The sequence below is a fragment of the Dermacentor silvarum genome, chromosome 3 (genome assembly GCF_013339745.2).
Source record: "Dermacentor silvarum isolate Dsil-2018 chromosome 3, BIME_Dsil_1.4, whole genome shotgun sequence".
In the NCBI taxonomy this organism is placed as follows: domain Eukaryota; kingdom Metazoa; phylum Arthropoda; class Arachnida; order Ixodida; family Ixodidae; genus Dermacentor; species Dermacentor silvarum.
Genome location: NC_051156.1, coordinates 65431650 through 65503738, shown reverse-complemented (window position 1 = coordinate 65503738; position 72089 = coordinate 65431650). Strand labels below are relative to the sequence as shown.

Below are 72089 nucleotides of genomic sequence, written 5' to 3'. Positions count from 1 at the left end.
ATATTTCGGTACTAGCGCGCCGATGTCGGGTAATACTTCCTCACGGCGTCCAGTGGCTGCAAGAAAGAATTGTGGTGATATGTCTGAGTGCAACTGTTATTCTTTGCTAATGCAAAACTCTCTTGAATGCCGTTGTATTGCAAATAGTATTACTAAGCATTTTCGTTTAGTTGTGTTGCTCTGTGTCAGTGCTGCAATTTAATGTTTCTTTTTATTATTTCATAACTTACTCTTAATACCAACTGCTACAAATACTTGCTTTTTCTTCAGGAACGAGCGAATGATCTGTGAAGCGCAGTATGCAGAGTTTATGACATTTGGTATTGAAGACGAATTATTAAGAGTTCGCCAAAGTTCACGCCAGCAGAGAAATTTTGGGTCTGTGGTGTGGGTCCCGCGTTTTCAGAAAAAAATATGACAATAGCGAAGATTGAAACATGGTAACTTCACTGATAATTTGAAATTAAAGGCTTATTTAAATTCTGTTCCGAGTTTAGAAATTTAGGCGATCAATTGACAGTAATTCAATTATAAATGCCGGGATACTGTTCATTTTCTGCCAACTGTTCTTCTAACGCCTGTCTCTTTATAACCACAGGAATTCTTTGGCCAACACGGCGTGAATGCTACAGCAGTTGTTGAAGCGTTCACAGTGAGTATGTCAGTAATAAGCACTAAGTAGCGTTTGCTTCATGAATATTTTTCCTGAAGTGCCACAAGTATACATAATCGGTGAGTTTGTAAACGGCTGTATTCACGCACTCACGCCCCATCTTCCGCAAAACAATTCACTTGTAGGTTAAGGCTAAATGAGGCAATTAATAATGAATTACGAGACTTTCAGCCTGTTTTCGAATCCGATCTCAGTTCCCGTTCTCTCAATAAAACCTGGCTAGTGCTTAAGGACTAAATTACTAACCTGACTAGTAAAGTCATCCTCACGGTGAGCTTTCTTACCAATAAAAATAAACCATGGTTCCGTAAAAGCTTGAAAACACTCGAAAATAAAAAATTGCCCTTTTCGTACTGCGAAATGTGATGGAAGTCCTAGCGCATGGGACAGATACTATTCTGCGGAAGACGCTTATTATACTGCAATTCGGAAAGCGAAAGAGGCATTCTATCATAATGACTTATCTAAAATTCTAAAAACAAACCGCAGATAATTTTGGGAAGTCATAGACCCGCAACTAACACATGACGTCACACTTACAAAAAATGAAGGCAAAATTTTAAGCGACGCTGTTTGTGCCGACACCTTTAACATCGCGTTTTCATCCGTGTTCACTGAAACAGCCGACTTGCCTCTTCCTACGCCACCTACTACGACACTACCAATGATGGCCCCTGTTGCAATTTCTGTCGCTGGCATTTCATCACTCATTGACAAATTAAAACTTTCATCATCGGCTTGTGTCGACGATATTAACTCCAAACTGTTAAAAATACTAAAGAAATTATTGCAGTGTACTTTTCGATGCTGTTTTCACTTTCACTCGAAACAGAAACTTCACCAGACAACTGGAAGGAGGGAAAGGTCATTCCAGTCCACAAATCAGGTAGCAAACAACCCCCCTAACTTACCGCCCCATTTCTCTAACAAGCGTCCCATGTAAAATCATGAAACATGTCATATACTCTCACATAATGCACTTCCTTGACACTAACCATTCTGGTTAGTGTCTATTCTATTAACTATTCTATTAACTATAGTAACTATTCTGCCACAACCAATTTACTCCCCGAGCAACACCAATAGGGACGGCCTGTTCTGCGCGTGCCCTCAACTCGGCGGAGGCAGAAGAGGCGGCCATTGCCCTCGCTGCAGCAGCTGGATTTACAACCATAATCAGCGACTCAAAGACCGCCATATCCAACTTTGCACGTGGAATCGTGGCCCCAGCCACACTACGACTTCTGCATCCTCTACTCTCCCCTAAACAACAAGAGAGTGAAGAAGAACCCACCCCAATTGAATTGATATGAGTCCCGGCTCACGCAGGGAACCCGGGGAACGAGGCGGCCCACCAGTGTGCTCGAGGATTCGTCAGCCGAGCGGTGGGTCCCGTCTCCGACCCAGGGGACCTGGTCAGCGAGCCACTGAACACATACCACGAAATTGCCCAATACTACCGCCTCGCAAGACGGACAAATCCCCCACCTCATCCCAAGCTAACCAAGAGACAAGAAGTCACCTGGCGCCGACTCCAAACGCACTCCTTTCCCACTCCACAAACGCACACTTTTACCCTGATTTGACAGACCCACACTGCTCATTATGTGGGTCCATAGCCTCCTTAAATCATATTCTCTGGGACTGCAGAGAAGATCTCCCCCCAACCAGATCTCCTGGCCGCTCCCTCGCCTGAAGCGTGGGAAGCGATACTCATGAACCCGAACCTGGAGGTTCAACTTCGCGCCATCAAAAGAGCTGAGGAGGTGGCTGTAAGGCACCACCTGGTAGCCACCCCTCACTAAGCAAATTAACAAAATAAAGTTGTTTCCTCCTCCTCCTTGACACTAACAATTTTTTTCACCCTTCCCAGCACGGATTTCATAAATCGTTATCTTGTGAATCCCAACTTCCTATATTTCTTCGTGATCTACATTCTAATCTCGACCATAACCTTCAGACCAATGCAATCTTTCTCGACTTCGCGAAAGCATTCGATACAGTACCACATAAACGCCTTCTACTAAAACTTTCCCAGCTGAATTTTGCACCTTAACCTTCTCGCATGGATCACAGCATTTCTCACCAACCGCTCCCAGTTTGTCTCAATTAAAAATAGCCGTTCCAGCTCTCTCCCAGTAACATCCGGCGTCCCCCAAGGATCTGTACTCGCACCCCTCCTGTTCCTCATATATATTAACGACCTGCTCGTACATGTAGCCTCCCTTATCGGTTTATTTGCCGATGACTGCATCATCTATCCCACAATTACAAAGATTTCTGATCAAACTGCACTCCAACATGACCTTAACCTTGTACAAAAGTGATGTGATATTTGGTTAATGATGCTTAATTCCACTAAATGCAAGCTCGTTTTCTTTCAGCCCAAGCATAATTATTTATCATTATCATACCTAATCTCTAGCTCCACTGTCGAACAAGTTCAATCATACAAATACCTAGGCGTCAACTTATCCTCTGACCTTTCATGGAACGCACACATCAGCAATAACATATCTTCCGAGAACAGATCTCTCGGTTTTTTAAAACGTCATTTGCGTCACGCATAATCAGACATAAAACTTGTCACGTACAAATCACTCATCATATCGAAACTAGAATATGCAACACACATCTGGAGCCCACATCAGGTATACTTAAGAAACGAACTGTAATCTGTACAAAATCGTTCCACTAGGTTAATTAATTCTTCATATTTATACGACATAAGCATATCATCCCTAAAACGAGAAACTGATCTTCCTAACCCTCGTGTGCGTCGCCGCATCACCAGTCTCTGTTTGTTTCACAAATTGTTTGACAGTTCCCTACACTCAAGAACCGTATATCGTCCCACCGGCGTGCATATCTCACCGTACGTACCATCATTATTCTAGTGCACGCGCACGGGCTCGCACCACTACTTTTGAGGCCTCATTTTTTCTGCGTACAGCAGTGGACTGGAATGGCCTTCCCAGTGACACTGCAGCCATCACGTGTTCATCAACCTTCGCGGACAACATAACTGCATATTGTTTGTCATGAAAATCACTCTCTGTAACCTTTATTTGTAAACCCACCCCTTATGTAATACCCCCTAACGGGGGTCTTTATGGTAGTAAAGTGAAGTAAAGTGAAGTGAAGCGTTATTCTATAGTGTAACTTTTTCCTGTAATCGTAGTTTTAATCATAAGTGAAATCAACTACTCTTGCATTTGTATGATGCCTCTTCGTAGCACCAAAATGCGTTTGTGTGGGGGGGGGAGGGCTCTATCACACCGTAATAATTACGCAACAAAAGAATATGACTGATGCTGAACAGTAAGCTTTTTTAGCATGTTTTCGGGTCAGTCAAAGTATACAGCAACCAGACTACAGTTCCAATTTGATCGTTCCTTTCTGATCCCCACTGCTGTCCTGGTCACACCCCCAATTCAACGTTGAGCCCTCGCCGTTGAGGAAGGGAGACGTTCTCTGCAATTTTGGCTGGCTGAAATCTTCGCACGCATTCCATTATGTTCTTCCGAATAATCTTTGCGGTAGACATAGGTTCCGCTCTGTTGCGACAACTTGCTCCTGTATATTATTTTATTCAGACAGCTGAGGCCTCTCAAAGCTTGACACTATTCTTCGCGTTAGGAAATTATTTTTCCAGATTTATTGTGGGCAGACCTTTTAAAAACACATTAATATTTTACTCGGAAGCGTATATGGCTCGCCAGTGAAATCGGTGGCGGGATGTTTGAAGCCACGAAGGAAGCGAGCGGCGGGCCAGGAAGGAAGGTGCTTGAAGTGGAGAAGAGAATCGCGCGCCGTGGAAAGTAGGAAGGAGCGCGCTGAGGTTACAGCAAAGCAACGTTATCCAGAGGAAGCTCTAGGTCGCATTGAGCGAAGCGGGGGAGGGGAAAAGAGGCGAAGCGTCGCGGACGTGGAGGGTAGGGGGAGGTGCGCTGGATTGACCTACTCTCAGCGCGTACAGGCAAACATGAACACATCACACTCGATGACCGCGGACATTCCCTGTTAAAACGCTGGCGTGAGGAAGCGCGCGCAAGGGTATGAGCCGTCTGCAAATTCCTTAAATATAGGGCGCGAGCAACCACGCATGGCCGCTCAAAGTACGCAGCTGCTGCCGGAGTACAAACTGCCGCCACCCCTTCCCTCCCGGACTGCCTCCCCGCTTGCCTCCCTTGCGCTGGATTCGGCTCACCGTCGTACGCTTTCACTCGCTCACACAGCATACGGTATGCGGGGACGATGTTATCACCGTTGGACTTAATATGAAACATCGCGGCCGCCACGACGGCAGAAATGCGCCTGGAGTGTCCATATAATTGCTATCGCAATTTTATGGCAGTGGCACACATACGCTTGCGTGTAACCTGCGTTCACGAGGTGAAACGTCACTGTAATATTTTGTTTCTGTCCTGCACGGCAATTTGTCATCTTTGTTTCAGTGTATGTCCAGGTTGTCGACTTTTCCTTAGAGTTCCAAGCACTCACTTGCCAACCTTCTTGACTTCTTACTGCATTACGCGTCCGTGCCAGTAGCCTGCTTCTTATCATCCGTGTTCCTGAGCTCCCAAACCTAATATCGCTGTTCGCTTTCCCTTGTGGTCGACCCCAGAATTTAAATACATTTTTCGGTCAAGGCGCTGAAGGCAAGTGCTTTTGTCGGCACGTTGGCTGCAGCCTGAGCCCTCTCTCATTTGACCAGTGTTTATCAGATTAAATATTCACAATAATGTGAATTTCTGCATTGTGTGCAATGCTTGGGTGAAGGCAGGCGATGAGTGTTGCGTTTGATCACGCCAACATTAGCTGGCAATATTGAATTGCCATTGATATCAGCCATTATTTAAGCTTTTTGAAAAAATGCTATGCTATAGAGTTTCACGGGCATACTGCCCAAGTTCCCAAGTGTAAAACAAAATTCGGATTGCACCTGCTGTAGCGATAATATACCGGCCAGTACTCCCATAGAATGCATTTAAGTACTCCGAATAGCTCTTAGTTTAAGTCGTCACTGCTGTTCGCAAAGAAGATATGCGCCAATTCATTAGTTTTAGGCGCTTCCATGGTCAATTCTAATGTCGAAGATTGCTTTCATGGAGAATTCCGTTAAACGCTTTGCACTGTCAAATGGGAATTAGGACAACACCATGAGAAGTGGTTGTTATAGCCTTGTTGTTGCAGAATCACATTTGTCGGACTTGTGTCGCTCATCTTGGTAGTCATTTAGTGGCCAGTGGCAACTAAGTGATTACCTAATAATTATAAAAATTATGTTATAACAACTATGAGGCAGCTTTGCTCGGGGCCTCCTATCTAAGTACATGGGAAAGAACTGTTTTTTTCGGAAACCACTGCACAAAATTTGATGAGATTTATTGAAGTTAAAAGAAAAAGTTAAAATACATTGACTGTTGGTTGCGAATTTTGGTTTAGATCAGCAATTTATTCATAAAATTCGATATAAATTGCAAATTACAAGGAAAACGAAAGGACAAAGTTTACAAATTTGCAACTCAGCATTTGCAACTCAGCAATGAAAAATAATAATATTATCACAATTCTGTAACTTGCACATAATAGTACATCTAAGAGGGACAAAATTGATACTTACTACATACTTCTCAACAAGGCCACTAACTTGTGAGTAGGAATTTTGAAAAACCCATGTAAAGAAGGTAACAAATTCAGGTAAGATATAAGTTGACATTGGAAATTTGTCTGTTTCGGATGCTCTAATCGGTGCAATTTACGGAACTGCGATGTCTGTTTTAGGTGCAGAGCTACGATTTATAAATTTCGTGCTTGTGTATTCTTCAGACTTACCAATTCTTGGAAATTACGTTTAACAAATTGAGAACTTAAATCAAGACTCCGCTTTCAACAGACACTAGAATTTAACGTTTGTCTCTCATATGCAACAAATTTCATGAAAATCGGCCGAATGGTTATATCAGAAAACCGCTTCCGCGTTTTGCCCGTATTTGAATAGGCGGCATCCGAGTTGGGCCCCAGCTGACACTTCCTCTTAAAAGCCTTCGATGATTGAATGTATTGCAGAATGGCCAATGAAGTCGCTGTTTGTGAGTTAAAGGGACGTTATTTTTCATAACACAACTTTATATGCATCATTCCCGTTGTACGAGATTTCTGAGAACAGTGTTGACGCAGGGGTACTCCTCTGCGTCTTTATAAATATGGTTTCTATGTGTTTGTTTTTGTTGTTACATACTAGGCAATTTTACAAATAGCCTAGTATGTAAAAGTGGGCTGCGCAGGTTGTATTAATTTTAAAAAGCGTCATCATTTCTATCAGGGTCTCATTTTCAGGACGACAGAGGCCATAACTTACTGATTCCCTTTGCTTCTTTCATTCCAGAGATGCAGCTACAAGCTAATTCCTCGTGAAGTAAAGTACTCCCTTGCGTCTATTTCCTTCTTCAAGAATTTTGTGTCTGGGTGATAGGTGGTGTAGGAAATAAAGCCGGATCGGCGTTGTGCAATCATAAGAAAAATTGTTCCCAGGTTCATTGATTATCCATATTTACGGCTGACATGATGTTGATGGCAAACTAAGTACGCGCTAGGTGAGCCCCAACAGGGATTACAGTAAAAATGATGTCGCTGTTTCGCCCGAAAGGCAAAGCATCAATTGCGATAGCAAATTAGTAGGGAGCTATTTGGAGTAGGGATAGTAGTTTTATCGGCTGCATAAACTTGGACACATTTGCTTACTAACTGAATTAACAAGCGTGGTGTCAGCGCGCACAATCAAACATGAATAGATCACACTGAATGACCGCAGACAACTACTGTCAAAACGCTGGCAGCAAGCGCAGCCGCCGCAGCGGGCGAAGGTTCGTGCGGTCTATCGCTTCACCGGAAAGTGAGCGGCGAATGCACAGTGCATACAAAGGTCAGAGCCGTGTGTAGATAAGAGACCGTGCGGACGACCGCCACAAGCGGGCAAAGTACAAACCCAGTTGTTGGCAGAGTAGAAGCTGCTCCCCCTCCCTCCCTCTTGCGCTGCCTTCCCGCTTTCTTGCTTTCGCGTTGCAGATTGAGTGGCCAGTTCCCCTTCCGCCCGGTTGCAAGATGCGCATATGGTGCCTCAGCACAGCGTCGCCCCGCTCGCTCTCCGTGAGAGTGCGCGTCCCCCGACCGCTTTCACTCGCGCATACGGCGAGAGGCGACGATTTTATCGTCCTTCGACTTAATACGGAACCTCACGGCGACGGCGACGACGACGGCGGAAATCCGGTTGAAGTGTTCATATAATTGTTATCGCAATAAAAAAATAAAGCGTACGTTGCACTTTTGCAAATTATGTTACTACCATGTGTACGCAAAGAATGACCTGAGTAAATTACCAGCTATTTCTGATACCCAACTTTTGTATCATACAATGTTGTGACCCTAGATGCTGATTGACCTATTTTTACATTGTAAGCTGTTATGGGCTCATTCCCATAGCCGTTTTGGTTCGCGATGGTGTCCGCCACCGCTGGTGACCGTAACCGCTATCGCCGGAAACGCTAAAAAAAGTACCCGGTTCCGACGCGATCCAACCCAGGCCCGCTGCGCGGGATTCGGATGCTTTTCCACTGCGCCACAAAAGCCCTTACTATCAGGCAGCGCAAACATGCCCTATAAACACGACCTAGGCCGGCGCGCAGGCGCAGAAGAGCCGAGCCTCCGCCAGTATGGTGGAACCATCTAGTTAAGGTGCCTGCAAAACAGCGTGCGCAGGCGCAGACGTCGAGATGCGATTCAGATGAGGCGCCCAATCAACGCGATCCCGAACCTCCGCCAGTGTGGTGGCGCCATCTAATTAATGTGCCTGCAAACGCAGCGTGCCCGACATGTAAGGTGTATATAGCAGTTGCATGCTGCATGTAACTGGACCCGGTTAACTCAAACAGGCTAGGTGACTATTTGTCACCAGCCCGTTTTGAAGATTCCAATAAACAATCATGATCATCATCATCAACAACAACGTACCGTGCCGCGGGTCAAAGGATGTGAGATGTGCGCCACGTATTCTGGATACCTCTTCGGTACGTCTTCGCTATGGCGTCTCCTCGCAAGGTACAGACCGCAGCTGAAGAAGCGAATCGTAGAGCTACGTGCGCGGATACAACCAGGCATCATCGAGCTCACCAGACTGCTGTGCAGAGAGAGTTACAAGCCGCAGCTCGCCATAGACGCCGGGTGGACAGTTCAGATCGTTCTCGTCAAAACGAGGCTAAGAGACTGCCGCGAAGACCTTGTTGTGCGTGGTGCCGAAATTGTAGCTAGTCTTGAGCCGCTCCACCAGCTAACACTATGACTATGCTGCGTGTGCCGTGCAGACCTGTGACGTTTTTAGGTAGCTCCACAGTGGAAGTACGTGAAACGCTTTCTTGATTTGGTGCATTCTTTACCGCAAACGTGCAAAGTAAATTGTTGCGACGCCGCGGTAATAGCCTGATCATTTACCTTCAGGCATAAATTTATATATAATGGAAAGAAGTAAGCTATTTATTGCCCGATAGAAATCCCTATATTCATTTTTAGTGACAATCATGATGCGAAAAGGAAACAAATGGTGATGCCATGGTGTAAAAGCACTGTTCCAGCTTCGCTTTTACAAAACACCTGGGACTAAGAACATATACATAGAATAGATTTCTTGGACAATTACTAGCTACAGTGGCAGATAAAAAACCAATTTTATCGCGTACATCAACCGAAATGTTCTGTTCAATTACACCACCAGTTATCAATATTTCATGGTAAGTTGTTTATTACATGACTACCAGTTACGCTTGTTATATCACCACCCATTTGGAGCAGTAATACCTCGTGCAGCACAACAACTCGCAAAAAAGACGACATTCGCAACTGTATCTGACCTCTATGAGTTCCATAATAGAGTTACCTGAAGGACACTAAAGGCGAACATAATGTCAAGCTAATGTGACAGACTATTACTCGAGAACGTCTATGGCTTCAATATTTCGCGGGCTTTCTTTAAAGGCAAAACAAGAAGTCTCATCAGTGCTACTGATGTTGCAAACACTTCAGTCGGCCATTTATAAATGAGATCCATAACTTTCGTAGTAGCACCTTCTTGGTGAAGCCAATATTTAAAAAGTTAAGCAATTAGTTTATACGAATAATTGACTGTGCGAAACGAAAACATACCACCGACTAGGACACGTGATCGTCAACACAACTGAATTGGTTTGAGCTTCCAAGCTCACCCTCGTTTTCCACACATTGGCTACGTTTAGCTGGGAAACCCTATATTCAAAACGGTTACGATGCAACATAAGTTTTAGCAAGGTAGCTAAAACCATATATATATATATATATATATATATATATATATATATATGGTTTTAGCTACCTTGCTAAAACTTATCTTGCATCTTAACCATTTTGAATCTGACGGCTTACACTTTGTACAAGTGAGTGGCACTTCAATGGGGACCAAAATAGGTCCCAATTGCGCTAATATATTTATGGAACGATTGGAAAATGCATTTCTTTCAACACGTGAACTAAAGCCCTACTACTATAAACGCTATCTTGATGACATCTTTCTCATCTGGCACCACGGGGAGGTGGAACTTCTGGCTTTCATTGCTGGCTTTAATAAGGTTCATCCATCCATTTCGTTTTCGCAATCATACTCACACTTACATGTTTTCTGGATGTCAGAGTATCCCTGTGCAGAAACAGACTAACCATCACACTTTATAAGAAACCTACTGACGTTCACCGATACCTTCATTTTCAAAGTAGGCATGTTAAACACTGCAAAACAAGTATACTCTATAGTCAAGCACTTCGCTTTAAGTGGCTTTGTTCCGAACACTCTGATTTCATTAACAACTGCGACAGACTCCGCGATGCCCTGATAACGCAGAAGTATCCGCTCCTAATTGTGAATGACGCGATTAAGCGAGCCGATGCAGTGGTCCGCAGTGCGCTTCTTAGACGGGATAAGCGGGTTGAGCTATGAAGGCATACAAATTTAGCTTTGACACATTCTGCATTGATTCCAAACGATAATGTCATCTTTAAAAAACATCATACCATACTCATGCAGAGTAATCGCCTCAGAGACGTGTTTCCGGAGCCGCCACGCGCAGTTTACCGACGATCAAAAAATTTACGCGACATGCATCTTTTAAGATAACAAAACCAATTAACATAGGCTGTCATCCTTCCATCAAGTCACGGTGCAAGGTTTGTGCTCACATGACGACTTCTGAAAGTGTTATCAGCACCGCTTCAAATTTTAGCCTCAAGATCCAAGGCAACTTCGACTGCGACACAACCAATGTTGTCTATCTACTTGAATGCTCAACGTGCCAGCTACAGTACATTGTAAAAAAAAGCCTTTAGAGGGCATTTTAACAATCATAGATCGCATGTCATGAGCCTTCCGAATCTTCCGCTATCCAAGCATGTCTCTATCCCGGGCCACTCTTTTGACAAGCTAACGGCCACCATACTTGAGTCTGGTTTCAAGTCGCACCATGAAAGGCAGGTTCGCGAATCGTGTCTGATCCATAAATTTCGTGCCGTGGCCTCTGGGATCACCGAGCATATTAACATTTTTGTCCGCGAAATAGATTCACATTCCTATTTTCATCAGAAGAAACAGTTATATATGAGCACAAATGTATATTTTCTGTCAGGAGGTCTCCTTTCAGCAACATGCTCTGGGACCTCCCTCTGTATACTTATGTAAGCATGTTCTCTACTTACGAAAGAAAATAAACTGAAACTGAAACTGAAATTGAAACTCATGTATTGTCGAATTGTTAATGCCACATCGTCAGAACAGCTCTTCGCACACCCGACACACATGCGCAAGCTTCGCCCGAAACAATTTTCAAGTGATGATGATTCTAATATATTTATCCTAGGATGAGTGATATTAACAATTTATTGCTGTCTCATTTTTGTTAGAACTTCTGTACACACCTTTCTTGCTAAGCTCTTTTGTAAACCCTCCCTATGTTGCATCTGTTTCTCTACGAGCCTGTCGTTGCAATCATCCCGTGGTGCATTCTTAGCATGTTTGAGTGACGATTCGTCATGGTGCAAGTACCCTACAGCAAAAACTGTCTCTGTCAAGGTTTTTGTCATTCCCTGTCAAGGTTGTTTGATGTGTCATCTTCTTGTAAACCCTGATCTTCTTGTGTATATGCTTGGTAACATTGGCTGCTCTGCGGACTTTATTGTACAAGCCTGTTCTTACAACCATACCGTGGCGTAAAATTTTGTCATTTTTACATTTCTTTATTATTTATGTTTTCTCCTTTTGTTGTATTCACGTTTGGCATGTGCAATGCTGATTCGACACGGGTACCTTACAGCGACAGTACGTCGTGAGGACTCCCCCCCCCCCAATACCATGTAGGTATTTAAGCACACCGCCTTACCTTATCATGTACTCCCCGACGAAGGCCACACCCCGGCCGAAACGTTCGAAATAAGTATGGTTTTTTTCGTACGTGCGTCCTCAACGTACAAATTCCTATATATATATATATATATATATATATATATATATATATATATATTGGTACCAAGCAATGCTCGAGACAACTTTGAGCCCAATACAGAAGACGACGACGCTCTCTGATGTCGCGCGGACTAGTTTTGCATCTTGTATGCCTTGTATGCCGGTGGGCGCTTTGTAAATAATCTGTAAATATACGTTAAACCTCTTTCCCCGTAAGAATATATATTGTCATGTGCCACAGAAGGCCTTTACGGTGAGAAGTCCTGCTCCGGCAGAGACGAGCACTAGCCAAGAAGATGGTCGCCCCAAAAACAACTTCTTCGTATTCCCTTGCCGTAATGCTAGCTCACGCTCGCCGCACCTAGTGGCATTTCTCCCCTCGGAAAAAAAAAACGGGAATCGTCCCGATGCTCGTGCATGTGGACGCAGGTAGAGAGAAAAGGAGGGAATGAACAGAAAGTATACGCATGGGGGAGGGGATAAAAAACAGAAAGTCATAAACTTGAGACGTTACCGCACTATCGGGGGAAATAAGGCTTGTGTCTTACAAGGTGCACAATCTCCCACTGGTGCTTTCGACGCTGGGGCGTTATCGCACTATCCGGGAGAACCTCGTAATTCACGTCACTAACGAGACGGAGCACTTTGTAGCGTCTAAAGTAGCAACTGAGCAGTTCTGACAACCCCTCGCGGCGAACCGGCGTCCACACCCAAATTTGAACGCCCGATTGGTATTCGACTTGGCGATGGCGGATATTGTAGCGGCGTGCAACTGCACTCTGCTGTTGCGTGATGTGTAGGCGTGCCAGTTGGTGAGCTTCTTCGGCTTACTACGTAAATTGCTCAGCATCAGGAATGCGCAACGCGTCGTAATCGCGTGGAAGCATCGCATCCAGCTTGGTCTGAACCTCACGTCTATAGACAAGACGGAACGGCGTGAATCGCGTTGTTTCCTGCATGGCAATGTTGTACGCAAATGTTACGTACAGTAGGACATGATCACACCTCTTGTGCTGTACATCTCCGTACATGGATAACATGTCGGCTATGGTTTTGTTCAATCGTTCTCTCAAACCGTTGGTCTGCGGATGATATTGTCACGCAGTAGTGACAGTGAAGAAAACAGTCGTAAAACTGTGTATGACGAAACTGGTTGTTTATTGGGCGAACTTGTGCCCACAATATTAAGCTACACTCAAAGCACAACGATAGCGGTGAACACAGTCGGCGATCTTCGAAAATCTGATCTGTGGCGGAAACGCGTCGACCTTTATACGTGAGTCATCGAAGGTTCCAGATTAATCCCTGGTGCCGCGTGTCTTCCAGAAAGTTCTAGGCAATTCACGTCGCTCATACAATCAGATTACATGAGCATTGGTGACCACAGACACCGGGACCACAGACGACGGATAGAAGCATCGATAACGTTCGAGAAGCTTCCGATGCGGGCGCGACCTGCGCCGAGCGATAACGTTGAGCATTTGTTGGCCGGTGGAAAGCGGCCACCGGTGAAATATAAACATGTATACGTGTCAATATGCAGTGGTGTTGCTTTGACTCGTGTAGCTTAGCTTGAATATGTCGTCAATCAGCTGGGCTGTGAAAGCTGTGACTGTCAGTGATAACTATAGTGAACTAGAAGACTTCACTATAGTGATAACGCACGACGGGGCGCCATGTCGAAGAACGATCTGGTCTATAAAAAAAACTGGGTGACGCTACCGTCATTCATTACTAGTACCCCGCAGAGGCTCTGGGGGCATTTCCGCCCTAGGAAAACAGGCAGTTCTGAACTAACATTACGAGAGCAAAGGGGGAAGTCTAATATATGCAGCTTTTTCCATCTGTCTTCACAAAAGGTAACGGAAACATGCCGCAGCTTACGCCCCCGATATTACGGGAATCAACCCAATAGATGTAAGTGACGAAGGAATATTTAGTATTTTGCTCGAACTAGACCCCAAAAAATCTTCGGGAGCAGACGACGTCTCCAATCCTTTTCTTAAACGATATGCAGAATGGTGCAGCAAATACCTTGGTTTTGGTTTCCGCCAATCTCTCGCCGTATCAGAACTTCCAGTCTATTGGAAAAAAAAGCTAAAATAACACCGTTTTCCAAAGCAGGAAATAGCGGTGACCCTTCAAACTTCAGACCAATAACGTTAACCAGCACGTCGTGCAAAGTATTGGAACATATAATCCTAAAACATTTAACCATTTTCTTGGAGACGAACGGTATTTTTTTATCTCGCCAACACGGGTTCTGTAGAAGATGATCAACTATTACGCAACTACGAGAGGTTGTTCATGATTTAGCACTCTAAGTGTTTCTTCTGTGGAACGCATCTCGCCCGTCTCTGTGTTTTTCTGCACTTCTAACTGCAATTGTGGGGTCTCCCGCTACCCATCTCGCGGTGATGGATGTACAACCTCACAGGGCCCGTCTGGTTCCGGTTCATCGGCGGGAATCGCTTCTAGTAAGTGAGGAAACAGATCTAGTGAGAGCGAGGACACCGAGCTGTACTCCGCCTCAGGTGACGAGTCCTCGGAAGGCAACTTTAAACCTGTCCTGCACCGCAAGGCCAAACGAAGGATCATGAACTCGTCTTCGGCGTCAAGTGCCGCCACCGTGAAAACTGCGCCTCAACGATGGCCTCATTCCGTCCTGTTCGCGCCACAGAACACACCTTCAAATCCACGCGTGCTCAACAGGCAAGTTCTTTCCTTGTATCGAGAAAACACCGCGCCGAATGAGATCAAGGATGTCAGGCTGAATACAAGCAAAAACATCTTGGCGATCGATGTAAAGAACCCGTGGTCGCTGAACACATTGCAGCATATAACACAGCTGGGCAACATCAAATCCGATCTATCGTGCCCGCTGATATCACTGTAACAGGAGTCATTTATGACATTGACAACGAAATTTCCTATGCAGACCTGCCAATTCTCATGAAACCAGCAAGCGCAAACAACGTCATTGTGTACGTCGTCCACCTCGGCAACACACGTTGTGTCAGAATAACGCAAAGGCGACTGTCTTCCCTCGTACGTGAAGGTAGGCCACTTTTGCCTCCCGGTTCGACCATATGTTCCGAGACCTATGCAGTGTTTCAACTGCCAGAAGACCAGCCATGTGAAGGGCGTTTGCAGAAATTCTGCAATATGCCCCCGATGCGCCGAACCCCACTCGGAAGACAAGTGAAGCGCAACTACATTGAAGTGGCCAAACTGTCAGGGTGCTGTTATGATCGGCTTGGGAGTGCACCTGTCAAATGTGGGAAAGAAGCCCGAGCGCCTTTCCCGTGACGAGATAAACCTCTTTCATCCTCGAGGAAGCGTCTCACCTCTACGGAGCAGACGAAAACGGCGAGCTACCAAGAAGGAGGACCCGAGGGAGAGGAGGTCGTCAACTTGACCGCCCGACAGAGGTCTGACACTTCCACAAGTTCCCCGAAGGAGTCATCGGCAGGTTATGATCTTCCGGGAATCTGTATCTCTCCAATGTGGGAAGCAAGCCCCAGCGCTTTTCCCATGACGATATAATCCCCTTCATCCCCGAGAAAGCTTCTCACCTCTACGAAGCAGACGAAAACGGCGAGCTACCAAGAAGGAGGACCCGAGGGAGAGGAGGTCGTCAACTTGACCACCGGAGAGAGGACTTCCCCGAAAAACATCGGCCACCACGAGGGGATTTAAGGCCGTCCGGGCCCCTGTGTTAATCAGAACCGCTCGAGACTCGGATAGAGTCAAAACCATGTACCAATGAAGTGAATACAATCTTTTCTATTTTTCATCATCACGATGCCCGCCTTCATCGTCGTTTCCTGATTCCTGCGGTGACGACCCACCTCACCCGGTCGAGATTACATCAGCTGGTTGGCGGCAATGGGATACTCCACCCTTCGTCCTGGCTTCAGCAGAATGGTTAGCGCTTGACTTTCTTTGAGAATTTGCCAGGTTTTAGCTTGTGTGTTTTCTAAAACGGCGAATTAGTTTCTGTACGTGCAGGCTCCTGTTGAAAGCTTCCTCACGTCACAGCAGAGTAAGAAAGTCCTCGTTCGGGATTGACCATGGATTTGAGCAAACGGAGAAAGCCAGAGTTTTTATTACTTTGTGAAGAGCTGGGAATTGAGATCGGGAAAAGTCAGAGAAGGCCACAGCTTATTGAGGCGATTGAGAAGTGCGGGGCTCTTGAGGACGAAATTTCAGAAGCATGGGAAGAGACAGAGAAACGAGCTCAGAAAGCTGAGCAAAACGCTGCAGAGGAGAGGGAAAGGCAAAGAGCTGAGAAAGTTGAACAAAACGCTGCAGAGGAGAGGGAAAGGCAAAGAGCTGAGAAAGCTGAACAAAAGGAAGCTGCAGAAAGAAAGGAACGCGAGGAACAGAGAGCTCACGAACTAAAGTTAAAAGAACTAGACGTGCAGCGGGATCTGGCTAGGCAATCAGCAAATAACCTCTCAATAGATGAAAGGCATTCAGGTGAAGCAAGAGTGAAAATAAGGGATCTCATGCCGTCGTAAAGGTTAACGATGACATGGGATTGTTTCTCGTTATTTTTGAACGAACCTTCGAGAGAAACGGGTTGGCACTAGAGAGTTGGCCGCAAGAGATTGTGACCGTTCTTCCTGGCGAAGCAACCGAAATAATTGCAAGGCTAACGAAGGACGAGTGAGAAGATTATCAGAAAGTAAAAGCTGCGTTGCTAAGGAAATATCGGCTCTCAGCGGAGGCTTTCCGCCGCCGTTTTCGGGAGGCAGCTAGGACAACGGGCGAGTCTTTTCAAGATTTCACTTACAAACTGAAAGCCAATTTAATTGAGTGGCTAAAAGGGGAAGATGATTCGGTTGTCACGACAAGGTTGTTGAGCTAATCTCCATGGAGCAGTTCTATGGGTCCTTGAGCGAAGAGATGCGCCTGTGGATTCAAGATAGGTTGGGCGAGAAGGGCTTAGAACGTGCTGCAGTGCTAGCAGATGAATTCGCCGCACGTCGCGAATCCGAGAAAACGCGCGTGAGGCCGTTGACTAAATTCGGCAAAGAGGAAAACAGGCGCCCCTTTCACAAAGAGAAAGCTGGAAGTGAGACCAAAGACATGCCGACAGATAATTTAGGCCAGAATAACAGTGCAGCGAAAGACGAAAGAAAAACAGAAAGGGCGTTTGAGGCTAGAAAACCGGTTCCTCTGTTTCCGTTGCCAGGAGCCTGGACACCTTGCGATCGGCTGTCGGAAGCCTAGGATTGTTTTTTCTTTCGTAAATGACGACGGAAACTTGGAGCTCTTAGAACCCTACATTCGCGACCTCGCAGTGAACGGAACGCCATGTAGGGTACTTAGGGACTCGGCTGCGACAATAGACATCGTCCACCCTGCGTACGTGCAACCTGAGGATTTTACCGGGGAACATGCGTGGATCCGGCAGGTAGTTGAGGAGGATAGTGTTTGCTTGCCCATAGCCAGCGTAAAGATCGAGGGGCCGTTCGGACTATTGATGACTGAAGCCGCGGTATCGCAGAATCTGTCCAAACAATACCCCTACTTATTTTCAAATCGCTCGAAAATTCTGCTAAAGAAAAAGGGTCTGAGTTTTGGCGACTATACGGCCCAAGCTCTCCCGCGTCCCCAGGCTCATGAGATCGCGGCGGAGATAAGGCAAGGCAATGAAGAAAGGAAAAGGCCTCATGACATAGGCACTCAGGAAGCGCAGCACATAACTAATGAAAGCTGGGAAAAAGGTGCTAGCGAGGAGGCATTCGGCTCAGTGGGCATACCGCAGCAGAGGCTGGTAGAGGAATTAGAAACTAATTTGGAGCTGTCACATTCGGAGGGCTATTTAGACCATTTGAAGGTTGTTAAAGAAGGAATCGCGGCAGAAGAGAGCAATTACGTCGCGAAGGTAGAAGCAGTGGCTATTCCGGAGCACGTTCCTTGCAGAGACAAGGCTTGTTTTAGCAGCCCTAAAAAGGTCAAGGAGGCGCTGAAAACCTCCCTTGTACCTCCGCATTTGAGCGGGGTTCCGGAATCGTCCAAAGGAGAGGAGACTGATATGGCGGCCAAACAGGGCAGGACCCGGACGAGCGAGGATTGCACAGGCACATTCGGTGACCGCCTGGCGAGGCAAAAATTTTTCAGACAGCGCAAACGAGCGAAGTATTTAGCACAGCGCAAATTCGAGACAGACACACCGCAGCCCGTAAGCGAAGGGAACAGGCCACCACGCAGAACTTCAAAGGGCTCGTTACGGTGGGTGAGAAAACGGAGACGTCGCCAAAAGGCTGTTTCACATGGCGCGATTGGGGCGAAAAAAATCGTTCTGCCGCGCACGTCGCAGAGCGATTTTCGCTGAGAGCTTTCACATGCGTCTGTGACATCGCGCTTTCCGTCGCAGCGACGCCGAAGGTCGCCCCCTGCTCACGAAGCATTCAAGCCTGCATCGCTAAATAAAAACAACGTGGAAACTAGCCACATAATAAAATCTTCTTTTTATTATTTGAAAATAGAATGAGTACACTATTTTTTAATGTTTAAATGCGTTGAGCCTTTACGATCGCTTAGTCTGCAACCGCGGCGAGTGAAACGCTGCACAACACAGCAAGTATGAGCGTGTGGCTAGTGCGGCGTCGGTGGGGTGGTTCATAGCCTCCTCTATAAAAGTATAGAGGAGGCTATGGGTGGTTTCGTTTATTACCCCGTTGTTGTGGTACTATTGTGGTAATATATCGAAGCCACAACTCTTCTCCTGGAGGAGTATATGCTTCTGCAGAAGAAGCAACCATTGAATGTGTAAGCACCTGGCACAATTTGTAGCGATAAAGAGGTTCATGACGGTGACGATCAAGTGGGTACTTGCCGTATGTTGAAGGCGGCGTCCGCTCCTGACCTGGATAGCGTGCAGCTTCTCAATTTAAACGAATTGTGCGAGCTAGAGAAAACAACAATTGTTCATGAAGCTCCTGAGCCACAGGCGCTGGTGGATACACTCTGTTAAAACATCATTGAAACTGGTGCGCCACATTGCTCCGCTGAGCTTCCAACACGCGGTAAAACAGGAAAGCGCCTATTTCGACGGCGCTTGCTGTTACGTCACGTTGCTCCGCCCACATCGCGCCGATCGCTGCGACTCAGCGACGGAAATTCCAACATGTTGGAATCCCGTCGCGGAGAGCCCGCGACGTCGCGGTGGTCGCTGAGCGACGGAATTCGCTGTGTCGCTGTGTGAAAATCGCGCCATGTGAAACGGCCTAAAGGCGGCTGAAAACAGAACAGGGCGCGTCAACGCGAGTAGGAATGCGGCTGAAAGGGGCAACCTGGATGAGGTACGCGCGCAAGCACAGGGCCAATCAAACAGTCAATGAAGGGGAATGCGCCGCGAGAGGGAGAGCAAAGGAAGAATGGCGATTCTCCTCGCGTTTACGGCCTCCCTCCCTGAGACGCAAAAGACAGCTGCTGCCACACGAATTGACAGGTGACGGGAGGGGGCAGTGTGTGTCTGGCACCCTTTATTGCCCATGGCGAGGCCCAATGACTTTCAGATTGCGACCTAGTCGAGTGCGCATTAGGAGGTAGTAATTGTCGAATTGGGCGCCTCCATAAGGTTCCCGTTTGTAAATTTGTAGATAGAGCACGTTGCATTTTTTTTCATTTGTTAGTTATTAAGACCTTATTTCTTTTAATTTCAAAGGTTCCGCGTTAATCTCGGTGATTCGTTGTGATGATTGTTATGCGCGCCAGTTACGCGAATAAAACTGCGGAGCACGTTTTGCGACGATGGTGGCTCGTGAACGCGCTGTTTTTGTAGATAGGCATTGACATTGGAGGTTTGTAGAAACAAACCATTTTTGGGTAATTCAATGCTTACAGGGTAGGTGCGTTTATCGGCTACCATTGCAGATAGAGTATGGCTTTTGGTTTTCTGACTTTAAATGCCACTTTATGAATCAGCTTAATTAGGAGTTCCAGCGGTCATCAGAGCGCAGTACATTTTGCCTTAGAAGCGCTGGTACTGGCAGATACTATTGACCTAATGAGTAACTAACTCACTGCGCAGCATTTATCCGTCGGATCATTTTCAATGCACTCTCGGTCTGTCAATAAATGTGGCTTTCCCGGGCAGGAGAAACAAAAACGTTAGGTATTAGGTTAATTGAAATATGCACTTAAGTCTAGTTTTTCCTTTTGTTAATTTTCGGGAAGCTCGAACGAGGGCTGCAGGTTTAATTCTGATAAGGTTTTGCGTGAAGAATGTGTGAACCTGGCAGTTCTCATGGTTAGTTGGGTGCTCTCTGTTTGTTGTGCCTTGGGCTTGGCGTGGTTCACTTCCAGAGGGTGTCACCTGGCTTGCATTGGAACGAACGGCGAAACAAAGCAGAGGCACGGGGTCTACGGTCTCTTCGAGGTGCTTGGATGCTGCAACCCCTTCGAGACCTCCTGTGGCGGTGGACGGGCTGTTATGATCGGCTTGGGAGTGCACCTGTCAAATGTGGGAAAGAAGCCCGAGCGCCTTTCCCGTGACGAGATAAACCTCTTTCATCCTCGAGGAAGCGTCTCACCTCTACGGAGCAGACGAAAACGGCGAGCTACCAAGAAGGAGGACCCGAGGGAGAGGAGGTCGTCAACTTGACCGCCCGACAGAGGTCTGACACTTCCACAAGTTCCCCGAAGGAGTCATCGGCAGGTTATGATCTTCCGGGAATCTGTATCTCTCCAATGTGGGAAGCAAGCCCCAGCGCTTTTCCCATGACGATATAATCCCCTTCATCCCCGAGAAAGCTTCTCACCTCTACGAAGCAGACGAAAACGGCGAGCTACCAAGAAGGAGGACCCGAGGGAGAGGAGGTCGTCAACTTGACCGCCCGACAGAGGTCTGACACTTCCACAAGTTCCCCGAAGGAGTCATCGGCAGGTTATGATCTTCCGGGAATCTGTATCTCTCCAATGTGGGAAGCAAGCCCCAGCGCTTTTCCCGTGACGAGATAATCCCCTTCATCCCCGAGAAAGCTTCTCACCTCTACGGAGCAGACGAAAACGGCGAGCTACCAAGAAGGAGGACCCGAGGGAGAGGAGGTCGTCAACTTGACCGCCCGACAGAGGTCTGACACTTCCACAAGTTCCCCGAAGGAGTCATCGGCAGGTTATGATCTTCCGGGAATCTGTATCTCTCCAATGTGGGAAGCAAGCCCCAGCGCTTTTCCCATGACGATATAATCCCCTTCATCCCCGAGAAAGCTTCTCACCTCTACGAAGCAGACGAAAACGGCGAGCTACCAAGAAGGAGGACCCGAGGGAGAGGAGGTCGTCAACTTGACCGCCCGACAGAGGTCTGACACTTCCACAAGTTCCCCGAAGGAGTCATCGGCAGGTTATGATCTTCCGGGAATCTGTATCTCTCCAATGTGGGAAGCAAGCCCCAGCGCTTTTCCCGTGACGAGATAATCCCCTTCATCCCCGAGAAAGCTTCTCACCTCTACGGAGCAGACGAAAACGGCGAGCTACCAAGAAGGAGGACCCGAGGGAGAGGAGGTCGTCAACTTGACCGCCCGACAGAGGTCTGACACTTCCACAAGTTCCCCGAAGGAGTCATCGGCAGGTTATGATCTTCCGGGAATCTGTATCTCTCCAATGTGGGAAGCAAGCCCCAGCGCTTTTCCCGTGACGAGATAATCCCCTTCATCCCCGAGAAAGCTTCTCACCTCTACGGAGCAGACGAAAACGGCGAGCTACTAAGAAGGAGGACCCGAGGGAGAGGAGGTCGTCAACTTGACCACCGGAGAGAGGACTTCCCCGAAAAACATCGGCCACCACGAGGGGATTTAAGGCCGTCCGGGCCCCTGTGTTAATCAGAACCGCTCGAGACTCGGATAGAGTCAAAACCATGTACCAATGAAGTGAATACAATCTTTTCTATTTTTCATCATCCCGATGCCCGCCTTCATCGTCGTTTCCTGATTCCTGTGGTGACGACCCACCTCACCCGGTCGAGATTACATCAGTGCTCACAGCGCTTCGTCCAAAGACTGTCCACAGATTAAGAAAGAGATTTCCATTCTTATAAAAATGGTGAGGGCCAGCTCAACCCACGAAGAGGCCGCTGAAAAAGTCCGACGAAGACGAGGCCACCGTCGAAGGTCCTCACGACGGGCAACGTCAACTTTTAAAGATATGTGGACTCTTAGTAGAACACCACCAGCTGCTGTTCTGAGCGCGATAAACGCCGAGGTTGGAAGAGAGAAAACTGGGAGATCTCTGTCTACAAAGGAATGGTCACTTCTTACGCCTACACGACCTCTAGCAGAGCCACAGCAGAAGCCGCCTCCAGTACAGCAAGGTGCTGCATCGGAAGACCTTCAGAATACAGATAAGCAAGTGGTAGTTGTTCGGTGACCCCTAATAAGTTTCATTCGCGTGTTATTCAAAAACATGCAGACGTCAGCCAAAAGTGCACTTCAAATACTGGACGCTCTGAGCCCGTGAGTAGGCCATGGCTCAAGAGCTACTGTCTTTCAGGGATGAGGTCCGAAATGCAGCAATTTTCAGTAGAATGCCCGGGGACTCAGGTCGCGCATTGCTGATTTCCGCCAGTTCTTTTAAGCCCATATGTTTCCGATCATTGTCATCTGTGAACCCAACTTATCCAGCACAATCAGGCTCTCTGGATATGAATAATTTATGCCATCTACTACTGCTGAAAACAGAAAGGCTATGGTGTTTAGTCGTCGCAATCTCACTTTCATTCTGCAGCCTGTGGCACCTCATGACGACAATCAGTATATATGTTAAACACTAAAAAAGAAGAAACATACCATCACCGTTGTGGCCGCTTACCTATCTCCATCAAGTCGATTTGATGAAACAAGATTACACATCCTATCATGAACTCCTGACCCGTGGGTCGTCATTGCGGATTTCAACGCTCATCACACAATGTGGGGCAGTACGAAGATCAACGCGAAAAGCAGACATTTGGTATCCGTCGCTCATGGCAATGAACTTTTGTTGTTAAAGGTGCATTCGCACGACCGGACGGAGGAGGAATTTTCGCAGCGGATGGCGTATCACGTGACGCGCGCGTCTTCAAAACGTGCCACTCTCGCCTAGTCCGGCCTCCTCCGCTCGCGACCCGGATTAAAAATGCTCGCCGGTGTTTCCATCCGTCCGTTTGGCGGTCGTTTCACGTCAAGTTAGCGTAGTCAACGTCAAACCTGTCAACATTGGACAGATTGGCATGGCTGCGATGACGTGTTGTCGGCTTGAAGCCACGTCTGTTGTGCAGCAGCGACCGCACGTGCTTTTGATGTGGCGCAGCGAGAAAGGCGAGTCATGGTTCCGCGCGCATTTATATTTACTCAGACCGTGCAGCCTGTGTGACCTCAATATGAGTGAGGTGCACAAGAAAACGCTAAGTGACGAGGCAACCGTCACTTTTTTGGCCCTTGTTGAGGGATTCACAGCACTGTGGAATATGAAACGCGCGACTGCTCAGCGTTGGAGTCCAGAGTAAGCACGCGGATTCCGCTAACGGCGCTCCGGCTGTGGGAATGCGACATAACTCGGCTGCTCCGGATTCAAGTGATCACGTGACTGTTTGGCCAGCGGAGCAGGCGGGGATTTTGCCCTCGCGTGTGACGGCAGTCCTACGTTCTTACGTGGCTCCGCGTACAGCAGCTGTCTGGACATGGCGTTTGTCTCACGAAGCCTCGTCAGACGTGCTGGGTGGTTTGCGGATATAGAAACACATGGGAGTGACCACACTCCCACATACGTCAAAATAAAAGGATTGTCTCCTCCCAAGATACGCGATACCACCCAAAGAGTGGACTGGACCAAATTTCAGTCTCTCATAAAAGAGCACTGTCAAGACAACATGTAACATCGCTTGGAAGAGACAATGAAGAGCGCAGTACAAGACACTATGTGCACTCTCACGTGCTCTTCGAAGCTAACGGAATTTGATATAGAATTAGAACGACTTCGAGCAATCCGTCGGCATGCTGAACGAAGGTACCGGCGCACGCATGAAATGGGTGATTTAAGGACCGCCAGACGCACGCAAAACAAGATCCAGCACCGGTTAGTTACGCTGGAATAGCAACGCTGGACTGTTTTTTGTGAGTCTCTGTACCCTCGCAAGCCTTTATGGCAATTGTGGAGGATGGTACGAGGTCTCCGGACACAGCCCGTGCAGCGGTTCCCTCTCAAGGCTCTAGCCCTCTCACAAAAGCGGCCAGATAATGACGTGGCAGGAAAGTTCAGCGCCAGACTATCCAGCCAACTCGCTTCTCCCAACAACTTTCCACCTTTGCGTAGCTCTCCACCACCGCGCGATCAACGCATGGATCTACCTTTTTCAATCCATGAACTTAAGGGCGCACTAGCTTTGTGTGGACGCACATCGGCTCCAGGACCTGATGGCATTGCTTACAGAGCATACGTCATCTGGGCCGGTGAGCGCGCAAGCGTTGTTCTCCTAGAGCTCTACAATGAATCCTGGCGAGATGGCAGGCTCCCCACAAGCTGGAAGACCAGTCGCCTGGTTCCACTACTGAAGCCTGAAAAATCGTCGTTGGAGCTCTCATCGTATCGCCCGATTGCTCTGGCTAGTTGTGTGGGCAAAGTAATGGAGGCAATGATCTTAGGACGCCTGGAGTGGTACCTAGAGTACCACAACATTTACCCTAAGGCTATGATGGGCTTTCTACGTGGTCGATCATCGATAGATAAGCTCGTCGACCTAGTCACCTACATTCAGCACGAAAAACGCCGAAAGCGTCTTTGCGCTTCTTTGTTCCTCGACGTGAAAGGGGCATATTACAACATTACGCATGAAGCCATACTTGCTGCTCTCGAAGAGGTAGGAGTGCGTGGCCGGATGTTTCAATGGATACACGACTACCTTTCCAAGCGATCCTTTTTGGTGAATACTGAGGATGGCCACACCTCTATACATTGGAGCTACTGCGGCGTCCCCCAGGGCGGTGTACTCAGCCCTGTGCTGTTCAATCTGACTCTCTCCTTGAGCACCTGCCAAGCGCAGTTCAGCTATCAATGTATGCGGATGACATCTGCGTTTGGACGGCTGCAGTAACAACTGCGAGCCAGGATCCAGAAAAGCGCATCTCAGACTGCTATTTACCTCTGGAATTGGGGTCTGGAAATATCGTCTGAAAAATGCGCACTAGTGGCATTTACACGCAAGGCCATGGCGAACTACAGCGTATTGATAAATGACAAAAGAATACCGTACATTCGATCTTACAATTTTCTAGGCGTTATAATTGACAGAGGCATGTCATGGAACCCTCATGTTTCATACATGAAGAAACAGCATATGTCACCTGTTTCAGTTCTTCACTACTGTAAAGGCATAGGGAATGTCCACAACAGCTACTCTGCTACTATAGAATGTGCTCTTTCTCGGCTTCCAGCTGTACAGCTTGCAAGCTTTAACTAACGTAAACAAAACGAGTCTGCACGCCATACAAACTATTCAAGCCCAAGCGCTCCGCATTTGCCTAGGCATGCCTTGGAGTGCATCAACCCTGACGGCCATAGCAATCGCTGGAGACTCACATTGAAGTTGAAGCACTGAGGACAGATATACGACATCTTGCCCGGACTCCACACCACCACCTGGCATCTCTGCCAGCGGACAGACCACGTACCTCTTTCTGCCAACCAATAACCACGCATGGTGAATTATTACCAACTTGCTTCACTCCTGCCGCAAGACATTCGATTCCTCCGTGGTGCCTTACTCAGCCAAATATCAACCAGGAAATACATTGCTTCTAGAAAAAAGCAGAGCTGCCATCACCAGGCCTTAAAACAGCTCGCCTTGCTTCTGTTGTACGAGAAGTACCAAGACTCCTTGGTACTTCTCGTACAACATAAGTACCGCCTTCATAACGGACATAGTTGATGCAACTGCCTTTAAAAATGCCCTATCAAGCTTATTGTAGTACCACACATTACGTTCTTGTGTGCTTTATGTCAGTATGTAATTATTCGGTCTAATGCTTCGTATATGCTGTATATGTTTTGTATAATTCAGTGTAATGCTTATATCTTTAGGTTATCCTTATGTTATTATTTTTGTGTTCACTTTTACTTTGAATGCCTCTCCCCTCTGTAATGTATTTATACCCTGAGGGTACTCAAAATAAATAAATAAATAAATAGACTCTGCCCATATATGCACCGACGGATCCGTCCTGCCGAACAGCTCTACCGCGGCAGTTGTGATACCAACGATGGGCACAACTATTACATTCAAGACGTCTCACGTCACAACATCGATGGCAGCAGAGCTCGCAGCGCTTTGTACCGCGCTCCAATTCTCTAGTGATCAAGTGACACACAAATGGACCACTTCTGCGACTCAGAGGCGGCTGTGCAGTCTCTACTATCACCTTTACGCCGCGTTCCACACGAGCAGTTGGTCTTTGAATTGCCGAGGCAATATGCAATCTAACTTAGATAGGGCAAGACATAACTTTTCATTGGCTTCCAAGTCACTGCGAAATTATCGGCAATGGACTGGCGGATCAAGCGGCCCGCACAGCTCATAAAGAATATCAGCAACGGCCTATACCACTTTCTAGAACTGATGCTGCACGGAAGCTCCGCGTACTTGCTCGCCAACGCACAAGGTCACAATGGAATGAATCGCACTTCAAGCATGCTCGCTTATACTTTCTGGACCCAACCCCAAGCCTTCTAGTACCATAAAGGCTTCGCCGAGGAGACGCAACCCTTTTGTGCCGAATATGATTGGGCGTTGCGTTTACCAACGCGTATGCGTTCCGCATAGGAATGGCCGTCAGCGCAGCCTGTAACCGTTGCGGCAATGAAGAGTCGATTGATATATTTTGTGCGACTGCCCGCAGTACAGTGCGCAGTGACAATCTCTCAACAACGCGTTCAACCAATGGATGGGATGACAGGCCTCTGTCGGAAGAAAAAAATTCTCCACGAGACTGGACTTAACATCACAGAAGAAGGCCGTGCAGGCGCTTCTGCGCTTTTTGCGAGCCACCGGCCTATCTTACCGACTGTGCTAGAACGAACTTCCGGCTTGTGCGATCTTTTTGTGCTTTCATTTCTTCCTCACTCTCTCTCTCTCTCTGTCCTTTTTCTAACCCCTATTTCCCTACCCCAGAGCAGGGTAGCAAACTGGATTCTAACATCGGGTTAACCTCCCTGCCTTCCTCACCATCTCTCTCTCTATTAACATCTGTGCGCAGGTATTATACTACTACACTTTTGTAGGGCCTTTGATTCCATATGTCAAAACAAATTAATTGCAAAGCTCCGAAATGTCATTGGAATTGGACTCTTAACACGTTGGATTAAAGACTTTTTAACTGGCTGTTCCGAATATGTCCTGTTTGAGCATGTACCACCAGAAACCTCGCCTGTCACGTCCGGAGTACCACGAGGCTCCGTTCTGGCACCTTAGTTATTTCTTATTTTGATTAATGTTGTCACAGACAATATATCTTGCAACATGAGCCTCTTCGCCGACGACTGCATTATTTACAAAGAAATTAACAGTCATTCATATCACCTTGCACTATCCGATTCCTTAAACCATCTCTCCAACTCGTGCGACACGTGGCAAATGTCGATTAACCCCAAAAACAGTATGTATGACGATAACTCGAAAGAAAGAAGCTATACAATATGATTAAAGCATTAAAGGCACTTGGCTTCAAAAGTGAATGAACAAAAATATTTAGGTTCCACGATAGCTTCAAACCTCAGATTGGATGCGCATACTTCTAATATTACTTCAGTTGATCTGCGCAAGCTGTTTTATCTTCGCAGATGCCTCCGGCTGGCCCCTCAATCTACCAAGGTTTTTAACCTATACTACCTCTGTTAGACCGGTTAGAATACGCTAACACAGTATGGTTTCCTTATACAGTCACTAACATAAAAAAGTAGAAATGTGCAGAGGAAGTCTGCAAGATTCGTCTGACACAAATATAAGCGCGCTGATTCTCCCACAAATATGTTAACAAGCTCTGGCCTGCAAACGCTGGCGATTAGAGCAAAACAAGCGTTCCTAAAATTAATTTTGAGCTACTTCACAACTATTATAAAGTGTCACATTATTGTATATCCGTCCATCAGAATCCCGTGTAATCCAGCACAAACAGTCACACACACTGAAAGAGTACTCTTGCCACAATGATCCGTTCAAACACGCTTTATTTTCACTTGCTTTCAGGGAATGGAATTGATTACATCACTCCGTTACTAATGCGAACTCGTTATCGGACCTTGCCTCAAAAATAGCAAATATCATGTGTGAATGCAGTAGCGCTCTCAGCTCCAGAGGCATTTCGCAATCATTGGAAGCAATTACTGATCAAGTGCTCACTACAGAGTATTTTGAGGTCTGAAGTTATTTGCCTATGTACCATTCCATTTCATGTATAATTTCTTTTTTCTGTTGCTGTTGGTTACATTGTGTTATCTGAGGATAAAAATGTGTGCTTTGTATAATATTTCTATTATAAGTGTGTATAAGCTATAAGCGGCACAAGTGTGTTGTTCATAGAATTTCAGCTCGGTATTAATTCCTAATTATCATTACGAAAACTTATTTTGTATACCTTTTAATCTTATACTTTGTGATGAATGTCACTGTCTTGGATTCCTGTTTCGGTTTTACCGTGTGGTGCTAATGTGTTATTGCACCTGCATGTACAATCTGTACGCCCACCTGCTATGGTCTCGGAAAGAGACTGGCAGTATTGAAAAGAAATAATAAATAAATATGGTTGCATTTTTTAAATGCAACCGTATAAGTGGGATGCCAAATTCTCCTAAAAGTTTCCACTTCACAGTTCTACCAGCAGCATTGACTAACCGTTTGGAATGGCTATCAAAGATCAACTATTCAGAACACTGCAGTTACCCCTTGTCAAGCACGATGAATCCCGGCCACGGCGGCCGCATTTCGATGGGGGCGAAATGCGAAAACACCCGTGTACTTAGATTTAGGTGCACGTTAAAGAACCCCAGGTGGTCCAAATTTCCGGAGTCCCCCACTACGGCGTGCCTCATAATCAGAACTGGTTTTGGCACGTAAATCCCCATAATTTAATTTAATTTCAATTTTTTAAGCCCCTAAATATGACACATAATAACTCAAGCAGTGGCATGTCGGTAATCCATACTATACTCATTTGGCAGGCAGAGGGTGAAGATGGATGAGGCCGACTTTTAAACAAAAACATTCAAACAAGGTGTGAATATATCTAAAACTATCGCAGCTTGAGCACTATGCAGGTCAGCCGTCTCAAAACAAGCAGCAGACGAAAACATATTCACACCTTATTTCGAGAAAATATTTTTACAAGTCGGCATTTATTTTGTCTCGTCAATAACCCTGTCTTAGCGCTGTTCAATTCCCTGCGTTATTTTACTCTAAGGATTGCTTAAATTTGTACCATTTTTTCTATCAATTATGACAAAGACGTGTATATGCACACCACAATGCACACATCAGTGTTTTTGTAGTCGGTAGAGATTTCAAATTATTGCTTAGACATGCCTCTCCTACTAAACCAGTGCATCTCAATACATATGTCAAATCATTTTAGCAAATCACCACCTGGCAATGAAAGTTTGCACTGCACAAGAACTGTAACTGCCATGATGTTAATTTTATTGCAACAAAGCAGGTGAAGTGTGTCCTTGAAGAACAACAAATAGCACAACATGCAAAATAAAGATCTTGTTGACAAGCTATTTATTGCAATGTAGATAAACAAAACAGAAGAAACGATTTGTCGACAATACTTGCAGGTCAATTGCAGGCAAAAGTTGACGCTGCAGCACCATATGACATGCGCCTGCAAAAAAATGGCAATCCGTATTCATCTGCATTGCTACCACACAAAGAAACCCCAGCTCTTCCATTGTGCCAACACATTCCACCACTCAACCCATGTATGACTGGCAAACGAATAGGAATCCGGAGTACCCTAAGAAAGTATCAACAATGGTGCAGCGAGATACTTCCAGAACATATTTCAAGTTTGAGTTATAGGCATAAGTACACCTTTACAAAACGTCCTCTTTCCGCAAAATAATGTAAAAAGAACAGCCTTTGACAAATTTGGAGGAGTGGCGAAACAACGCACCACATTCTGTCACTAAATTGATGGCACGAATGGCGCATCTCCTCACTACACAGTTACGAAAGGTGACGCTAAATTTAATATGCTTGAAGCTAAAAAATTCACAGAACTGAAAACAAAAGAATGTGAGTATGTTCCTGCTCCACTAGGAAGCCAATCCTGGCTATGAAGGCTAGAAACTTGGGCAAGTTGGTAGTTCATATTTAAAATAAGAACAGTGCGAGAAACAGGCAAATACAGGTTGGAACTCAGCGGTGAGTGTAACTTTCTTCGTTCGTCCGTGCTTCTCGCACTGTTCTTATTTTAAACCATTCCTGGCTTTGGTGGCAGTGTAGGTCCACCGACGCACCCTAAGTAAATGTGTTCAAATTGAAATTTATTAACCAAGAGTTGATGATACTGCTATTAAAAGGAATGGTTTGTACATGAGCTATAATAAAAAATACATTTCATTTTTCATTTTATTCACCATTCACCATTGGCTCAGCCAGAGGCACGCTACCGCTTTTGCTGTTATTTAGCTGCTGAACACAACGAATGATAACAAAAGTTCGGTAAAAGGTAGACCGCCAAGTTTAAGTTGTCTGCTATTGCCCACGCAGTAAAGAATGATAACCGCGCACCAGGATGGCACTCTACAGTCAGCAAAAGAATGATTTGCAGCTGGGAGACAACTTCGGAAAATATCAGGTTCACGAAGAGAACAAAGGTGGAGGACTAAGGTAACAACGCAGAATAGCCAGAAAGGAATCTTGCCATTGTCCATGGGTTCCCGCAGAATGGGCTGAAAGCGGGGGCCTCAACAGTGCAGCTGTGTCTGAAGACAGGGACATTGGTGAAATATATGGATGCTGTGGGTTTTCTCAGCAGACCATCATGGTTCACGTGTTCAACATTCATGAGGCACGACTTGGCAATTTTAGCTTGCACAACCTTGTGCCAGAAGCTGCCAGTCAACTGAGTAGAGGCTCCAGAACTTCAACGAATACTTCAAGAAGGAATTGATGATCCTAATGTCTGCCTAATCATGTTATCAACATGGACAAAGTCCCTTTAGAAGACCCCACTCCACTACCATCAATGTCTTTATGTGGACACAATGAATCTGCCACTACTGACCTTATATTAAACATTTGGCTCCTGGTACTGATAGACACCTAAGCCTACTTCACCGCTCATACCCAGAAGAATAGAGCAAAGAATGGCTTTTCTGTGGCACCTATTCCAAACTGTACTCAACTGTACGGTAATGCCAACGAAACCCCACAATACCTCCTCTCCCTCACCCATCCCAATGGGAGGCTGTGCTGCTCAGCTCCAGTCTGGATGGCCAGCGCAGATGGTCTTCCGTGCCCGCTTGGCCCGTGCGCGCTCCTCTTGCAGAAAGTTGGTCCAATAAAGCTTATTTTCCCTCTCTGTCTTAGAAAGTGCATTCTATTAAGAGACAGTATAAGGGCGCATCACAGCTGCAACTCTGAAAAGAAACACGACAAATTGAACATGCAGGGTTATTCCCAGTGGAAGGACAAACATTCTGCCGCCACTTGATACTGCTGCAAACCGTAGCTCTATGTCTGTTTTGCAGCACCAGTGGCTGTTACAAATGACAGGCACTGAGCACAGCTACAGTTTCTCTTGGCGCATGAGGACCGCTTTATTTGACAAAGTAGCCAAATGGGCCCACAAAGCCTCAGCCAGAGTGCCCATGTATACCATAACTACAGGCTTCCGAAAAATTGGCCTAATTGCGTATTCAGCCGAGAATAACACTGAAATGAAACCCAGCCGCAATTCAGAGGGTAATTACTAGGACACTGCCGCCTGAAGTTTCTTACATTGCATCACAGGACGAGAACTTTGATTGAAATGCAATAATTTTAAGAGTGCTGCTTCTTGGGCGAGTTGTAATTGAATACTGTGGCGAGGTACATTTTTTGGACAGGGATAGAGTAAGGCACAGAGTTAAACAATGTCTGCTCTTTTTCTGTTTATCTGTGCTGTCCTGTTCCTGTTTTTTGTTTATCTGTGTATCTCTGTTCCTGTCCTAAAAGCACAGCCCACCAGAGTATGCAGTAATGCTGCCTTCCTGTACCCAAGAGGAGCGCTGGTTGAACATTTTAAAGCTTTGTTGTTCATCGTCCTGTGGTTTGGCCTGGGTTGATTCGTTGCTGGCTGGGTTCTCGCCGAGTGGACACTTCCTTAAGACATTAGGCACATCTAAGACACATGCTGTGATCTATGTGAAGCGAAGCATTGGTCATACCTGTTTGATGCTCTACAACAACTGGTTTGGCTTGATGAGAGCTATGTAGGAATCGTATTCGATATGTTCATACCGCAGAATAGGCCAGAAATGGGTGCACATTCAGTACCGCACACTGAGTGGCTAAATAAAAGAAAATCAGGTAAATTAAAGAATTCGCTAAACATAATTCGCCATTCCATTAACGGATTGGTATTCTTCAGGGATGCCTGTGAGCCGACATTATAGGTTCAAGTTTTCTTCAGGAAGGTAATTTTGGGTATGCTCAACAAATGTGGGTATACTTGGTAAGCATACAAGGATTATATAAGCCACTTTGCAGGCACTACTATACAGGGTGTTTCATTTTAGCTGCACCAAATTTTTAAAAATTGCCTGTGGCTGATAGCATAATTATAATCCGTGAGCTAAACTACTCGATGAGGCGGCCATTACTTCCACGAGAAATAAAACCGCTTAATTGAGTAATTAACATAATTACGCTAATTACCTTTTAATTATTTATTTTACGGCACATCTTTCAATCTACGAATTATAGGCCCTGAGTTCGCAAGGCGTATCCACTTGAAACGAATTCTCAGGACTGTGCCAGTTTCGAGATATTAATTTTCAAGGCGTCCCACGAAATACATGGGCGTTTCAGTTAACTTTGTGCTTCAATGCATAAAACAGCGTTTTCCTCAAAAAGTTAACTGGAACGCCCATACATTTCAATTGACACTTTAAAAATTAATATCTCGAAACTAGTTCAGTCCTGAGAATTCGTTCCAAGTGGATACGCCTTGCGAACTCAGCGGCTATAACCCGTAGATTGAAAGATGTGCCGTAAAATCATTAATTAAAAAGTTAAAAAGCGTAATTATGTTAATTACTCAATTAGCCGTTTTGATTTCTCGTGGAAGTAATGGCCGCCTCATCGTTTAGTTTAAATCAAGGATTATAACTCTGCTATCTTCCACAGGCAATGTTTAAAAATTTGGTGCAGCTAAAATGAAACACCCTGTATAACCTTTGCATTTCAATCTACAAATATATCCAACGAAATAGCAAACGACCCAAGAGCCAGGCAGCCACACGAGACCAGCGAAAATGGGTAAAGGAAGCTTCAATTAAAAATTAATGCATCTGTGTGAATTTCAAACATGGGTTATTAAGTATCAGGCGGACCCTCTGCCCCTTTGTCCACAGCTGCAAGTGCAAAAAGTACACACTGCACATAGTAGCAGGCTCGTCGTTTGAACAAAACCCCAACGCGTATGGAAGGATGGCATCACCTAGCAGTATATTTAGAAGCTTACTGATGATGATGATAATTTATTGACATCCATAACCTTTGAAAAGGGGCGGTGACAAATAGTCACCTAGCCTGCTTGATTTAATCAGGTATGCTATGTATGTTTTTCATAGTAGCATTTTTGTATACATCTCCTAATCTTCTCTTCTCTTACACAAAACTTATCGACCTACCTTGTACGGCTACCCATGCTTATAAGGAATCTGGTTCTATCAATCTCTTCCCTGATTTTTTCCACCAATACCCTAAATGCATCTTTCTTTAGACTTCTGGCCGGTTGATGCTCCCGTCCACTTTAAACCCAAGCGCTTCTCGAACATGCACGTTACCTACGGGTCTCACTGGGTGAATCCCTTCGCATACTATTAGGACGTGCCAAGTCATCTCCGGATATTTGCTGCAGCATACACATGCCTCCTCGTGTTGCCAATATTTGCTTCGGTATGTTTTTGCCCTTAGGCAAGCAGCTTGAGCCTCAAATATCAAGTCACTGCACTTTTTGCTATCATACCGATTTTCCCTTCTAATTTCTTTCTTCTCATTTTTGTAAATATCCATGGTCCTTTTTCTTCCATTCTTTGCATTCAATTCGCTGCTTCTGTTTTCCCCACTTTCCTTTTGATGCCTCCTGGCTATCTATTTAAACTTTCAATTACCCTTTACTTGGTTGCTAACTTTCTTGACCTCTTCTTGCATTCTCTGTCCACGCTTTTCAGGTACAGATACTTGTGCACTTTCGCTGCCCCTTTATTTTTATTCATATATCTGAGTCTTTCTTCACAACTAATTTTGCTCTGCGCTTCTCTGGCTTCAAATATGGCCCAACCCATGTCACCCTGTGCTGCCTTATTTGTAGTTTTACCGTGGGATCCCAAAGCCAACCGGCCTAACGATCTTTGGTTAACTTTGAACCTCAACAAAAACAACTGCCTGGGTGGCGTCACCTTGTGGGAGCCGCAAAATACAAGCACAAAAGGCGCTAGTTGTACATGATGATATATCGACCCATTCCTAAAACCCGATGCACCTGAAAGGGTAGTGCAAGCAGGCAGTGTATCTGGCATTACCTCGCTGGAGTTGCCTGGCGCTGGACGAAAAACGGTTGTGCGAATAACGCCTAAAAGTAACTCGAATGCTTCTGTTTAGTGAAACTTTCAGCTCCTTTGGTTGATAAAGGTGATCCATCGTGTCTGATGATATGAAATGCATTCGTTGCCGAAAGTCACTGCTCAGTTCTTACTAAGATGTACAGTTATGCTTAGCAGCGTATGCTGATTATCGCAATGCTTAGGATCCGCAGTATTTTATTTGTCTTGCCATTTGCAGTTCGTAAAAAATGTTATGGAAAGTCAATGCCCTGAAATAGGAAAGTAGGGCATTTCACGATAACTGTATAAGTGTCCGTAATCATGCTCCATCTCACCAAGTTAGTTAAAACAAGTGCCTCTTATCACAGACGGAACGTATATAATTTTTATGGTACAGATCTACAACACCCACAAAGAAATATTGTTGGGGAGATTATTACAACATTAAATTGGCAAATTTTTTTAAATATTAGGCGAAACCAGAGAAAAGTAGGGGTGCGACTTATCTACTTATCTACGACTTATCTCTTTCCTTTCAAATTTTGAATCTGCGAAAGCCTCTCATGTAAATGTAAATGAGCGAAACCGACTACAGGGCTGCTAAGATTAAAATAAGTTACAATAATTTATCGGCTGGACATGGCTGTTTTTTATTTTCAGCAGAAGCTAAGTTCATTTACTATCTGCTCACGAAAACAAACGGGTAATGAAACTGCCAGTCTGCTTGGCACAGTGACGTATGCAGAACTTCTGCCCTTATTGCTCTCGCTTTATTGTCACATAAAGCTGTCTACAAAGATTATTGTCTTACTTATACATAATTTGGTACCGAAGCATGGATATTTTTAGTGTGCCAAACGTTATATAGCGCTGTTCAAGAAATTTCAGTCATGCAAAGTTAGTACTGAGCGTACTTTCCAGTTTATCTCATTTTGATTTTATTTGTATTTCTGCACACAATACTATCGCGAAGAAAGTATGCCGCGGGTCACTCTTTGTCTTTTTTGTGAATGTTGGGTCTTCCTCGATGCAGGGGTGTCGGCCAGAGAGCGGTGTCCGAGACGTGGAAACACGAAAACGAGCGGCGATCGTGACTGTTTCCCACGCCTTGGCCTAGGAATGACCGCGACAGCGCCATGTGCTATCGCCCGGCCGACGTAGTCGTACCGGCCGTTCAAAGAACTCTTCTGCACACAGCCGACCTTGAAGGGATGCGGAAACGGATGGTGACGAGTGTGTGTACGTGTGGCGGTTTATCTATTATGAGTTTTATTTAATGCGCGTCTTCTTCTCTAGCCCTGCCGCAGAAAGCGCTGGTACGAAATAAGAATACGATATCGCCTATTTGACCCGCGGGCGTCTATGTCAGCTGTACCTTCGCAACCTGCGCTCACTACCCGCTCCACGTGTCTTGCTTTTCATTACAGCAGACGAGACCAATGTGCCGCGATTGATGCGAACACAGTGCTGTTAGAACTGCTAACACCCCAGTATATTGTCACTGAAAAATGTGCGACGCCGACGTTCCCGAGTGTGTTGAAGACAGCGAATTGTCTACAGCGGGAATTATGGTGCTCCGCTGCAACTTGCATTATGCAACTGAATCAGAACAGTGGATGCGCAACTACAGCGCCGAAACCAACACATCGTCTATTGTGGACTACGTTGCCACAGAATGCACAAGGCAAGCTGCGCTTGTGAAAATAGCGGATATTCAAAATGCATAGTGATCTACTGGCCGCGTCCGCCTTCTTCTCAGCGGCGTAGTTACGAAGCGCCTGCATGCAGTGCCGATCGGCGATCGTTGCTGTGTGGCTATTCAGGACTAAAATGCAACATTGTCCTTCATCGTTAAACGTTTAATGAATTGTCAATTTCACTTTTCCCCTAACTATCAATCAAGCCTTGTCCACTCGTTCTTGCACCCTTGGATATCCGTCCAGACAGCATTCTCAAAGACGCGTACTGCTTTGAAACCAAAAGTTTCGCCGAGCATCTTTCCGTGGTCATGTGCGCTTTGAATCTGAGCTAAGTACCCTCTGAACAAATGCTAATACACTCTCGAATTTTCGACTGAAACCTCTGAAACAACGTTGCACTGCATTATAATCCCACAGATTCGTTGCGTTCACAAGAAAAGGCATCTCATGTGAAAAGACAATGCGACAAATTGAATCAGCGTGGTCTAAGTACTGTTCGTCGAAGCGGATCTTCATACATGCAACTTATGAGCACTGTGGTTGCTCCGTTTCCGCTGGAACTGAAATTGGGCGAGCAAGGTCGCATATGCACGTCGCGTGAAAACGAAGAACAAAGGTGATCTGTGAGTTGAAGGTCGTAATTAACTTGTTCCGTACGCTACTTTTTGCCGTTCCCCGCGGCAAGTATCGAATTTTCGCACGATAGGACGTTCCGCATCTCCTCTCTGACTCGTGTTCCGCACTGCCTTTGTGCTGCAGGCGTTCTTAAGTATTCCGAAGTTAGTTATTTACAGGCACTCCGGTTTCAAGCACATCATGAGCAAGCAATAAGTTGAGCACCCCAGCAAAAGCGCGGTAGGGCGCACTATTAGCGCCGCATCCCTCTACCAGAGCCGAAAACCCACGAAACGCATGGTGATTAAATTCCAAACGGAAATACGGAAAACTAACGCACATGCGATTACACAGCGTGCTGCGTGGTGAAGTTTGAGGACTGACTTTTCGGGCCTTCTTTATACCGTTGATGAACTGCTGCGAAAATGTGTAGGGCGGTGTGCAACTCCATCATACCCGCTCTTTCACTTTTTCTTGTATGGGAACACTTGCTTTGATGGACTTTTCTGAGCTGTCAAGACTTTTCAGTCAATAAATATTAATAATAAATGCTCTATCTGCACGCTTATGCTAACGTGTCAACGCGCCTTTTCTGTTTTTAGTGGGAATAAAAATAAAAATGTCGTGATTGTTGTGCTGTCTTTTCAGAAGCATTCTTCATTGTTTCTTTGTCTGGAAAATGTTTAGAGCAAAATGTGTCCTGTTACAACCCGTGAGGCTCACGTTGGTTTCGACGGGAATTCAGGGCGCAGGCTCCTTCCTCAACCGCATCAGCCCTGGTAAAACGTCATTTTTGATACCCTGTCGGGATCAGAGGAAAGAATAAGATCTAGAATATTAGAATTGTCGCTGTAGCGTGTGGGCTCATTGGTGAGTGGCGTTAGTCCAAAAGTTCGGCATGAGTAGATGAAATCACTCTCGATACCGTTTTTGGAGGCTATCCATGTTATATTAGTCCATCATAGTGCCGGAAGATTAAAGTCGCCGACCAGCAGTATCGGAAGATGTCGATAAGATTCGGTTAGAGAGCGAAGGGCCTCGTGGAATTCGGGGACAAAAAGGGGGTCACTACAAGGAGGGTGATAACAAACTCCAATTATCGTGGGGGGATAGGAAGCATTGCAGAGGACGAACATAATTTCCAAACTTGAGGTTGTCTTAATTTCGGTGCACTGAAGACTTTTATGACTGCCTATTAATACGCCACCACCACGTTTGTTAGTGTGTTCACGTCAGAAAATAATGAAATGAGGGAAAAAATGGAGTATCTCAGAGTCGGTTATAGTAGGGTTAAGCCATGTTTCAGTGACTGCGAACAGATCTTTTGTTTTTTTATTGCGATAAAGACTTGCCGTTAAGGCATAATTCTTGATATGTATGTGTATTATATGTGTGCTGTGAGGCCTGTGTTGTGTATAAATTGAAGCAGCGTTTTGTGGAATTTGTTATCGTCTTTCCAGCGGTCATAGCTGGTTGGCACACTGTAGCGGAGGCCGGCTTGTAGTAGGAGACGCGAGCGTGCCGATTGTAAACTAGTACATGTCCATATTAGATGGTATGCATCTGCTTCCATCACAGGGACGGAGCAGTACGGACACGTAGCACCCAGTGGCAAATGCGACCAGTTCCACCTTGAGATCACAGCCGGTGTAAGGGCCACCCCGGCCCGAAGCCTCCTAAGCACAACTTCCTCCGCCCTAGTAAGGTGAAGGGGGAGGGAGCAGAGACGCGGGGGGATAAGAGTGCGTGTGTCCTGCCGGAGAAAACTTTTACGGGCGCGGAGCGAGTTAAGGGGTTGAGGTGGGAGGGGAATAAACGGAAGGTCTGGATTAGGAGGGCAGTGTGCCTGCTGGTCAGCAGCAATGTTGTGAGGGTTCGCTGCATGGCCTTGAATCCAGTGTACCTTGGCGCAAGTAGCTGTTTTTCTAGTCATAGTGTGTATTGTCTCGCAGATTTCCATTGCCTTGTCAACCTTCTTCAGTTCCTGAATAGCCGCTAAAGAATCAGTGAAAATATCTAGTTGTTTGATGTTAGGCAGCTTAGATGTCGCATCTTGCACAGCGTCGTGGATGGCTTGAAGTTCCATTACTAGAGCGCTGGCTTCCGCAGATAAATAGCGCTGGTGGCCGCTGATCAAATTATGCGTAGTACTAAGGAATGATGTCCTCCCGCCGTCTGGGAGAATAGCAGCATGCGTATAGACTTTGCAGGTGTTAGCGCATGACGCATCGATGATATTGTGGTCGCCAATAATACCTGTTGTATCGCTGCGTCGTAACTTCGTTGGCTCATTAGTTGTGATGCTGGTGAATTCCCAGGGAGGCATTGGATAGGACTGATTGTCAATCCGAGAGCCGCGTTGAAAATGAGCATGCAACGCAGCGGCAGCCGGAACAAGTTGCTTTTTTATTTCACGTGCTTTTTCACGTTGCAAAATTAGCGCTGCAATTGTGTTGAGCTGGGCATGTTCCTGTATGTTTGGTATCGGTGTGATGCGGGGTAGTGCTGTGATTGTGCGCATAGCATCGCGATTAACCGTCTCTAACTGTGCCAACTGTGCCAATGTTAGCCTTTGAAATTGTGCCTGATATAAATTTCTTGGCTGCAAGACTGCACATACCAGCCGTCGAGCTACGTCAGTACGAGCTCCAGCTGCTTTTGCTGCAATGCGACGAATAAGGTGAAGTGTTTTTTGTCGAAGTCTGTCGGATTTTACGGCGTCAGTGTGCACCACTGCCGGACTGGTGAATATCGAGACCCAGTATGCGGACCTCAGAAGCCTGCCTCAGGGATTGTCACTGCGCCGAGTTTAAATGTAAAGGGTTGCTGCATGATTCTTGTGCGTCCTTTCTTGTTGGCCACCACAACATAGCTTGATTTTTGGGCGGAAATGTCCAACCCTGCTTTCCGAGCATAGTTGTGCAGAACATCAAGGGCTTCTTGAAGCTAATTCTGTTGTGTTAACAGATCTAATTCTGTTGTGTTAACTAGGTTTTGAAGAGCATCTACTTTAGGGAGAACGCTTCTTATGTTCGTATATAGGAACTAAAATGATTTCCTTCTCGGATTAATCCTGCTGGGGCCAATGTATTTAAAGTGCGAGGAACAACTTTTTCTGCGTTGTGGTCGTATGTATAGGTGTTGCTACCAATGATGAGTTTGTCGTGTCGTAGTTTAAAGAATTGCTGTCTGGCCTTGCCGAACACAGCGAGATGCTTTCTTGCATTAAGTGTGTTGGGGGAGTAATCTTCCGAGATTCAATACTGGGAACCCTTCAGTTTATAGGCGTTGAATAGAACCTTATTTTTAATTTAAAATGTGCAAATTTAACAATTATTGGTCTGTTTTTGTTTGTTCCGTACTTCCCCAGCCGATGGGCTTTTTCGATATCCAATGAATCAATTGTTACGTTTAGTTCTTTACTGCAAAACTGTAACACTGAGGCTTTAGATTCCGACCATGTTTCACGTTCTTTGTCTGAAAAACCAAAAAATACTAAGTTTGAACAGCGTGCTCGGTCTTCTGAGTCGTCCAATTTTGCTCTGATTGTCCCTATATCTTTCGCGTTTTGGTCACAAAGAACTTGGATATCATCGATTTGTTCTTTTACACCCACTATCAATTTGCAGTCGTTTTCAATTTCAGGTTAGCTGGTCGTTAATCTTCTTGATAGCACTGTCATTCTGCAATAGCTTGTGCTGGATGGATTTAAGTTCTTGCAGCAGTGGAAGTTTCACTAGACTTGATTTCGCGGCGTGCCGTAATTATGTCGCAGGATGCCTGTGTCTTGTTAGAACGGGTGGTGGGACCTGGGTTTGATCGTGGCATATTCACTGTCACCGTCATCCGGTGGTTTTATCCATGTTTCACTGGAGTTATATTAGTTTTTTTTTTTTGTAAAGCTTGATGCCTCGGTGCCAAGTAAACATTGCTTATAAAATCATACCGCGAAAATGTCTGGAGCGCGAAAAGTAGCAAAATGTAACTGCATTGGTATGTATACGCTGGTGCTCCACACCGCATGACATGCAGAGACACGTCTGATTGTTCTCATCTGAGTGATACATTAATAGAGTTCAAGACTTGACATAAATAATAACGCTTTGCACGTATGTTATGTATCGACAATGTTGAGAATTGGCTCGCCTCCTTTTAGATCGCAGGCAGTCAGAGCTGTGGCAGTGCCTCTAGGCCCATCGCCGTTCGATATTGCGACTATATCAATGCTCAAAGCTTAGTAACGAGGAGCTAAGTTTCCCAGTCGCATTAATTTATCGACAACTCTCAAGAAACAGATGAACTTGCCACCCGTCGTCAAGAGCACGTTGGCCGTGCATCCTCTAGCGCGATCCCACATACCAGCATGACGCCGGACGATAGACGGGGCTTTGATCGCCAAATGGCGGCGCCCTCAATAAATACGTTTGTAGTTTATAGCGTTCAAAATACTGATCGTCAAATATTTCAACGCTAGTGGCAGAGCTACATTTGTTATGGCAAAAAATACTCGCTAGCTGCCCCAGTAGTTAACAAAGAGAAGTCCCCTTCTCGAAATGGTGACCCTAGGCTGAGAGTTCCCTTGTTCTCTCAGGGCTGATCGCTTCCTCGCAAGGTACGTGTTCAGTTTTCATCGTACTGGCGTGCGTAATGAAGTACCTGCAATGTGATGGTATGCTGTGAATCATTAAACCGTGCCTAGCTGTAGAAATCAACTGATGCAATAGTTTAAAATATGAACCGAAGCCGCTTTCTGCATTTATGTCGGAGAACCGTGTTGGAAATATCCTGTGGCAGATAGCGCAAATCTGTGACGTTACCTCTACTTGCAAGACGAATGGCAATGTGATTGTCATGAGTAGGACGCCGGCGGTACACAAAAACGAAGAACACGAAGTTCGCGGAGCGTTCGAAACCGCTCGAGCGCTCGAGGCACGCGAACCGAGGTGTAATCCGCGAGGGAGAAGCGACGAAACATTATTATCGACGTGGCTCTTGAACTGGAAGGCCGCTTCGGCAGCTATGCTCTGACGACGGGAGTGCGGAGAGCCCGGCCACGAAGCTCGTGACGCTGGCAAGGACCCAGGCGTGGCTGTAGACCTCGGAGACGTCCGGGCGAAGCTCGTTGGACCGGCTGCTGCTGCTCACGGTGGTCCCGGTCCTCTTCGCAAGAATCCCTTTTCCTCCGGCGAGTCCGATCAACCACTAATCACCCGGACACCGGGCCGCCATCCAGATCCACGTAGGGCGAAGAACGCTTCGCGAAGCCTAACCATGCAATTGACACGTCAGCGGCGGATACCGGGGCACCAGCCACGTATTCGGTCAGGTCGACGGAACCGCGAATCGTCGGCATTTACGGCATCAGCAACAATCCGGACAAACACGACCTGGACTCAACGAGAAGGACTTCAAACCGACAGTCCATAAAAGCCCCCATTTCTGCTTTGCGACGCAGTTAGGCCGAATTTAGGGTGGCCAGACTTTGATGAGTGAGGGCGAGGACTGACTTAGAGACATTAAGACGGAGTTAGGCTCCGAGACCGAGGCAGTGCTTTTGGTAGTTTTGTATTTAGTCGGAGTTTTGTATCTTCTATTGAGTCAGCATTTTGGTTGAGTTATGGTTTTAGTGTTATGAGTTTTACGCTTTTCCCGATCTTGTACATATTAAATCCTTGTTTGCTGTGCTGCCAGTCGTGTCTGTCCTCCATCGAGAGTAACGCCTGGGTGCAACCTTCCTGCTCCCTAGTAAGAAGATGGCAGTGATGATCGTTAAATAACAGAGCCTCACTAGTTGACGTTCTAATCACACACTTTGAAAAACATCTACCAATCACGCCATTGTGAAGACGATAAATAATGAAGCCGTATCTGTTGAGCAGACATCATGCTCTGACGACGGGAGTGCGGAGAGCCCGGCCACGAAGCTCGTGACGCTGGCAAGGCCCAGGCGTGGCTGTAGACCTCGGAGACGTCCGGGCGAATTGAGAGGAATACGTTCTTCAAATATGTGTAAAAGTGTACTGAGGTCGTAGTCTGCACTTAATTAACAGGACTTGATTTTAGCAGCACGGACGAGGGTCAACTGGAAGTGGACCATGTTAATGGGAAGTGCATAGCAACACAACTGGATATAGTAGTGCATGAGGCCTTTGCAGGCTTTCTCAGGATAGCGATGGTCACGTGGTAGCAACTTAGTCTTTTACTTCGTCTGTATGTTACAGAAAATTCCTGTAGATGTGTCGTCCGTTTAGTGGCATGCTAGGTCGAAAGTTGTTTAGCAGGCGCACCTTGCGGTTATTGTGGGTATGTTCAGCTTCTAGGTGGCGGAAGACTTCCAGCTGCAATGAAGAAGAAGCAGTGGCTGTTGAGCGATGCAAGAAATTCTCGTTTCTCAATGAAGCGGGACAAATTCCGATAGCATAAGGGCGCGTCCCCCCGTTTCAGTTTCTTACAATTTCAACGACAGTTAATAGCACCCTTTAGGGTATCAGATTTGTTTTTCGTTTCCAGCTGTGACAGTAATTTTGGGAGCAAGATATGAGCTTAACTGGCGAACAGATACGTTTGGGCCCGCATAGTGGAGGCATTATAAATTGTCACTTAGCAGTACAGAAATAGCCAAGTATCAACGTTCTCATCACCGCGGTTAGATTCGGCCTCGCTGCTTTCCAGAATTGCTATTGTTGAAGCGGCATCGTCTGATAAAGAGATGAGATGCACTTCAACACACAAATTAAGCAATAGGAGTGCTGAAATATTTCAGATGGCAAACTATACAATGGCGGCGCTAATAGATAAATAATTCAAATCGCCCAATTGGGTGTCCTTATACTTTCAGTCCTCGTCTAAACAAATGAAAACATGGATAGCAGGAAACAGCAGTGTAAAAAAAACGCAATTAGCATTCCTACACCTTCTACAGCAAAAACTGAGCTTCGCGCTGAAGCTCACAAGCATCTTCATCAAGCGTCATTGAAGTAGTTTATTCGCGCAACAGTTTAAGTGCTGGTTCTTTGAGAGCTGGTAAGAGTCGGTGATGTACAGAACTGCTGCAGGAAAGATAAAACCACTCACTGAGAGAATGATTGCTGGACAAAACATGGTATGAGGTGCTAACAAACGACAGTGCGTGACAGTGCTCACCCAATTAACACTGCAGAAACTCCAAAATGACACTAATCGCGACGTGTCTGGTACTCACCTGTGATTCGCTTATTCTCTCCTCGTTCTTGAGCACAGCCCAGATGACAGCCTGGGCGCAGGGTGGGGTCGTGAGGGACCCTCTATAGAAATAGGACAGTGACGGGTTCCGCGGGAGAAGGTCCTCTAGCGATGCGAGACGACGTAGTTTCACTTGTCTTGCAGCTTGATTATTCATCTGGCGCAGCGCTGTTACGACGCTGTTCAATGCCCGGTTTTCACGCCTGCCGACCTGCAGCGGTGCCGATTTGGTGTAGCAACAAAACTTGCAAAAGGCGCTTCATTGAAAAACTAGACCTTCTGGATGATATCTGCGGAACGTACAAACAGATTAGCTGGTTGGGTTCTTAAGAATGACGTACCACAGGTAGTACTTGAGGAAACAAGTCCCACTGTAAAAGTATGTTGGCCAAAGCACTCTATATGTGGCAAGTAGTCCAGCAAAATATCATGGTAATGTATCCGGATTTGTGTATATGAACGAACTGGATAATAATGTCTCTATGACATTGAATATGACACTTCACTAAAGATGTAGCTGCCTAAAACATATTTGGCGAGCATTTCTTTCACCTCAACAATACTGTACCACAAGCAGCAGACATTTATCTGCCACCGCTTCAAATACCACCACTATCCGACACATTTTCTTAAGAGTCCACAAAGGAGACCGCAAATCATATGCAGACTTAAGCGGTTCTTCTAGCCGCTCCACAGTAGTATAGGCTAGAGCACTGCACGGGCTCGGGCTTACCCCAAAGCCCGAGCCCGGCCCGGCCCGTGGGCCGGGCCGGGCCGGGTAGAGCAGTTTTTTCACGGGCTCGGGCCGGGCTCGGGCTCGGGCACGGCGTGTGCTTTTTGACCCGAGCCCCTGCCGGGATCGGGTTTTTTGACGCGGGCCTGGGCCGGGCTCGGGCTTTCTGCGAGTTAATCTCGGGCTTCTCAACTCTGAAAAACATGTATTTTTCGGTCTCGGGCCGGGTTCGGGCCGGTTTCGAGCCGGGCTCGGGCCGGGCTCGGGCTTAAGGTAAAGGGGTGGCGGGCCGGGCCGGGCGGGTAACGTAGATTATTTCCGGACCCGGGCCGGGCCCGGGTCTCGCCATAAATGTTTTATCGGGCTCGGGCGGGCCGCCCGATGTAAAAACGGGCCCGGGCCGGGCCCGGGCCGCAAAAATCGGCCCGTGCAGTGCTCTAGTATAGGCTGCCGCAGCATGTTCCTGTTTCCTCAAGAACAACTTCTTGGAGAGGCATGCAGATTTGTTCTCATCCGCTGAGGATTGCCGTTCGTGGCCTCGGACAGACGTGCAATGGCGCCAAATCTGCCGTTGCCTTTGTGGGACGCTAAACACCGCAGAAATTAGCAAGTGCCATAGCTTTGCGGTTAGCGCCGTCAAGCTCCCACCTGCACATTAGTGCTGGATGATCTCTTCCGATTCAAGTGGTGGTGATGGGGGTGTGTTAAATATTTCTCTTCTGCCAATAAAGGGTGGGGGGGGAGTCAATAAACGGACGATGAGCAGGTGGCCTGTTACGACAATAAGAAGATAATGGCATCGGCCGTCGTTGAACCCACAACGGAGAGAAGAGGCGGATACATGAAAATGCACTTCGAGCTCTCAACTTCTGGAGCGGAAGTGTGCTTCAGCAACGCTCCCCTGGTATTGTCACAAATTCAATGCTTAATAGAGGCTCCGAATTTATCTGGTTTACAGCGCAATGTTGCCTATAGCACTGCGTGGACATGCCGCCAGCGATGGCATGCCTCAGATCTCACAGTGCTTGCGCATGAGATGTAAATGGAGGTCGAACGAAGGTCACCTCCAGTTCTATGTGGTGCTAGCACAGCGCCAGAGTACGCCTACGTTGCATACTACCTACGGATGGGCTGAATGTCAGCGTGAAAGCCCTGAGCGGCGCCGACGCGAAGACTCCCTATTGTTATTGCGTACCCAATTGCGTGCGAAAATTCAAGCATGAGAGCCTATAGAAACTGTTCCAAATTGGAGGCAGGGTTGCGCAGTCTTGCAGTTTGGTTCCAAATCTAAGGCAGTCCTGCGGCATCAGGCGCAACAATATGCACCGTCAATATTGCACATTTACGAGCATTATCGGTTCGCTTTCACGGACAACAACGAGCAATCTCCCCTAAAAAACATTTCCTCAAAAAGATGCCCTCCAAGACTGGCACAACCGCGCTATTTAAAAGGCAAATAGTAAGTAAAGCTAACGTGCTACATTAGTGCCCCGGAATCTCTAAAGCGTCGATATTGTCGCAAACGGAGCCTTAGTAATCGAGAAATTGAGGTAAATGCAGGACACGATTAGTGAGTCCGCCGGGACATTCAAGTACTTGCCCGATGACGAAGACACTGATCATTTTAATTATGCCACTTGTACTCAACCACTTGCTATAAAAACATCATTGCATTGCATTATAATACGAAAGAAAATGCAAGTTGTCCAGTTCTATTTCGTTTTTGGAAAGAACAACTCATGGACACTTTGACAACGACGCGGACGGTCGAAAAGTTTCGGTTTCATTCGACTCTGCGCCGCCCGTGCGCTCGCGTTTTAGCTCCCATTCTCGGCGACCTTCAAGCGACCTTGAGCCAAAAAGTAGAACCGTCGTCCTGCCACTCAAACGAGAACATCCGGGCATCATTGTGAGAACAAAACGATATCACCCGGGCCACCAGTCAAAAGTCAAGAAAATGAGGTCTCGGGCCCTAAACCCTTTGTACAGGACCGCATTATACGCGCTAGTTACTGCCCCAACAAATTACTAAAAATATTTCTTCCAAGCTCTTCCTAATGTTTGTTCACAATAACACTCAAGCTGCAACTTCTAGTACGCTGAAGTTTTATTTGTAATTTCAGATAGCGACATTCAAAAGACAGATACAGGGCACCATGCACTTGATTGTCATCTTTTGGCGCTAAGACAGTTTTGCTTGTACTCTTTTGAACGCCAGCGGTCCGTGAGTTCCGCGGCACGGTTATTGCGTCGTCTCGAGAGGTGGTGCCACACTGCGTGGCGCCTCCTTCAGGCGCTTGTCTTCTTGCTGGGCAGTGCACTCTCGCTCCCTGGCGTTTTTCGCTGCCTGCCATGCCGCCTTCAGCCAGTTTTCTTCTTCTAGCTGGACAGCGTCCATATGAACCATTGCACAGTATGGCGTGCTGCGGTGCGGTGCGGTATGCTGGGGCTGGGGTATGCAGTTGAGAACATGCACTACAGCTATTTTTAGATTGTGGCTAGTATCATCTCCAATCAGTCTACTTTGCCGGTAGCCATTTCATTCTTACATCTACTCTCGATTACGGGAGAGCCAGCAGTTTTGCTGGATAGCGAAACTCACATAAACTACAAGTAGCAGAGAATTCTACTTCTATGTGATGTCGCGGGATACCCGACCGGTCCACGCTACTTGATCAAAAGCACCTGCAGGGGCGAATCCAGCGCTGTGCTATACGGCCTTCCGGTGGACGCTGTTTTACTCACCGACGTCAGCGAAGGGCAGTGATGGCGTATGCAACATCACCACTCCCCGGTTGGGTGCCGGGAGATCTGATTGCGGTTAAGGTATTCGGACCCTTCAGATTCAATTTTCTCGTCAACTAAATATTTTGTTAGCACAAAACAAGCGTTGCGAGGTTTCCGGAATGGTATTTAAACCGTTCACATCGGCTTAGTATTTGCCTTCAGTGTTCCTTTAATACAAAGAGGTTGCCAACGCGCGTCAGCTATTCGTCCACTGAGGTAGGATAGTAGAGGGAGGATTACGTATCAATATTGCCGCCAAAGCAGGCGCTAGTCGCGTTCAACACAACCTCTTCCGAAAAGGCAACAGATGCGACAAGAACATTCTGCTTTGGCACATGCAAGTTGCGATGAATACGATAAGTGTGTAATATACATAACTTCTGTAGTGTATTGCAAAGATAAGCGGGCGCAATAGACAACAGAAGTTGCACAAGCATACCAGCAGAAAATGTGCAAATAGCGGTTGACAAAGAACCCGAATGAGCCGCCGTCAGTGGAAACCTATGGGAAATAAAGCAGACTGGGCTGAGTCCGTCGAGCCCGGGGTGACCATTTGGGCCTACGTTTCAAAAGAGGAAAGACCGAATGGATGGATTCAAGGAGAGTTGGCTTGGAAAGGCTGGTTACGTGGCATAACGCTCCCTCCAAGCTTATTTGTTCCCTCCATGCATTCACCGCAGATGTCGGCGTGTGAGTGCAAGTATGCTCTCCAGGTGCAGTATCCTTTTTAGAACAGTATCGGCTAAACGACTGATAGGGTAAAATCTTCGACTAGCAATCCATGCGCGCAGAGCTCGAACCCCCGCAAGGTACTATTGCTTGTTTTCTTTATTTTTTTGTAAGCTCCTCTCAAATCACTTTGGGGCTCCTACGAGTGTTAACGGCGGACGTGAAAATGCTTAGGGGAGTCAGGCCGTTACAGCCATCCCATCAAACCAATTTCTGACGTAAGTACATTGTCGGGAGTAGCCGGTCGAGGACTTCACTAGCCGCGAAGACTACGCTTTAGCTCGTCCTAGTAAAATAACTAAGCAGTTGTTTCAACAGTGCCGTTGTCACATGCACCGTCACAAAATCAAACACAAAATAATGGTTGTGAGCCGGCTGGTTCGGGCAGGCCATAGCCGGGGGCTTTTGACGAACGTTCATCAACCTCGTTGTAACGAATGTAAGTGCACATGCTATAGACCATTTTCACGGCAATACCATCGGCGCGGCCATGTTTGATCTCGTCTCGATGCGTCCATCGTTTGTCTCAGCTGCCTGCGTTGCCTCCATGGTCAAAATGCATGCACATGACGCCGATAGAGCTCACAAAACCTCCAGATATCGTAGACAGTGACTTGGTGGAGAACACAAAGCATTGGCCACGGAGTCAGAGGACATGTAAGCGCTTTCAGAGCTCATTACGCTTTCTCCAAACGGCGCGAGCTGTGTACATGGTGCTTTTACTGGAAGTGGAGCCACAGATGTACTGCAAGCTACCCAAGCTTTCCGCTTGTGACGTAAATCTGGGTGAGTGTGTGTTGATCTTTCTTTATGAATGCGAATAGTGCTTGCTGCCTACTTCAGCCATTTAGAGCCTATCTATATAAAGGTATACGCAAGTCTACTCCTTTACCACTGTGCGAACCGCCATCACGGCAAACGTAATGAAGCGTTTATCCGTCGCCTTAAGAGTGAGGCGTGCGATTTCAACAGCCGTCTACGCAGCTTCTACCATCGCTCCCGACAAGTGCTCTTTCTTGACCATGCCTTTGAATGGTTTCCGTCGGCGCGCGTCCTCGCTGCAGACAGACTTCACCCGAGTTTCGAGGGCACTGCGCTTATGACAAGCCACATTAAAAAGTTGTGCTTCTGGAAATCAGCTGACGTGGCGTTTACCTCCTGGCTCGACAGCATGTCCAGCTGTCATGCAGGACAAGTGTTCTCCCTACTCCGACCGTCTGCACCGGAACTACTTATGCGTGACCCCCCATCCTACAACAGCCTCCGCAAGATTACTCTACCAGCGTCATCGCTACTGCTTCCAAGCCCAAGACACAGCAACGCTCCTCACGAAAAAGGTCTGGTAGTGTCTCTCCATCTCACCAGTATTCCCTATGAAACGACAGCCAAGCCAAAACCGTCACTTCTCAGCACTGACTAACCACATCAATCGAGAGTACTACAAACAGCAGTGCTTTCCTCAAAATTAGAAAATTAGAATAAGCGTGTGAGATATGAACTTCACGCGTCCACGTTGAATATATACTTGGCTGCCCTGACTGCACCTAAAGGACTTGTCTTTTCCCTTAAGCCAGCTGCCCCTCAAATGTCACGCCGTAATCTTGCAAAATAGAATGGCACATTCAAACGGGCATCATTTCATCTCATGCGCATTGTTATCGATCATTATCAATCGTCTGTCAAAACGTTATTGAGCAGTGAAGGACATTTTTCGCAAAGCTTGGGCATTAGGCCCTTTTGAATGTACCTTGCTCGCTGAGTACGAAGAAAAAAAACGATAAGAAATTCATGAGAAGTCCAGGAAACTGCTACGCGATAACAATAGCCTTCCAGAGATCTCGCTACGCGATGTTGCTGTGGATGCTCAACCCTCTTTCAGCAAAAGTACCTGTCTGTCCAACAGTTAAAACGTAGTTAACACTTCGAATATGGCTTTATCTGACTCTGAAATGGCTATGCTTTCTCTAGGTTTAAATTTCTGCCCGGCTACCGGCGGTTTTAACAAATTTCAGCTAGCTAAAGATTTAGATGACTTCACAAGAAATATGAGGCTGAGGAAGTTTTTTTATGAGCGACCCGCGTCCGATAACACATCCTCCCGCCAACACAAGAACCCGCCGACTCAACGGAATAAATTTCTCGATTTGAAATATTTCTGCGGTGCAACGTGACATTCTGCCGGCCTATGGTAGACGCTTTTCATTCAAACGAAACCTAATAACTACCCGAACGAAAAGGAATTGAAGGATTGGAGAAACGCTCAGATGTTATTATAAAGGCCGCCGACAAAGGAGGAGCCATAGTAATAATGAACGTGACTGACTACGTCAAGGAGGCTCAGAGGCAATTACCTGATGACACAATCTACAAGCGCATTTATGACGATCCAACTGACAATTGTGCAAGTATTGTTTCTAACGCCATCAGGGATCGAATAAGAGATGGTAAACTCACCGACAAAGCAATGCAATGGTTAATGCCTCTCAGTCCGGTATCAGGGAGGCTTTATTTACCACCCAAGATACACATGGCTAATACCCCGGTTGTCCTATTGTGTCAGGCGTCGGAACTGTCACCGAGCCACTTTCAAGCTATGTCGATAGCCTAAACAATGGGATTCCTTCTACTTTCCCTTCTTATCTAAGGACACGTCCCACTTCTCAGCCGATATCATTAACCTTGACATTCCCTATGGCTCGTTTCTGGCTACGGATGTTGCCTCTCTTGATGCTAACATTCCCTACGACGACGGCATCCTATCAGTCATTAACGCTTACGATGACTCATCCCTTGACAAATCTGTTGATAGCTCTACTTTAGCCACCTTGCTAAAACTTATCTTGCATCTTAACAATTTTGAATTTGACGGCGTACACTTTGTACAAGTGAGTGACACTTCAATGGGGACCAAAATAGGTCCCAATTACGCTAATATATTTATGGGACAACTGGAAAATGAATTTCTTTCAACACGTGAACTTAAGCCGTGCTACTATAAACGCTATATTGATGACATCTTTCTCATCTGGCACCACGGGGAAGCGGAACTTCTGGCTTTCATTGCGGACTTTAATAAGGTTCATCCATCCATTTAGTTTTCGCAATCATATTCACACTTACCTATCCGTTTTCTGGACGTCATCGTATCCCTCTGCGGCAACAGATGAGCCACTACAATTTACAAGAAACCTACTGACATTCAACGGTACCTTCATTTTCAAGGTGGCCATGTTAAACACTGCAAAACCGGTGTACCCTATAGTCAAGCACTTCGCTTAAAGAGGATTTGTTCCAAACACTCTGATTTCATTAACAACTGCGATAGACTCCGCTAATGCCCTGATAATGCAAAAGTATCGCCTCCCAATTGTGAATGGCGCCATTAAGCGAGCCAATACAGTGGACCGTAGTGCTGCTTCTTAGACGGGATAAGTGGGTTGAGCAACGAAGGCATACAAATTTAGTTTTGACACATTCTGCATCTATTCCAAACGTTAATGTCATCCTTAAAAAACATCATAACATACTCATGCAGTGTAGCCGCCTCAGCGACGTGTTTCCGGATCCGCCACGCGCAGTTTACCGACGATCAAAAAATTTACGCGAAAGCTAACGTCTTCTAAGATAACAAAAACTATTCGCAGAGGCTGTCCTCCTTACAACAAGTCACGGTGCAAGGTTTGCGCTCACCTGACGACTTCGCAGAGCGTTATGAGCACCGCGTCAAATTTTAGCCTCAAGATCAAAGGTAACTTCGACTGCCACAAAACCTATATTATCTCTACTTGAATACCTAACGTGCAAGCTAAAGTACATTGGAGAAAAAGAAACAGCTTTTAACTGACACAATAGGGCAACCGGGGTATTAGCCATGTGTGATTACGTTTTAACAATCGTAAATCACATGCCGTGAGCCTTCCTAATCTTCCACTATCCAAGCATGTCTCTATCCCGGGCCACTCTATTGAATCTGCTTTCACCATGCTTGAATCTGGTTTCAAATCGCACCACAAAAGAGAGGTTCGCGAATCATATCTAATCCATAAATTTCGTACCGTGGCCTCTGAGATTACCGAAAACTCAGGCAGAATAACCTTTTCGTCCATGAATTAGAGATTCATATTCCTATTGTCCTCAGAAGAAACAGCTCATCTATCGTCGCATCATTTATGGCACGTCGCCAGAAGAGTTGTTCGCTCACCCGACACACATGCGCAAGGTTCCACCAAATTAATTATCTAGTTGCTGATGTGTCATCCTATTGTGTTTAACCTAGGAGGAGTGATATTAACGATTTATTGCCGTCGCATTTTATTGCGATAGCAATTATATGGACACTCAAAAGCAGATTTCTGCCGTCGGCGTCGCCGTCGCCGTCGCCGTGAGGTTCCGTATGACGTGGTGGTAAGTGGTTCTTGAGGGAAAGGGAAAGGTTGGCGCTATCTTCTGCAGCCCTTGAGGGAGCACGGCTCAGCGCCAACGGGGAGGGGTAAGTGGGAGCGAAAGAAGGGATAGAGTGGAGACGCCATGGCTGGGCGAAGCAAAACCGGCAGGCATAGGCGGCACGTATCAGGCCGAGATGGAAGGCCTTGGCGTGCTGCAGAGTCTGCAGGGGTGTTGTGCCAGGCCGGTCAGGCCCGGGGTGGAGTGGGAGGCCGTGAGGCCTTCCCGCTTGTAGAAATGTCCTTAGAGGCGTGCGGAGAGCCCTGACGAGTCAAGGAACTCCACGACGCCTCGAAGTGCAGAAAGGTGGTGTCGGCCGGGGAAGAGGAGATCTTCCTCCTTGCCACAGGGGAGGCCCAGGCGGCGGAACTCCTGCAGGAGTGGGCCCCGCTGCTGGAGGTACGCCGGGCAGGCCAGCAGGAGATGTTCGATCGTCTCCGGCTCCCCGCAGGAGCTGCAGGCCGGGGACGTCGCTCGTCCCAGTCGGTAGCTGCGTGCTGCCGTCCAGCTGCAGCCGATGCGGAGCCGGAGAAGGAGCGAGGTCTCCCTGCGAGCCAGGCCTCGCTGGGGGAGTGGTCGTGGGGGGCATCCCAGTGCCACCCGTTTGTCTGGGTGGTGGGTCGCCAGGTGTCGCCGCAGCCTCAGTCCTGTGAAGTCGCCCTCCGTCACGGCCCGACTGAGGGGCACAGTGGTGTGGTGGGCGTCCTTCGCCAGGGTGTCGGCTGCCTCGTTGCCCGGGATCCCTACGTGGGCGGGGATCCAGTGCAGGGACACCGGGTGGCCTGCGTCCTGCAGCGCTGTCAGCCGGGTAGACAGCAGTGCGACTCCAAGGCTGGCGCTTTCTGGCCTCTGCAGGCCGAGGAGGGCTGCCCTGGAGTCGCAGAGGATGGCCGCTGGTACCCCAGGAAGCTCCTCAGAGAGTAGGTCGACGGCCAGGTGGAGGCCTGCCACCTCCGCTGCAGTCGAGCTGGCGTGTCTGGGCAGTCGACACTGCCTGCTCTTCTGCAGGGCTGGTGCCGTGCAGGCCGCCGTGGCAGAGCCGTTGTCCGGTACCACCGAACCGTCGACGTACACCAGGAGGTGGTCTCCGAGGGTCTCGTCCAGGAGGCAGGCGGCCGTCTGCTGCAGGGCGCAAGCGGGTGAGCGCCTCTTCGAAATCCCGGGCAGCTCCGTGGCGATGGGGACAGGAGGCCTCTGCGGTGGGGGCAGCTGTACCGCATTCGGCGGTGGGTTGCCAACCACCTCCTCGTAGAGGCGGCACAGCTGACCCATCCTTGAGGAAGGCCGGGACTGGAGGCGACGCAGCAGGCCTCTGCCATCAGGAGCATGGTGGAGGCGGTCGACGTGCCTCAGCCCCTGCTGCAGGAAGAGGAGCGACAGGGGCCATGCTCCAGCCTCCGCAAGGGTAGCGGCAATCTGGGAGCTCCGGGGGACGCCCAGGCAGAGTCGGATGGCCGCCCGGTGCTGCAGCTCCAACTTTTCGAGGCGGCGTGGCGGCAGCGCCACCAGCGGGAGGGCGTACCGCAGGCGTGATGTGGCCGCCGCCTCGTAGAGCCGCAGGGCCCACTTCACCGAGCAGCCCTCTCCATGAGCAAGGAGCTGCGACACGGCCTTGCGGACCCTGATGGTCTGGGTCTGCATGGCCCCGACTGCCTGTCGCCAGGTTAGCCGGTGGTCGATGCGCAGCCCAAGGTACGACACAGTCGTACTCCATGGGATGCGCACGCCTTCCAGCTGCAGCCGGGGAGCTGAGCGCCGTGCCGCTGCTCTCGGGTGGACGAGGAGGGCCACCGTCTTCCCCGTCGAAACCGAGAGTCCGATGCTTCCCAGGTAGGCGGCCGTGGTGTCCAGGGCTCTCTGGAGGGCCAGGCACACGTGGCGGCTTGACTGTGGCGGTCCCCGCACCCACAGGGCGATGTCATCCGCGTAGATGGAGCACTCCACCTTGTAGTGAGGGTCGGTCGGCAGTGCAGCAGGCAACCGGGCCAGGGCGAGGTTGAAGAGAAACGGGCTCACCACTGACCCTTGTGGTACGCCTGCTGCGACCGGACAGGGAGTGCTCCTTGCATGGCCCACGCGGACCCTGAGGGTGCGGTCGTTCAGGAACGATGACAGGAACCGCCGCAGGTTGCCGCCAATGCCCAGGAGGTCCAGAGCCTGCTGGACGACCGCATGTGGGAGGCCATCGAACGCCCCCTTGACGTCGATGAGGAGGAGCATGGCGAGGTCTCCGCTGGCCCTGGCGTCCTCCAGGGTGGAGACGACGTCTGCGATGGAGTCCGCAGTGCACCTTCGGCGCCGGAAGCCTGTCTGCTGGTCCGCGAGGAACCCGCAGGCGCGGGCCACCCATTCGAGCCGTGCCAGAGCAATGGCCTCCATCACCTTGCAGGCAGCGGAGGTGAGAGAGACCGGTCGGTATGAGGACAGCTCGTTAGCCGGCTTATTGCTCTTCAGAATGGGGGCCACGATGGCTGTGCGCCAGGCCTCCGGCACCTGTCCTGACCACCAGATGTTGTTGTAGCAGTCGAGCAGGCGTCGTTGCTCACTGGTGGCCAGGTTGCGGAGCATCTGGAGTGTCACTCCGTCTGCTCCCGGTGCACTGCGACGCTTGCCCCTCCTCAGGGCCATCTGCAGCTCGTGGAGAGTCAGTGGGTCCTGGCAGATGGCCGCGATCTGGCTGGTCGCCCACTCCGGATGCAGCTCCAGCAGGCAGGTAGGCGGATTGGCAGGGGGAAGTCCGACCGGCAGGATGGCCGCAGCGAGGGCAGCCGGGGGGGGGCGAAGTGGTCCGCTAGCAACTCCGCCAGGGCCGCCTCGCTGATGCCCAGCGAGATAGCCACCGCGAGGACGGGGTGGCGGTTGACCTTCCTGCCGGTCAGGGACTTTAGGAGGCGCCAGGCCAGGGGGCCCTTGGAGCGGTTCTCGATGGTGGCGCAGAGGCTCCCCCAGCTCTGGCTCCTTCTGCGCCTGGCCTGTCGTCTGCAGCGGGCATCCGCTCTCCTGTATTCGGTCCAATGCTCTGCATTGCCCGTCCGGATTGCTCGGCGCTCCACGCGTCGCCTGGACGCACGGAGGTTGAGCAGGAGCAGATCCGGGGCAGGAGTATCGGGCAGAGCAGAGCACTGGACTGTGGCTGCCTGGGCGCACTCCATGATGGCACTCAGGAGGTCACAGCCATCTTCCAACTCACTGCAGCGCTTCCTGAACAGGGACCAGTCTGTGACGTGGTATGTTCGTGACCTCAGCCTTCTCCCACACCCGGGGGTGATCAAGATGGGGAAGTGATCAGATCCCCAAGTGTCGGGAGTTGTAGCCCAGTCATAGGAGCGCTGCTCGGTGGTGAGGAAGAGGTCGATGGCTGTGCTCACCCCACGGCGGACGTACGTGGGTCCTCCTTTGTTGAGTACCACCAGGCCTGCTCGGCTGATGGCGTTGCAGAGGTCCCTGCCTCGGCGGGTGCACCTGCGGCTGCCCCAGTCGGTGTGGTGGGCGTTGAAGTCACCGCACAGGACTGCATGTCCGCCGAGGCGTGCTGCAAGCCGCACCAGGCTGGAGGGGTCCCACTGTTGTCCAGGACGAACGTAGACGCTCGCCACAGTCGTGTCCTGTCTGTCAAGGCGTACCGTGACAGCACAGCACTCCATGGCGCCGCCTACGACGTCCGAGACTGGGGTCACCGAGTGGGCCAGGCTGCTGCGGACGTAGATGGCAGTCCTCGGCTTCCCCTTCTTGTGGGCACCCTGCAGGCAGGGAGCGTCCGTGCAGCTCTGCGTCGAGCAGGTGGTGGCGCCAGAGTAGCCCGTGTATCCCGGCAGCCGCAGGTCCTCGGCCACAGTGTACACCTCCTGCAGTGCGAGGACGTCGAAATCACACCGCAGGAGGTGCGCGCACAGCTCTGCATGCCGCCGCCGCAGTGAGTTGGTGTTCCATTGGAGAACACTCGGGCGGCGACGGCATTTCCCAGCTGTGGCTGGTGAGGGATCAGCCATGCTGGTTGACTGTGGTCGGGACTGCCACTGCCTGCAGGCAGATGGCTCGGAGGGGGCTCTCGGCAGGCAGCATCTCCCCGATGGCCTTCAGGGCGAGCTGCAGGCTGGCAATGATCTGGTCCCGAGGGTCCGGGCCAGGCATTGCCAGTGATGCTGGGGCTGTGGTGGGCTCGCTCCCAGGGGTGGCTGGCGGCTGGCGTCGCTGCTTCCGTGGGGCCGGTGTGGGTGGCCGTCCGGGGGGGGCTGCCTTCTGCTGGGGCGCCTGTGGGAGGCCGGCCAGTGCCTGTGCATAAGACAGGCCTTGCACAGGCGTTGAGGTGGCCTTGGCCCGCAGGTTCTCCTCCCGGACACCAGCGCGGACTGCCCGGCGGGAGAGGGGAGCAGGCGCTGTTGCCAAGATGGTGGCCACCCTGCGTTCCTCCTGCCACCTGGGGCAGGCAGGAGTATTTGCGGGGTGGTGGCCACCGCAGTTGCGGCAGTGGGCCGCGTTGGTGACGTCAATGGAGAATGATGATAAGTGGTTCTTGAGGGAAAGGGAAAGGTTGGCGCTATCTTCTGCAGCCCTTGAGGGAGCACGGCTCAGCGCGCCGAACGCTGTATGTGCGAGTGAAAGAGCGCGAGGGGCGCGCGCTTTTACGGGGAATGAACGCACGGCGGAGAACAAACGCGCGTTCTGCGCCGTGCTTCCTTAAGGGCTGCAGAAGTAGGCGTCTCTTTCCTCCTTTACAATCACCATATATGTAGAGCAAACGCGCCTTCTTCCGACGCGCGAGACGCCGTGGGGGAGGGGGGGAAGAGGAAAGGGAGGCGACGTTTAGCTGTGGCACAAAATGCCTATTTATATAAAACGTTGTGAGGCGAGAAGGTGGTAAAGACTTCCGACGCTGCTCGACAAGTGTCCCGTTCTGATCTCGTCGAAAACCTCCGAGCCGCCCCCAGAGGCTCCGGCAACAGTCACCAACGCCGCGCGCGTTTTGTGCGAACGCAGGCAAAACGCCGACGGCGTCGACAACAGTTCTGCGTGTTGCCGGTGCTGCTGCATGTCCAAGTTTGTACAGCTGATAAAACTACTATCCTTACTCCGTATAGCTCTCTACAAATTTGCTATCGCAATTGATGCTTCGCCTTTCAGGTGAAACTGCGACCACTTTTTTTGTTGAAGGTATGTGTCATTTTTTGTAAACCCTGTTCTTCATGTATATATGGTTGGTTACATTTGCTGCTGTGCGACCCTGTACAAAGCTGTTCGTACAGCCATGCCGTGGCGTATTTTTTTACATCACGTTAGACTTTAAGGTAATGATATGAAATGAAATGAAACATGTGCAATGCTGATTCGAGACGGGTTCAAGTACCTTACAGCTACAATGTGTCGTGGGGCGCCCCCCCCCCCCCCCAATACCACGCAGGTATTTAAATACTACGCCTTACCGTTTCATGTATTCCCTGACGAAGGCCGGACCCCGACCGAAACGTAGGAAATAAAGTATCGTTTCTTCGTACGTGCGTCCTCAACCTACAAGTTTATACCTACAGGGTGTTTCAGCGAACACTTTTAATATTTTGTAAAGGTTGCCTGTGGCAGATAGCCTAATTCTAGTTCATGAGCTGGTGTACTCGATGAGGCGGACATTACTTGCACAAGAAAACAAAATGCATAATCGAATAAGTAACAAAAATTCACTAATTAAGCTTTTAAGTAATTACGTGATGGTCCATATTGCAATTTACAAATTGTAGCCGTGGAGTTCGCAAGGCGCACAAGGTTAATTTTGTGCTTCAATGCATACAGCGACGTTTTGTTAAGACGCTAACTGGAACGCCAACGTATTTTTCCGCAAAGTTCGGAAATATCTCGAAACTGGTGTCATCCCGAGAATTCGTTCCAAGTGGATCCGCCTTGCGAACTTCGTGGCTACAATTTGTAAATTGCAATATGGGCCATCAGGTAATTAGTTAAAAACTTAATTAGTAAATTTTTGTTAATTATTGGATTATTCATATCAGTTTCTTGTGCAAGTAATGTCCGCCTCTTTGAGTATACCAGCTCATGTACTAGAATTGTGCTATCTGCCAGAGGCAACCTTTAAGAATATTTTAAAGTGTTCGCTGAAACACCCTGTATATATGTATATATTCTGGGAGTCGTCTCGATCCCGCCTTTGACGCCAGCAGGCTTCAATCTCCGTCGGCCACGCCCAAGGGCGCCCAGCCACAGCTCGCGCGTCCGTCGTCTTCTTCGTCCACAGTTGGCTTTGATGCCACTAATCATGTCGGCGTTCCCACAATATAAATATAGCCTCTCATCCCGACCCAGTGGCCAAGGTTGTCTACTTGCCTGGGCCACAAGGTATGTGCCTATAGCCATGATGCCGTCGTGGTTGTTCCATCGTCGTCATTTCAGCTTCGTGATCTTACACTCGCCATGCCGTCGTCGTTACGCCTATTACCCCGGCCCAGTGGCCCAAGTAGTGTAATAGCTTGGGCCAGTATGTATGTGCTCATGATCGTGATGCTGTCATGGTTGTTGCATCGTCATCATTCCAGTTTGATCATCCAACTCTCGTCATGTCCTCGTAGTCACGCCATCGTCGTCATACAGTGGTAATGCATTCCTTGTCACACAGCAATCGTAATGCCGTCATGCTCGCGTCATCATCGTCATTCGAGGTTCGTTATCTTACACTCGGTATGCCATCGTCCTCATGCGAACCCCGACCCAGTGGCCCAAGTTGTCCAATAACTTGGGGCAATAGACGTGGGCTCGTCGTCGTCATGCGGTCGTCATCACTCCATCCTCATCACATAGTCGTCATGCCGTGGTCGTCACGCTGTCGTTTTATCATTGTGATTACTTCAGTAACATGATCCTATTGTCGTCATACCAACTTCGTCGTAACATTCGCAGCCATTTTCCTGTTAATCGATCGTGAATATGCCGCCCGTGTAAGGCAGTTATTCGACAGACAGCCACTATCGCGTATCCATTGTCAGGCCGTTGTCGTTATGCCATCGTGTTTGTGCCACCACCATCACGCCGTCGTCGTCGTGAAGTTTTCACGAAACAGTCATCGTTACGCAACGTTACGTTACGAAACAGTCATCGTTCAGCAAAGTTGGGTGATATCGGGGTATGTGGCATATAATCGAAGCAACGAGTCTCAGAATTACCGCATGTGTAAAAAAATTGGTAAAAAAATTCACCCGAAAGGCGAAGCATCAATTGCGATAGCAAATTAATAGAGAGCTATACAGAGTAAGGATAGTATTTTTATCAGCTGTATATACTTGTACATGCAGCAGCACCAGAAACGCGCAGAACTATTGTTGACGCCGTCGGCGTTTTGCCGGCGTTCGCAGCGAACGCGCGCGGCGTTTTTACATAAATACGCATTTGGTGCCGCAGCTAAACGCCGCCTCCCCTCCCTCTCTCCCGTCCCCCACAGCCTTTCGCGCGACGGAAAAAGTCGGGTTTGCTCCCTATATTTGGAAAGGAGGAAAGAGACGCTTAATTCTGCAGCCCTTCAGGGAGCACGGCGCAGAACGCGCATTTTCTCTCCGACGTGCGTTCGCTCCCCGTGAAAGCGCGCGTCCCTCGCGGCCTTTCACTCGCGCATGCAGCGTCCGGAGCGTGGCGACGATTTCATCGCTGTTAACGTCATACCAAACCTCATGGCGACGCCGACGGTGGCGACGATGCCGGCGGCAGAAATCCGCTTTGGAGTGTCCATATAATTGCTATCGCTATAAAAACGTTACTTCAGGAATATGGTCTGTCGGTACATTGCTCGAATGCTATTCGCATTACCCTCTACAGTCATCGTGCGATGAGTTTTGCCATAAATTTTTACATATTTTTTAAAGGAGCGGCTTGTAATTTTTTCGCTCAGTAACGTTCCGTCATGCGGTCAATATCTGTTTTTTTCATTTTCTGCCTAACCACTCGCGGACGTCTCAGTTGCAATAGATTTGTTCTTGCTGAGCACACTGCTTGGAATATAGCTGTTTGGTACTTTGCAATAGATTGCATAAAATACGTACTATCGCTAGTCGCTCGCCTACTCTGTGAACCGAACATTCGTTCGCTGTCGGTGTAGTCGCCGTCACCCATGCTTTGGCCCGTTGGTTAAAGAGTACGTCCATTCTTTTCTTCTTTATACAATGGCGATAGAGTGAGCGTACGTTTGGTGTGTGAATTCGGGTGCATGTAGATATTTCGCGACAAACTTACAACGCCAGGAAGTGGCGCTACTGCCTTTATCACTGTGTAACGAGCGGTATGATCGTCAAACCCTGGAACATCGTCATCGTCATGTTCCGGTGTTCGACGATGTCCTTCCTTTCGAGGTCACCGGCACAACGCTGGCGGACGAGTGAATTTTTCGTCCCCAAAGAGAGCCGTGCATCGCGCAGGGCCGGCAACAAAAAGCCCTCCAGGTCTAATGCAGTAGCTGTCCGTGAACTTGGCCACACAGATTCATTCCATTCTTTAATATGCCACCAACTATTTTTGCAGTCAACTACTGCACACGTTTTCCTTCCACCGTTCCCCATTTTGCAGCATAAATGGAGTGCAAAGCGTTAGCGAACACTCAGTTGCATTTTTTGGCAGATGATCGCATACTAGCACGGCAGAAGTGGTAATGGATCTATAATCATGCCCGTTCGCTGAGGCAACACGCGGCGCGCCGCCGAAAGTGGCATCTGGTTACTGTAGAACGAACTGCTCTGCAAAAGGGGTCTCTATATTGCACCACGCGACATCGCTCTTATTTTTCATTGTCTAGGGCTTGCCCAGCTTCTGCACGTAGTGTTCTACGTCGCCGTTTTCGATATCGCCGAAAATATTAATAATTAATGGTCACGGTGCCCTGTTTCATCGTGAAGCGTCCGATCACTACTCTAATATCGCTCATTTCTTGTTATGTGTGCCCAATGAATTGCTATTTTTTACCACATTGCAGTAGTCCCTCCATTTAATAGGTTATATTACTGGTGTATAACTTCCATGGTGGCTCTAGTGGAGGGTTCCAGATTTATTTCGACAGCCTGGGGTTTTGTAAAGCTGCACGCAAAACACGTTATACTCGCGTTATTGCACTTTGCCTCCAGGGAGACGTGATCACCCCGGCGTAGAATCGCACCTATGACCTCGTGCTAAGCAGTGCAGCTTCACAGCCACTGACATACTGCCCCTGTGTACTAAAGAACTCACTAACGATGTCAACGTAATTTTAATAGAAGCGCCAATGTCCGCTACGTAACAGCTTCATAAATGAAGTTGCAACCTTTGCAAATTACTTCATTTATTTGCAATGTAATGAAAACCACAAATTTTCGATTTCACTCAATTTTGAAGCTACATCTGCCTTGCATCTTTCTTATATTCATCCAACTCACCGGAGTACTAGCTTTATCCACTCGATAAGTAATCCATTCCCCGAATTATTACAGGAGCATTTCCCCGCTAGGCTACGCAGTACGGTTAACAATTGCTGTGAGCGAGACAAGGCTGTACCTTGAAAAGAACGCCGACAACTAAAAACCCGTCGGGGTGCTTGTAAGCTTCTCTTGCACTGCCGTATTCAGTGTTGATATGTACCAGGTGCATCTGAAACAAGACACAAAAAACCGAGAGCCGAATAAGACTTACGTGCCCAATAGAGAACACGAAATTAGAGCGCTGCACTCGACGGTTTTTCAGGCATGGGCCTGGCCCGAACCCGAAAGTACCATTCACTGGCCCAGCCGAGCCCGGCCCGATGATTTTAAACCTGAACCGTACCCGGCCTGGTCCGGCCCGGCCCAGTTCTGTTCGACCCATTGGCCCTTGAGCCTCGAGTTCATGGTTATTGTGAAGACACTGCATGGGACTAACGGGCGCTGGGTGGTCTTCAAGCTGCATCAAAGCAGCTTTCTGCCTTGCTTCCCCTCTTGCTGGCTATCTTAACTGTGGCAAAAATAAACATTTTATTTCATTACTAGCCGAACACACACAAATTATCATATGAATATTTGGTATCAAATCACAAATATACAATGGACAGTTAGGAAAATAGGGAGGCTGGCAGGCTGGCAACAGCCGCTGGGAGTGGCACGGTGCTTGCTTACATTTAGGGAGGGAGTTATAGAAATGTACATCGGTTATTTCATTCATTCCATCTCACTTTTAAATCTCATATAAACAATCGGATGTACAGTGATGGAACTCGAGCCAATAAATTTGGCGCGAATACTAATTTAAGTACGCAGGTCTGTTGGCTTTCAGGCATACCATAATACCCGGCCACTTGTGAAGTTTTTTCATTAAACAAAAATTGGTGATCCGCAAGGCAATCATACTGGAATAATATTTTCACACGGGACATGTCATTTTTATTGCTTTAGTCGACTTCATTATAATGATGTCACCTTTCCGACGATTAAGACCTCCTTGCTTTGAAATAAATGCCAATTTAGACACTGTTTACTTTTGTTTCAGTACATTGCATGTAAAACGTACGCAACGTAATTTTTCCCCGTCAGATTGGAATATGATATGCTTGTTTGTTCACGTTTATTCGCAGGGAGCCTACCTTGTGCAAGAAAAACATACACAAGGCTTCGAACACGACCACTGAACAAAAACTTCACGGAGACAATGAAATTTTCGCCGTTATGTTTTCATTTTAACATCCCTCTCACCAATGTTGAGAAATTTTGCAGCATCCGTACAGGCTTGAAGTATTTATGGACACTTGAATATATAAATTTAATTAGTTGCACTAATTATGTGATAAACTACGCTAGAATATTCAACTCTCCTGAATAAATTAAACAAGGAAAATAATGGAAACCAGTAGTGAGTTGCCCTATGCCTTACCGTACAAGAAAGTAGTGAATGGATCTTTCCAGAATTTATTTACTACAACCTTATTTAGGTACACTAAGAACTTGTTGAAAATTTATTTCATATTCATCTTCCATTAAATTCTCAGGCACAGGCAGTGCACAGCGTCACATCAGTGACCGCTGTCGAAAATCTACACATGTTTGTGCAGAAACATATGCAAAAACGCCCGTGTGCTAGTGTTGTACTGCACGTTAATGAACCCCAGGTGGTCAAGATTAATCCGCAGCCCTCCACTACGGTGTGCCTCATAATCAGAACTCGTTTTGGCACGTAAAACCCCCAGAAAGAACGAAGAACAGCGTATTATCGACACCTCTGCCTCTAGACACGTCTTCTGCTCTTCAAAAATGCAACCAGCTGTAGGGAAACTGCTCTCATTGATTCCACTTGTGGTTGCTATACAAAGGATAGTTTGGATATCTGAAGACAGTCTACGGAATGTTTTGCAGCAAGTCTCGCACCAATCAAATAGTTCCCAGTCTCTTTATCGCGACTGCAAGGCTAATATATTTCTACCTCTTTGTCGCTTTGATTCGACTCTGGGATGTCTAGCAACTGTTAAAGTTTGCCTTTCGCCGCCACTACCAACCACTTCACTTCCCCTTGTTGATAGGCGCGGCCGCTGTCAAAATCACAGCGCTACCTCCATCGAACGTCGAGTCGTCCGTCTCACGTCTGAGCACGATCACCTCTAGGAATTCAAGGTTTAATAACCTGGGAACCATGTTGACAAAAGTTCTAGAGTACAGCTCTTAGGCGCCCGTTCCTGTGTTGAGCGTCGGCATTGTCCCTTGGTGTAACCAAGCGAACGAGCACAGCGAGGAATGAAAGAGCGAACGCGGAGCGCAGCGGGCAGAGACGAAGAGACGGCTAGGAAGAAAGTAGAGGAGGAGATTATGGCGAAAGCGCGAGAAGAAAAGCGCACTGCCGCGCAAGGCCAGCGACATCCGCTACGAGATGGCGTTCACCGATGGCATGCGACATGCGAGTTGCGAGATGTGTTCACCGATGGCATTTGACAAGTGCATTCAGTGCATTCAACGATACCATATATGAAAACAAAGCGCTGTATGAGCGGAGGTCTGTCTCCGGCGGCTGATGGGAATCGCGCGCACGCGTCACCCACGCGCTGCCTCTCGCGATTAGCGAGGCAGCCGCGCCACACTTCGCTCCGTTTGGAACGGGACGCACGCACCAGATTTTCAGTGCCACCCAATATATCGCGAAATTAGAACAAATACACAGAGATACGTAGTTACGTTTTTTTATGGAAGTGCCAGCGAGTGCGACTGGCCGCCTTGCAGAACGGCAACGTACGTACGTTGACAGCGCGTCGTGTTGTCCCTTTTAACTTTTTGTATGTGCACTGCACGAAATGAGGAATAGTTTATTAAAGCGAAGCATTCTATGTCTCAGTGATTCGTCCATGAGCAACCAAAACGCACTGCAGAAAAGCCAACTTACACAATGGAACTATCTGCGCACACAATAGAACAACGGTGCACGGCATACGTATCGTATAACACTACAGTTTACACCCGCAGTTTTATCCGATAAGAACAATGGGTACTGCAACGTCACGCTACCCAGACGAACTGTATATATCTGAATTGCATTACGCGCGTCACGCAATGCATTTCCAGCCGTCACCATGGACAGGCCGCGGGTGCAGTGAAAGGCCAAATGCTGCCGTGCGCGAACGTAAGCGCGAGCGCGATCGTGCCCATTAGGCCGATCCCGTGTATTGGCAACGGTAGAGTCTGTGACCGTCTACCAGAGTGATCAAAGGCAGTACTATGCACGTGTAGAGTCGTCCGTAAAAAGGGTGAGTATGTGCATGTTGAATGGCTATATGATCTAATATAAAGGCTATGCAACTTAACGCAATTTGTCTTAATTGTGCATCAACGTTCAAAAAAATACAATCGTAAACAAGCAATCAAATGTTATATGCATCGCATCGGGTCGCTCAGCCTTTCTGCGAGGCTTTGGACTTTGACTTTGATTCAGTTTGCATGGGAGAATGTTTCGCGTTCAACCATCTTTCTTTAAGAAAGGGGCTCTGTTTTTTTTTCAAATCCAATTGGTCAACACTGAACTACAGGGGTAGTTTTCTTCATCGTAAGGGCTTAATTCAGTTCAGGTCACGCACGAACTCAGCGCACGAACTCAGCGACTGTACGATAGGGTTAACCTCGGCTGAACGCTATCAGGATCGGCTAAAACTGTGTGTGCTGATGGCGAGGGGTGAAGTTCGTGCAGCCAACAACGCAACAACGCTTGCCTCCCACCTTTTGCCCGTCCACAGGGAACGCAACTTCTCGCGACAGCAACTTCTTACGCCAAGCACTAGCTCACGATCGTCGGCCCCTCCACGCTCACGTCGCTGTCTACATGATCCCGTCATGCCCTGCGTGTACCATTCCTCAGGTCGTACACAATATGGCCTGTAACTTAGGAGGAGGTCAGGTTCGAGGTAAGCAATGGAAAAATCCGCGCAACTCTCTCAGCCACTTTTTTGAAGACATGACGGAAGTGTGCAGAGGACCGTGCCCAGCGGATTTCACTGTGATCCGTTGCCATCGAAAAATCGCTGGAGTTGCCGTTTAACAGCAACCCGACGCATTCGTAGCCTGCACCACAAATGCACTGTGCATGTGCCGCTTTCAATGAACCTCTCGTCAACTTGGGTCACTGAGTATGGTTGACTGTGCGGCAAGCGAGAGAACAATTATTCGCGTTCGCAGGCACCGGCTCACCGCGCTTCTTGCCTCGGACGTCACGCGCGGACTTCTCGGTAGTGCCATTAGATAGCGCTGCGTGTCCAAAAAAAGCCCGAGGAAGGAGCCGCGTTACCGCATGACGCGTTTCTCAGCGCTCGCGCGTTCCCGCGCGCCACGCATTTCGGAGGCCACGCGCAGGCTTCGCGGAAGCGGCGCTAGGTGGCCCCGAGTGTTTTTGGTGAAGCACAAAAGAGGAGTCCCGCTCCGGTACATTCCTCATGCCTAACTCGTTTCCACGGTGGCAATGCGTTGTGCTGCTATATTGACCGTCGACAGTCATCGTGAGTGGAGTTTTGTCGCATTTTTTGCTATGGTGTTCGAGCAATTCTTCAATTAGCCTTATTATTGAGCGCTCTGCCGTTCGAATGGAAAACAAGGCGACGTGAAATCATCCAAATGATACTGCAATCAAAGATCTGTCGGGCACACCACACCGTCCAATGACGTGCATCGACTACATGACGTGTCGGCGCCGTTGTAGCAGCGATTGGCGGCCGGATCGGCTACAGTATGCGCGGGGTGGTTAGCATTTCGAATATATTCTGCTGCGCTGCTCGCTTGAGGATCGAATGCCCCGCGTGGCTACGAGGCCGCTGACACGCTGGTGCGGTTGACGCTCGGGCGATCTGAAAACATATGCATGGGAGGCTGTGGCGCGATATTGATAATTACGCATAATTGCAATTGTATGTATGCGATACTATTTGTTAGGGGATATAAAAAAGGGGTGGTGTCGTGGAACGCTGCGAAATCATGGTGTTATGTGCCTTGCTAGCCACACAAGTTGTTTTCCGCCAGTTCGCCCGCGTTCAACGTTTTCTGCCGTCGTCTCCGATCGACGCCATCGAGTTCCTCGCACAACGGCTTCGCGTAGGCTGCTCTTTGCATTTACGAAAAAGCGAGATTCCCTGGCATTCTAGGTTTTACTTCAGTGGAATCGAATTTCAAAATTAACGCAATTAAATGAAATTTGAGCTATTGACATTTCAGTAACTGATTCATTTAGCAAAGTTCGAACATTAGTAAGGAAGCGAAATGCCCGGGCATGTCTGCCGTTTCGTGCCACTGTGCTTCCAGATGGCATGTATGCGTTATCGACAACAGAAACGTCAATCATTAGGAATGTAGTATGTCACCACAGAAGTAGATGGTTACTTCTATAGCCAAACAGTTATTTTCGCTTTGATTTTGCACATTATAAAGTAAACAAAATCAAAAGGCCGCTGTTCCTTGTGAAAAAAAATGACGCTTTGGAGAAGAATGAGACAATAGTTTGTCGGTAGAATAGTTCTGTGGAATACTTTATTTGAAAGCAAGCATATTTTAGTAGCAGCAGCAATACCAACAACAAAAATGCAATACTGTGGCTTTATATGAAGGAGCTGCCTTTAAGATGTGGTCTGAACAGTTCAGTAGAGAAGCTGGATTATTTTAGAAAATTATCACAGGTACTAAAAATAAATTATTTGCCTATCTCCCACAGCCAGTGGCAAAAGCAACCACACTTTAATGTCTTCAATCAGTCATTTATCCATCGATTATATTCAGCCTAATGACAGTTTCATGAATGTTTAATGACTTTCGATTGTTGCTTTTGGTGCATCATGGTTTCACATTTTAATACTGACATCTGGTTTCGGATCAAAGTAAGCCAGCTGACGCCACGGCCAGAATGCGAAAGGTTAATTATTTGCCCATTTATCATCGAGCGTCATCATGATCGGATGCAGTGATGCTGAGAGAATACATCGCAGGGATTGGTAGAAAATCATTGCTGATGCAACCGCAAGCATTAGCTGGATTGAACCGCTGGTGCACAGTGCCTTCAGTAACAGGAATGACTTTGATCATGCAGCTGAGGGGCTGCATCTAACTGGGACTGGGAGTAAATTTTGTTTTAATTTGTGAAGAAAGGTGTGCCTTGTCACAGTATAAGGATGATACACGACGGGCGTTCATAATGTTTGCATTATTGGTACCATAAATTTGGACCAGGTGTAAACGTTAGGCATCAACATCAGTGCACGTTTCTATCTCGTCCTTCAGTACACACAAGTATACCTGAGCAAATACTTGGTTGTTTTAAAATTTTCTATTGCATATTGAGGCAGGTATCGCGTTAACGGACCAGCGTTCGGGCGCAGCGTAACCACATCCCACGATAAGCTCGCCTGATAATTAGGAAGGTCCATATGACTTACCTCCATGGCATTTGATTTGCCATCAACATGATGTTCGCTGCCCTCTGTGGACTTGGCGCCCCAGTGGAAGTGCAATTGCTTGAAATTGTAGATGCTGGGCAAGCCGTATATACTGACTGTGGCTTTGCTTGCTTTCTCTGGGGTCAACATCACTGTTTTCGTGGAACAGAAGTACAGAAATAAAGGCAAGGGGGGAGGTAGGGTCATGCAAATGCGTTAGCACAAGCTCACTCTTGAAATCATCGGCATGTACCAGCTGCCTTAGTAACCAACGACAACGGTGGGATTCACGTTAAATTGCAGGTTTTGTGTGATTTATAGCGTATACGTGTGTAGCCAGTGACATGCTGGCCGGATATGTTTGCCAGACCTCACGCTATTCCGCACCCAGCAAGATCTGCTATTTGCCGTTTGCAAAGCGCCGTAGCCACTTATGCATCAAATATGGCTGGAAGGGAAGGGTGCTTGGTATCCCTATACGCAAATATAATATTTTAAAAGCCATAGGGCAATTCATCTGCGTTTCTATATTTTGTAAAGATTAACTTGACTCGAACTCAACCGGCTTCATCTTTGATATAGATGCTGCCATTTAGTGAAAGCGGGACGGGATAGTTCCCCGTGACGGCGCGCGGTCGTTGATCTGGTATTGCGTGACTTCCTTGTTCTTCATACACAAGACGTCTGAGAGGCTATTAAAAAAATAAGCTACGATTACAATACTCCCTAATCCGAAATTTGAGCGCACATCTATACGTGTTTTCATTTCGCGATATATTGGCTGGCGCGGACAATCTGTCTCGTGTGGCACGTTCCAAGTGTAGCGAAGTGTGGCGCGACTGCCTCTCGGAAGATCGCGAGAGGTAGCGCGCGGCTGACTCGTGGCTGCGATTCACAGCAGCCACCACAGACAGACCTCCGTTCATGCAGCGCTATTAGCGGCGATAAGTTGGAGTGGCGCCCTCTCCAGACTGACGTCAAGGCCAGGACGCCGCTCACTCGGGCTCGCTCGGATGCCGTGCGCGCTCGTTCGCTTCGAGCATGCTCGGTGTATAGGACGCGCCAGCGGTACGTCATGAATGAAGTTTTGGCTGCTTTCTGCTGTCACGCTTAAAGTGCACTCTCTTTTGCGAAACTGCGTGAATCGTGAAAATGTTTTCTGCTTGGATATCGAAGCTATATAGAATTTTAGGGATTACTGCTTTTGCAACGCAGAGGTTCGCCATATCTGTCATTAAATATTGCGTAAAACAATGCCCGCGAATTCAGTATGGAAAATTTTCATTGTACAATGCTTTGCTCCAAACCTAACGTTCCTTCAGCACTTAATTATGGCAGATATTTCGTTTTACAGGGAACAGCAATATTGGTATTTGGTGTCAACTTTATATATAAATCAGTATGATGTTAGAATAGGATACCGCCTGCGATGCTTTCATCAAGCTTCTTATTGCTCTGTTGAGTTGTTCTACTGAAATGCGGTTATTGCATTAATGCGTAAAAGGGAGAGTTAGGTGCGCATGTTTTAGGAAAAAAATTGATGCTACTTTCACCTTTCTCCGAAACAGCCAAACAAGAAAGTATTCTACATGGCTGTAAACACGACTGTGCTTCATGTATGCATAGCTTTCACCTAAAAGAAAAGGTTTGTGGTTAAGATCAAGCGCCAAGCCATTCTATGCCATGCAGTGCTTCATAGTGGCCTGAAGAAGTGGGGTGACCAATTTGAGTCGCTGATTGCGTGCGATTTCGGCAAAAACAAGCTGACGCTGCATGCAGTACCGAGCATGCTCCATGGTTAGCAGCCAGAGCACACAGTCAGTGCCAACGTAATAAATTTTACTTATTTACTAAAGGCCATAATTGCAAAGCCAAAGCCATCATGCCCGAATTGTTGATGCGGCATAACTCACCTCCTCCTCACGCTCTAACGACGCAGCTGTACAACTGCGCAGTTACGTTCGGCGGTACTCCAAACTAATTTGGAGCTTCTAATTCTGATGAAATCTTTGAGGCAACCGTGCTTCACAGCTACTTGCGGCGATTCACAAGCAGCGCTCAGCAAAAACCCGTACTAATAGACACGAACGTGAGCGCCTACGCTATACCTGGCGTGACACCAAAGTAGACATTTTTTACATGTTCTTTCCCCCTATGATTTCGTTAGTACCGATTTTTCTTCTTCCCAGGGTTGAAATAAGGCTCTCGGGTGTAATTTCAGTGCAACAGGGAATAAATAGGGACTAAAAGAAAAGCGCCAAACCGAAAAGTTGTCATCCCGCTCGCATTAAGGCCTGGCGCCGTATGCTAGGCGACATCGGACCATGGGGTACCCCAATCGTTGGGCAAAAGCACGCGAGGAGAAACGAGAGAAACGGGGGCGGATGGGGGAGATGGCGCTACCTTTAATCATTGATGAACTTGACATGACCGGTCCAAAACGTCTGAGCATGATTATAGTTATGATCCTCGCTTTCAGAGGATCATAACTCGGATCAGTTTCGCCCGAAAGGCGAAGCAGCAATTGCGGTAGCAAATTTACTAGTAGATAGCTATACGGAGTAAGGATAGTATTTATCGGATGCATAAACTTGGGCACATTCGCTTACTAACTGAAATAACAAGCATGGTGTCAGCGCGCACAAGCAGACATGAATAGATCACCGTCGATGACTGCAGACGACCACTGTCAAAACGCTGACGTGAGCAAGCGCGCTGGCACCAGCGACCGAAGGTTCGTGAGGTCTATATATCGCGTTAATGGAAACTGAGCGGCGAAAAAACAGCGCATACAAAGGTAAGAGCCGAGTGGAGATCGATTTCAAGATACGGTCCGCGCGACAGCCCTCAGCTGCGCAAAGTACAAGTACGCAGTTGCTGGCAGAGTACAAGCCGCGCGCCCTCCCTCCCGCGCTGCTTTCCCGCTTTGTTCTTTTCGCGTGGGAGATTGAGTCGCCACTTCCCCTTGCGCCCGGTCGCAAGATACGCGTTTG

At 47.8% G+C, this 72089-nt stretch overlaps 1 protein-coding gene across 1 annotated transcript; it reads right to left on the bottom strand.

Annotated features, from left to right (window-relative positions):
• Positions 1-39416: 39416 nt before the first annotated feature.
• LOC125944251 (carbonic anhydrase 15-like) lies at positions 39417-69246 on the bottom strand (the record flags this gene model as incomplete). Its single annotated transcript, XM_049664596.1, has 5 exons — positions 69097-69246; positions 62739-62831; positions 44520-44750; positions 43548-43656; positions 39417-39430 (listed from the first exon to the last, which is right to left on the bottom strand). Coding segments are annotated over exons 1-5 (597 nt in total), but the record flags the coding sequence as incomplete, so codon positions are not given.
• Between the last annotated feature and the right edge of the window lie 2843 nt (positions 69247-72089).